Raw genomic sequence first — 72,089 nt, 5'->3', positions numbered from 1 at the left:
AGTAACCACGGTCTGAGACTAGCTGATGCTTGCAATGATGCATGATTGATTTTTCTGCGTAATGCTCCACAATTATGGAAATGCTACGCGATTATTATTTTTTCTATGCAATATGCTATGCTTATTTACATGATGAATGCATAAAAAGTATCCCTCTCAAGGGACTCTTCTGGGGAATACGAGACACTCTGCTGAGGAACTCGTCACTGCTCCGATTCCACCCTGCTGGGGAATAGCACTACTGCTGGGAAAATGCAACCCTTGCTGGGGAAGAACCTCCTTTGCACCCAATCCGCTCGAGAAACTGCTGGGGATAAGCACCACCACCACTCTGTGGGGATACACCAGTCTTTGACTTGCTGGGGATATACATCCCACCTCTGCTTGGAGAACCCTCACAGATACCTGACAACTTCACTGGGGAAATGCTCACAGATAGCTCTGCTGGGAAACAGCAACCTCCAGGCCTGGCGATTGGGGAAACCTTGATCTGAAACCTGCTGGGGATAACCATCCTGACCCTGCTAGGGAAGCAAATACCACTCCGCTGGGGACAACCCATGCAATCCATAGGTAGAACCAACTCAGCTGGGGATGCAAATATCCGTCTGCTACGGAAACTCATCCAATCCACTGGTAGGATGAACACTGCTGGAGATATATTTCATTGAAACCCGCTCCACTCGGGGATAGCAACCTTCAGGCCTGGCTGCTGAGGAAACATCACTTTAAACCTGCCGGGGATAACCATCTTGACTCGGCTAGGGAATCCACAGACCTTGGATCTGCTAGGGAGTTGGTCCTCTACTTCGGCTTGGGGACCTCGCTGGGGAATGAGAAAAGTAGGTACAGAACACCCGTCGACTCATCGAACCATGGTATCCACCTCTCAATCTCGTATCAGCTTTCCACTTTTGAGAATTCCCAGACTCGTCTGGACCTTTTCTGCTCCATCATCTTGTATTCCCAATCGCTCCGCGCTCGACAAAGAACGAACTCCTGGGACTTATACATAATTTCAATTTTCCGACTTTGAAGAGTCTTCTTGATTAATTCCAAAGATCGTCGTACGTCTCAACGTCTCTTCATATTCATTCGTCCCTGACTGGACTCCACGGGGATTTGTTTCATCAACAGTTTCCACATCACAACCTGCAAGTGAGTGAAAATATCTAACAGTACCTGCAAAAGAAATCGTTAGATAAAACCGTGCCCCAGGCGTGCCAAGATTTCAACACTCGGGTCACTCAACCTTCCAAATAAGATTTCAAGTTCTCAACCTTATAAACATGCATTGGAAGGGACCTGTATGTCTTAAAATGCAAAGATTCTTTATCAAAAATAATCGGATGTTTTTGCAATCAAAACGGTAATGAAAAACAAAAACAAAATTATTTGACTGAATATGCATTTTATTGATTGGAAAAGTGTGGCTCAAATTGAGCAATACAAAGGAAGCAATTCCTGAAAAGAGGTAATCGCGCACAAAAGGAAAAATCTATCCTAATGGCAATGTGAAACCCGTGATCTCATCGAGTTCCAACTCGGTTACACCCCATATGTCCTCAGACTCTCCATGCTTTCTGCCTTCTGAACAAGACGTTTCTGATTGATCCCTACCGGGCATTATCCATGATGCTTTTACCAAAGCGCGAACGATCATGTTGGACGCAGTTGTTCGTTTCAATCCCCCTTTTGCCTGGACCGCCCTTTCGAGTTTTCAGTCCACCGGGATACCCCTTCTTGCCCAAGTCGCCTTTTCAGGTTTTCGACTTGCCGGGTGTACATTTTTTCTTTTATCCCTAATTTTTGCCCGAACCTTTCTTTCTGTTTTTGGTTCGCCAGGATGCCCATTTTTGCCTGGACTATTTTATTCTTTTCGTCCAGCGGGTCTCTTTACACAAAGTATTTTTTAACTGCGTCCGCATTCACAGGGGATGGAAAATCTTCACCATCCATGGTCGTTAACAACAAGGCTCCGCCAGAGAAAACCTTCTTGACCACGAATGGACCTTCATAATTCGGTGTCCATTTGCCCCTTCGATCGTTTTGAGGAGGAAGGATCCTTTTCAGCACCATATCACCCACGTGATACACCCGAAGTCGCACCTTCTTGTCAAAAGCACGCTTCATCCTTTGCTGGTATAACTGCCAATGACAGATGGCTGCTAGCCTCTTTTCCTCTATCAGGCTTAATTCTTCGTACCGGGTCCTTACCTATTCAGCCTCTTGCAACTTGACATCCATCAGGACTCTCAAAGAGGGAATCTGAACTTCAACAGGTAATACAACCTCCATTCCATATACCAATGAAAAAGGCGTTGCCACAGTAGATGCACGCATCGATACTCAGGATACCAGCTTCATACTCAATCACACCGTCGGTGCATCCAAACGTTATCTGGGCAACAAAAGGAATGTGGGATCCTTTCGGTGTAACCAAAGCAGTAATAACTCCTTCACATTAACCCCATCAGACATCAGAATCCGTTCGGATTTGGGGTCAGGCCCCTCCTCCGGGATCGGTTACTCTCAATCTTTCGATTAGAGTACCTCGAGATGTCCTCATCAGGGAACTCAAACTTCATCGGTTGATGACCCTCAAGGGGTTGCGGAGCGATGTAATCAGACAATACACCCCTTTATTGCTTTCTGAGAATATCACAAATCAGTCAACATTCTTTTGCACTCTCGCAACCTGTCCGGCCGATGCTGGCTCCTCAGATATTTACTTGATCAGATCCATCTTGAAATCCACAAAGTGATATGAACCAGCATATACTGTCTCAGTCGGCGAGCAGCCTATGCCAAAGTACATCAAGTTTTCTCGAGCAGTGAATGTATTGTTTCACAGTCGGTAAACTTTTTGCTAAGGTAAATTGCATGCTCTTTTCGACAAGACTCGTCATGCTGACCCAATACACCTCGTAGACCCCTCGAAGGCCGTCAAGTACCAGATTAACAATTATTCCTTTCACAGGAGGCATCAGAATCAGAGGTTCCTGCTAGTTATTCTTTTATTTTTCAATGCCCCTTGGCAATCATTATTTCACCTGACCGTTTGATCTCTTTTTCTTGAATGGGTTCCCACGTGGCTGTTAGGTGAGAGGTGAACCATGACATGTAGTTCAATCTACCCAGGAAACCACGAACCTCTCTTTCCATTCTTGGTTCAGGCATTCCTTGTTGTTTTTTTTTTTTTTTTTGCAGGATCAACCTCGATTCCTCTCTTACTTACAATAAACCCCCAACAGCTTACCGGCCCGCACTCTGATAGTGCACTTATCTGAATTCAACCTCAGTTTGAATTGTCTCAACCTGTCAAATAGCTTGGCCAGATCTGCCAGATGCCCCTCTTCTGCTTGGGACTTTGCTATCATGTCATAGCATAGCATCGGATTTCATGATGAATCCTATCATGAAACAAAGTCACCATGGCTTTCTGATACAGGCACTGGCGTTCTGCTTCTTTAGAGGACAATCTTCTCTCCATGGCAGCTTGTGCACAACGACACCGGTATCCAACCCTGGCATATCCTGACATGACCAGATGAAGGTATCCACATGCTCTTTCAACAGGGCTACCATTCTACCTTCAACTCGCCTCTGAAGCGGCCCTAATTTCACTTCCTTCCTGACCTCGGCGGCGCTTGGAATAACAACCTCAACCCGCTCCTCGTGCGGCTGAATCACCTTCTCCTCTTGTTTTGACAACCTGGCTAATTCCAGCAGATCACAATCTTCTTCGCCTTCTTCTTCGGCATGATAGATCGGTTTGTCGAAGTCATATGAGGTGTAACCAAATTGTTATCAACGAGATCCGGAGAATTATTTTTGAATTCGGAACGAGACAAGTCAAAAGAAGAAAAATGAAAACAAACATTGCCATTTTTATTTGTTTTTAAACTGCAAAAATAAATGAAAAACAGGGAACACCGCTTTTTGACTGAAAAACATCCATTTATTAATGATGCAGAAAATGCAAATTTAAACATGAGGTGGCCCTTACAATGGACCATTACGTGTCGGGCAACACGTATGGCTTTCATGCAGATAAAATCAAAACAGAAATCATTACTCTTCCGAATGAGTGACAGCGATGATCTTTTTAGGCCTTCCAGTTCTGGATTTCCATCCCTGGTGCGCACGGCTTTATCCAACCATCAAACTCGCAGTCACTGTCATTCTCTTCACCCATCACACAGACGTGATCTGAATCTTCAGTAATTGCACTCACCACTGCCTGACCATGCGCCGGCATGGGATTAGCATTAACATTTGGTGATGGCGCAAAATTGATGGCCTTGGAGTCTACCAAATCCTGGACAATATGCTTAAAAGCTTTGCAATCCTCAATGTTATGCCCCGGTGTTCCAGAATGAAATTCGCACTGGGCGTTCTCATCATAGTTGGGTGGCCTCTGATCTGATCTCATCGGAACCATCGCCCTTGGCTGAACCAACCCAAGATCCATCAGCTTTTTGAACAGAACAGCGTATGTCACAGACGGCCTGTCAAAATGGCGATCAACCCCTTTTCCTCTCACCTGGTACCCAGCTCTCTGTTGAGGTGGCTGACGTTGCTGTCGTACTGACTGGTTACCAGCAGGGATAGTTACAGCAGCAGTGTGCTGGTAGTAACGACCCCTACCGTGTCCTCTCTGGGCATGCACAGCACTTGATTCACCCTCATTCTTGTGCTGGTCGTTACCAAAGGATTTCTTCGGTCCAGACGACGAAACGTTTCCCTGTATCTCCCCCTTCCTTAGCCAGTCTTCAATCTTCTCCACCTTCTCAGCAATTACTCTCTGCCCCAAGGTGAACTCTTGCATGACATTGATCAGCTCTTCCATCTTCTCTTTCAGTTCGAGAATGTCGGCGTTGGACGGATCCATCAGTTTGGATTTGCTGAGTCTGGGAGGGTATCTGGGCGGAAAAGTTGTGCGCACTGGTTAGACCGATACCTGCAAAACAGCAAACAGGTTAATATGCATGAATGTAACGTCTGTCCATATGAGGAAGATTCTGTCCTTTGATCTTGGTTTCATCGAGACAGATAATATTTTTCCAATAACATTCTGAAATTCAAGATGTCTCTCAACCAGATTCTCAATCAATAATACTCCCCATATGGCTAGACATAGGTTCGATGCAGATGAATGCAAAATGAGAATGATGCAGATGTATGAATGCAATGCATTGCCATCCTCCAAGTCCTCTGATCATTTGTTGCTCTGAATCACAGCTCGGATCTCTGAACCGATCACAATCATCTGAAGAACATGTAACCACAAATCCAACTCAAGGGATTCCGAAATAAACGGAATTGACTGATACATCATCATCATCATCAACCATCTCTGAACAGATACCCATAATCATCTGAATCGGCCCAGGGAATCCTGAAATAAACGGATCCCCATTGATAAATATCACGGACAGCATTTCGGCGTCTCGGCAATAAACGGCCATAAATCCGACTTATAAATAGGACTCTGATCAACGGAACCAACAGGCACCATCTGAGTCACCATCTGAACATGCATCTGAAAGAATCACCCTCCCCTTACAGGTAAATTCTAATCAGGTCATCCTAAGGCGGATAATAGTCTCGACAATCGGGCAGAGATACTCAATGGGTTTGCCCTTTCGGGTGTGCCATTGTAGCTCCCTTAAAATCGTCTAAACCAAAGATCCAGGAAATGATCGATCACCAGAGTCAACAGTTCAGATGAAGTAACTAAGCCAAAGTGGAGTACCCCACAGAGGAAAGCACTATCAAATGAACCTCGTCCGGCTTGTGGTACATCACGCCGCCAGGTACATATTGACCTAACATGAAGGAGGCGACATGAGACCACACTAATCCTAGGTGTACACTCGGGCCTGGGTTTTAGCCCCACTCAGAACACCCACCCCAAAACAGAGGAACCACCTGCACAGAGGACGGCAACATGATAGTATGATGCATGCAAATATTTATGCAAATATACATGGTCAGAATAATAAATGCAATAAATAAAGCGGCACAAACAACCTAAACTATCCTAGAACGCTAGGAAGGACTCGCTTAGGGAAGATGGACCAGCACAGGTCAACATCTGAAGTCCCCAGCAGAGTCGCCAGCTGTCGCATCCGCGAAAAAACAACCGGCGGGCTGAAACAAAAAACAACACAGAGCCGCCACTGCGCGTTATTTATCCCAAGATAGGGAAAGGAAACGCTCAGAGAAACCTGGAAAAAGCATGGTCTCGCGACCAAAGAGAAAGGGTAAGGGAGTCGGTTACGCAAGGGGAAGGTATTAGCACCCCTCACGTCCGTCGTACTCGACGGGATCCACGCTCTAAGAAAAGAAAAGGTTGCTAAAACATCACACACACACACAAGGAACGCAGGTGGGGTTAAGAGGAAGAGAGCTCGATAGGACGTCGCATCCTATGCCTACGTATCTCGTCTGGAACGAGAATCAGAGCTGCCGTAGTTCGGCTCACGCACGCCAAACAAACAAACACAAACACAGGCAAACATGGAGCCTGAATGCCAATCACTGGACTTACATCAGCATCCGAACCAAAACACACAAAAGGGCAAACGTGGAGCCCGACCGCCAATCACTGGACTTACATCGGCATCCGAACCAAACACACACAAAAAGAAAAAAAAGTGCCCGGAGAGACCTCGCACGGTCTCCTGCCTACATACCTCGTTTGGAACGAGGATCAGGGCGATGTAGTTCCCCCTCAAGGGAAAGAAAAACTAGCCAGAAACCAAGGGAAGACACACTACCAGGGAGCTGGACTCGAGCCTAGTGTTGTCATGCATCATTACCCTATGTTCAGGTTTCTACCTACTTGCACAACTGCAAGCTAATCCTATCCAGGAAGAAAGCAAGCATACAAGCATACAGATCAAAACAAGCATTTCAAGCAAATATTCACATAGCACACACTATAACCAGTCAAGTGAGGCTCAAACAATGGGTTTGACTGCCGAAGCAAGCCATCTGTACATGGGTAGTATTCGCTCTTAACCTTGCCATTGTGAGGCTAAGGTGAAGCAGATGAAAGGTGAGTGAAGATTAGACTTCACAGCTCTTATCCCTGACCAGGGAGAGCTTCAGACAAAGGAGCGTGGGTCCAGAATGGAGGGACCCTTCTACGCTCAAAGACTCTGACTCGATTGTGCAACAGCACAAGATCTTGGGTTTGTGTCCCAATGCATCAACACACAGCCGTGTGAGCAGAGGGACGACTCACAGAATAGTGGGGGATAGATTGCATATCCCTTTGATCCACCAATTGCCTCATAGAGGTCTTTACCTGCTTGGCACAAATGTAAACAACCACAAACATCGCCTCTTAAGGAGGACTTCAGACAGTTGCCTGGCCAAGTAACAGGCCAGGTCTTCCAGACTACATGAAGAATAGAAGTCCTACCTCAAGTGGTTTAAAAACCAAGCAGCAGCAAGCAAGTTCTTAAAGAACTGTAAGCGACTAAATGTACCTGAAATCAATCAAGTATCATCAGTACTCAGACAAATCAACAGTAAACAGCAAATGTTAATCTATACAGACAACACAAGTCAAATGCACACAAGTACAAGCTATAAGCCCAAGCTCAAGCTTCCAATCCTACAACACAAAATAATGTTAGTGGACAACATCAACCAAACTCAATTCAAATTGCCTTGAAGCAATCTCCTTAAGCATTGTGCATTTCATCCTGAAAATCCAAACCAAATGTGAGAAACTAGACCACTAGGCCAAGCCTAGGGTCCAAAGGGATAAAAAAAATCTAAAAAGCAAGCAAAACCAATCCAAAATCAAATTAATGCAAATAGAAAGCAAATGCAATTGATCCCATACTCATATCATTCACCACATTCATTTCATGACCAAAACATCACAAACTAGGTCAAATGCAACATCCAATGTCCAAACAGAATAACTTCAATCAAAAGCATACCAAAACAATTCCAAAAATCCTCAAATAATTCACACCTAAACAGGACCTATTCAAGGTATAGCATGTCAATTTTCAGCTCAATTGGACAAAAGGAACTAGGCCAATGAAAATCAAGAAATCCAGACAAGATTATGTAAGCCAATTCATAGCATCAACACAAGCATTCACTTCAAAAATTCATAACACAGTGACAACATATTAGAAATGAATGGGACCAAAAGCATGATGTCCTACAATGTGTCTACAATCAGTACACCAAATTTCACATTTATCCAAAACCATATGAGAATTTCACAAACAATATACCAACATGTGTCACACAAGGTTGCACAATGAGCATACAGTGAAGAAAAATATCAATCAAATGGAAAATGCCATAGAAAAATCCAGAAAAATTCTCATGATCTCTCAACATATCAATGATCATCCATGCAAAATTTCAATCCAATCCAACAATCCTAGGTCATGCAAATAAATTCATGAAGTTGACCTAGCTAGGTGTGACACAAATTGTCACACCTAGATTCAAAAAATCATATCTCAAACATCAGGTATCCAAAAATCACGAAATTTACATGGAAATCACCATCAACATGTCCAGAATGAGCACAAAAATTTCAGGAATTTCTTTAAATGTATGAGCATTTCACAATGAAAATGGCAAAACATGTAAAAAATACACACAAGTCAAAGATCAATAGGCCAGGTCAACATTTTTCCATGCACAACTTTTGAAATCATGCCTATAAAAAACTAGAGGGAATTTGGGAGCTATCAAAAAAATTCTCATAATTTTTGGACTTGTAAATAATTTTTTATGATTTTTCTAAGATTTAAATGAATTATGTAATAATTATTAAATGTTAATTTAAATTAAATGAAATCAGTGGCACGATGGTAATTATCTCCAACCGGTCCCAAAACTCCGCGTTTCACTAATGCATTGTCAGCGCGTGATTGGCTAGGATTTGGCGCTAAACAACATTTGAAATTGGCCAGGCGAATTGCAAGATCAAACACAGAAAATTTCCAGAAATCCTTCGCTCTTCTTCATCTTTTTCCAGAAATCTCAACAAACTCAAGAACATCAAAGTTCAACAAAAATCTACAAACGAGTAACCGTTGGAAAGGTATAATCGTCAGGAGCACGAATATATAACCTAATCAACCTAAATCTAACTGTATAAACCGGATCGATCCAATTAGGTTTTCACATTCAAACTAAAATTCAAGATATCTCGTCCTACAATCAACCATTCCAAAATCTAAAAGCATCATGATCATCTACATGGAATAAACTTCCAAACGCATACAACAATTAACAAAATTATGAGATTCGATTTGGCACCTTAATTCAAAGGCAGTGACGAATCTTGAGTTCTTGGCGCGTATTGATCCAAAACAGATGCAAGAGAAGCTTCAGGATGTTGAATGAAGTGTTCAGGTTAGCTTGAAGTTGCCTCTAGCAGAAGAATTTACAAAATGCCATGGATGCATCAAAGATGAACAGTCGCGATTCCAATACTTTTTGGCTCCAAATCATCAAAACAGTTCAAGAGGAAGATCCAGGGAAGAGGCAGCAAAAAGAAATTCGTGATTTGGGGAAGAATTCGAAGAGTTTGATCCAATTTTGCTCTTGAATGTTCTTGAGCTTTTGGAGAATTTGGAGGGAAAAGTTTGTTGAATTTCTTGTGAAATGTGATTCTGATCAAAAGTTAGTTACAATTAAGTACTTATATTCCCAATTAATCCACCTCTAATCATCCAATTAACCAAAAATGATGTAATTAGCAAAAATGCAATTTTCTTAAGCAAGGGCAAATATGTCTTTTTACTATGGGGCCCATGACAGCTGTATGACAACTCACACATTCTCTAAATATCAGTTATGATGTGTTGCAACTTGTCCCATGGTCATTGGTTGTGTAATTTTGATTTTCACTATGCCATACCATGAAATGCATTTTCAAGTACACTTCAAAAATGACTTGTTCAAATATTGCACCTTGGATGTTTATGACCATTCAAACAATTTCTAATTTGCATTTGTGAGGTGTTGCAAAAATCCCCATGCCAAAATTCTCATTATTTCTCCACTTGGACCATTTTGCCCCTGGATTTTTAACTGTACACTTGAAAATTGACTTTTTGCATTGACCATTTTTGATGAATTCCAATTACGCACCATGAAAGTACATGTAAAATGGAGTTTGCACATAAAAAGATCACTCAATTTGGACACTCCATGTGGAAGTTATGCCCCTCTGATTATGGGTCATTTTTGAAATTGAATGGACCATAACTTGCCAACCATACATGGGAATTTCAAGTTCTTCAACTTTTTGAAAAGGTGAGAACAAGATCTACCACTTTCATGTTAAACAAATTTTCATTTGAAGCTTCCGTGGACATGTAATTTTGAGGTCAAAAACTTTCCATTTTTGGAAACTTCCATTACAAGTCACTTTCTATTTTTGGCAATTTTTGTCCTGACTTGATTTTCTCCATTCTTAAGCTTTCAAATGTCAAATAACACTTGTTCCAACATGAATGAAGTGTATCCAACTCATTTTCACCTCCAAATCCATTAAATCATGCACAGTTGACCACAGTTGACTTTTCAACTAATAGATGAATTTGGCAATGCATTGATCAATCTGAGCTCCAATCTTCTGATGAAATGGCCCAAGGGTGAAACCCTAGCCTCAATATGCACAATAAAATCATGTGATGATCCCCATAGCCATCATAGACCCCATCTCCTAGCCATGCCCTGATTGGCCCAATGCAATTGATTAGGGTTGACCAGTGGTCAAAACCCTAATCTCAAGGAATGTGCTCCAACACTTGATGATGACAAACCATGATGATGATGATGAATCATTTCAATCAAGATGAAGACCAATCTCCTTGAGAACCACAAAACCCTAATTTGGACCTCCACATCCTCAGATGATCAATGACCAGTCCCATGAAACCCTAGCTTGCACACGACCTCCTATCTTCTGATCAAGACTTGGGAGAATAGCTTGCACAATGTGACCACATGATATGCAATATGCAATGCCTAATGACCTAAAAAATGATATGTAATATGTTATGCTAGTCCCAAGAGAGGAGGGCAAATTTTGAGGTGTTACACATTGCTCGAATTTTTGTCATCAAATTAAAAACACAATCGAATAAACTCAAATCACCTTTTATATCAAACACAGTTTCAAAATCAACTTTATAACTTAAACATCGATCGAAGAGAATGGGAGGCGTTCGCCTCACCATTCTTTGATTATTCGAACGAGTGGCGTACGCCACATTGCTCAAATAATAGACTTTCAATCAAAACCTACCAATTCAAAATTCAAACTATTTTTGCAAATCGAACACAAACGTCTAAAAAGCATATCTTTTGCAATTTAAACCTCGGGTGATAAAAGATGGGAGGCGTTCGCCTCGCCATCTCTCGATTATTTGAATAATTGGCGCTCGCCATATTACACAAATCATCGACTTCCGATTAATACATTTTAAATAAACTCGGATGAAGGAATAAGTGGCGCACGCCTCATTATTCTTTGAATAAGCAAGTAGGAGGCGTACGCCTCACTACCGTGCATATTCGACATCCACAAACAAACTTTCAAAATAATTCGAACGAAAAAAGGAGTAGAAGGCGGTCGCCTTATTATTCCTCGAAAATTGGACAATTGGTGTGCACCACATTGCTCAATCTTTCGTCGTTCTTCAAAACACCTTAACAAATCAAACTAACTTCTCGCCCCCGCGCGATCGAAACCAAAAACATCAAACATATCAATTCAACTTGTCACCCCCGCGTGACCAGAACACTCTTTTCAAAAAGAACATTGTCAATCCTTTCTAATGCGCACAACAAACCAGTGCTTAAGCCTCCGTCGAGAGTAGACAAGCCAACGTTTAGCCATTAGAACGCCGACCTACACAGTCGTTCATCAAACAAAACACACCAAAACCATAGTTCCCCGAACTACGAATGCTCTGATTTCCTTATTGCACCATAAGGATACGTAGGCACGAGATTGCGAGATCTTGGCGAGCACACTAATAAAAAACCTCCCCTTTCTCCTTTTGAGGTCTTCATCCATAGCTATCATCAATTCTAAGTACTCGAAGAAAACAAAAAACATAAGTTAACATTCAAATCGCAGTTTGAACTAAAAGGTTCCCGTTGAGTACAACGGACGTGAGGGGTGCTAATACCTTCCCCTTGCGTAATCGACTCCCGAACCCGAATATGGTTGCGACGATCATTATTCTATTTTTCAAAGGTTTTATCGATATTTTCCTATTCCTTAATTGGGATAAATAAAGTTCGGTGGCGACTCTGTTCGAATTTAATTTTTCCGCGACCATCGCGAGGAATCGTATTTTTCGAGATGCAATAGATGGCGACTCTGCTGGGGAAATAGCTCCAAGCTAGAGAGAGTCAAGCCTAATTTAGTTCAAATTTCTACAAATGTTAAAATACTGTTTTTCTTCATTGTGTGCTTCTTTATAGCTTGATGTATTACTTATGTTATATGATTTATCCTGCTATCATATTGGGTGATCTATGGTGTTTGACACACGTGTGAGATAAGCTCCGTACCCGAGCTTTGAGAAGAACTTAGAACCCGGAGTTGTGTAGTATTGAACCAAGGGGTGTACACCTCATTGGGACAATACGAGAACTCCACCTAGAGTAGATCTGTTCAGAATTTCCATCATAATATGGCTAGCCCATTATTCTGAGGAAACGTTGAACATGGTCCATGACTCTAGGAACCTCGTCTTAAACTGAAGTCCGTCTTCATGATTGGCGATGGTGTAGTATTGAACCGAAGGGTCTACACTCTGTTCGAACAATACGAGGATCCCACTTAGAGTAGACTGATTTAGAACTTTCATCACGATGTGGCTAGCCCATTATTGCGATGGGATGCTGAACACAATCCATGACTCTAAGTTATGTCCATGAAAGGAACAGCCTTAGGAGCCATCCTTTATGTGTGGGGTAGAGAACATAGAACCTCCGTATAGGGTGTACCATATGATACTCATGTTATCCTGGATCCTAACTATACCTGAATTACATTTTCTTTGCATACCTAAATACAAAATTTCATGCATTCTCATCCCATCAGCATGAATTGCATATCATTCTCATAAACAAAAAAACTCATCCCATCCTTTGTCCATAACCCGGAGTTGAATTCCCGACATTCGTATCGGACTTGAAGTAGTTCTAGAAAGGTTATGAACCCATTGGAGCAAAGTCATATTGCATTGAGAGGAGATGTGGACTCAATGAAAAACCAGATAGACCAACTTGTGGAGGCTATGATAGATTTAGCAAAGAGGGAGGACAACATTCAACAGACTGCAGTGGCTGAGAATATGGTGTTAGCTCCAGTAAATAGTCCTACCCAACCTCAGCTTGCGCGAACCCCAATTAATAACTCGGTTGTACAAGAACGTCATATTGTTCGAGATAAGGGTTCCTCATATCATGATGATGTTGAGTATCATAGCTTTGCATTCTCTGTGCCAGATTCCCATGGGATAAGCCTTGTGGTTAATACTGAACAACCACAAGACGATGAGATTGCTAAAAGATGTTGCATGCTAGACAAAAGACTCAAGGCCATAGAAGGACAAGATACTATTGAACAGAGTGCCTTAGACATGTGTTTGGTATCTGGCCTGATTGTACCTGCAAAATTCAAAGTACCAGAATTTGAGAAGTACAAAGGGGATAATTGTCAAAGCACCATTTGGTGATGTTTTATCGAAAAATGACCTTTCATGCCCACAATGATAAGCTAATGATTCATTGTTTTCAGGACAGTTTGGCTGGGGCATCATTGAGTTGGTACATGAAGTTAGAAAGGAATCATATTCAGTCATGGCTAGAACTAGCTAACGCCTTTTTGAAGCAGTACAAATACAATTTGGACATGGCTCCCGATTGCATAAAGCTGAGGGCCTTATCTCAGGAAAACAGCGAATCCTTCAGAGGGTATGCCCAAAGATGGAGGGAGTTAGCGGATCGCATTGAACCACCACTCTCAGAGAAAGAATTAATGGACTCATTCAGAGATACCTTGCAAAGTCCTTACTTCGAAAGGATGATTAGCAGTGCAGCGTCAGACTTCGCTCACTTGGTGTCAATCGGAGAACGCATCGAGTACGACCTCAAAAGTGGAAGAATCCAGTGCGCCTCAAATAGCCAGAGCATTGAGAGTGAATCTATTACCAATTCCCAAAAGGAAGAAGAGGCTGAAGTTAATGCAGTCTGGGAAATCCCACAAGCTCCGTATCAGAGACCATCCTCTTCACATGGTCAGTGTCCTACAAATCAAGGATCTCTTTAATATCAACGATGGATTCCACCTCAACATCCATACAAACGGCAGGATTTTCTACATTGACAGCGTCAACATGCTCAACAAAGGCCAAGGAAGCCAGAGAGACATATTGATCTGCTTCCAATGCCATACAGTCAAGTACTTCCATATTTGATTAAGAGGGGATTGATAGTGCCAAAGGAGCTAAAACCAGTAAGTCCTCCATACCCACCAGGCTTTGACGCCAATGCTCGATGTGACTTTCATGCTGGGGCACATGGGCATTCAACTGAAGACTGCAAGGTGCTCAAGAGTAAGGTACAAACCCTACTTGATTCCAAGATGTTCTCATTTGCGCCTCGAAGCTTGCAAATCAATAATACTTCTTCACCTAGCTGTGCGGATCCATCATTCCAAACGGTGGAGGAGATTTCCGAGAATAGGTCTGAAGATGATTATCGTACTAGTCTCGATGAGGAGAAATACCACTACTCTGAAGAAGGCTAGCCCAGCAGTGAACCAGGCACGAGAGGGTTTCCTCTACATTGGCAACTATTTGGCTATTTCTAGCGCTTCATTTGTATTTTTCCTTGCATGTTAAGTACTTATTTGCTTTCAAGTATCGTTGATTTCCTTTAATGGTAATATTAATGAAATGATTATGCATGTTTTGAACGAATCCTTTCGTATTCACTCATCTTTTCCATTGATATAAAAAAAAATATTTCTCCAATTCACTTAACAAACTGATTGTTTTAGCAAAGATTGAAAGGAGGATGACGAAAACAAAATACCCATAATTGTTGACTGTATGCTTTCAGATAAAATCCTGCTGATGATGTACAGGCATTGTTTCAAATCCCCAAACACTGGAGAAATAAGGAGTTAATCCCTAGTCAACCACTTCGAGCCTAGAAGTAGGTGTTTCTTTCAGATACACAAACCCTTATGTTTAAACCAGGGCAGGGTAGTGTTCAGTTGATCTAACTACACATTTGAATTACAAGGGGATACATCCCATCTGGAGATCAACCGCATGTTATTCTTCGCAAACATCCTGAAGTTGTGAAATAACCAAGCAAAACTCACAATCAATGTCGGTTGTTCTTCAATGACCAATGACTTAGCAGTCATGATTTTCCAAAAAAAGTCAAAGAAAGAGCCCGCTAAGTCGAACACCCAAAGAGACGACTTAGGCAAAAAAAATAGGGGCAATCCCGATGGACTAAGGCTTCAAAAAGCGGTCCAGGCAAAAGTTAGGGATCAAAACAAAAATCAAAAGAGGCAATGAAAACCCTCAATAAAACAAAACAAGATTTGGTGACCACCATACCAAAATCAAAGGGTCACCAACATCCATGAAGAGAAAAATAAGATGGCTGCCATTTCAAGAGATCTTGGATCACCATCTTTATCCTTACACCTTCAAAAGGACAAATATGTATGTTGAATTAACTGAGTGTAGGGTTGGAGATCATCATGAAGAAGGGGTGGGTTAAATCAAAATTTGAGCCTTACATCCTTTGTTTCAATAACCATGAACCAAGCCGCGTTACAACCCCTAAAATACCTAATTGAAGTAGAGTTTATTCTGAAATCATACTACAGCAAGGTTGCGTAAACTGACTCCTAAATAACTGCTAATCACTTGTATTCGCATCATAGTCTCGTTGCATCTTTCACACACTAGTTAAATCAGCAATGTGTTTGAACTAATGGTTCATTCGTCACACACTATCACATCACCTAAATAAATGATTTTTTAAACCTGCATGAATATCGCATTAAAATTACCATTGATTAAATAAACAATTTTAACTGCAAGTCGGTACTTAACATCAAGAAAATTCCAACAAGAAGAAATCAGAGAAGAACTTGATTAGTCGTCAATGCTAACCCAAATCAAGACTACTTCCTAACCCTATGGGTTAAGGGCATGGTATCCAATGACTATGAATTGGTCAGTCAAAAGACAATCTCCAAGCGTCAATGGATCAAGGAGGCTAACCGTTTCCAAATGTTTAGTCCATCTGGGGAAAGCCTTTCAAAATCTCAATCAGGGGCAAACTACAGAAAGATTCATACACTGGGAAAAATTGGTTCAAGCCACAGTATATTCATTCCCAGGATTTCCTTTCAAAGGCGAATTCCTTCAGAGACCCTATAGGCTGGGGCAGACAAGTTCCGAAGAGCCTTGGGGCAGAGCAAGATCACAATCGTCATGCATTGATTACGTCGTTATGCTCATTAAATCATCTACAAGGCATATCAGGCAAAGAAGTGGGGTTTCTCTCAAGAAGAAGCACACAGTCTATCAGCAAATGATCAAACTTGGGGCACCAAGAGCATCCATGTCTATCACCTAATCATCACATAGTCAAAATATCGAGTGTCGGGAAGTCAAAACCTTTCATAAACCAAAGTCCAATCCAAATTGGCAATTACCAAAAAAAACAAAGTCCAGTCCATATTGGCAGCTACCAAAAATAAAAGTCCACTTTGTTGGCATCCTCATAATATCAAATTCCAATCCCTATTGGCATCTCCAAAACCAAAGTCCAATCCATATTGGCAACCACTGAAAGTCCACTTTGCTGGCATCTTCATAAACTCAAATCCAATCAACATTAGTACCCAGAAAGTCTCACCTTCAAAAAGGGAGATCAATCCAGAAACAACCAATAATCCTCTTGCATTACCACATGCACTGCATACAATAAACACGCATAACTTTCCTGCCAAATCAGGAAGTTGCATATCCAAAAGCTTTCTTACAAAAATGAGAAATTTCCATTAACACGCATCATATGCATACATAACATAATAATTCCTTTCCATCAACCCTTTGATGATGCCACTCCATAGTGAAGTCTCTTTCCGTCAACCCTTTGATGATGATACTACATATATAATTCCTTTTCCACCAACCCTTTGGTGATGACATCCTTTAATTATTTCCGTCAACCCTTTGACGATGACAAATTATTTTCCATCAGCCCTCTGATGATGACAATTACCTTTCCGTCAACCCTTTGACGATGACCATTACCTTTCCAACGGCCCTCTGATGACAACAACCTTCTCCATCAACCCTTTGATGATGCCACTCCATAGTGAAGTTTCTTTTCCATCAACCCTTTGATGATGCTACTCCATAGTGAAGTTTTTTTCCATCAGCCCTCTGATGATGACAATCTTTTCCGTCAACCCTTTGACGATGACGAATTATTTTCCACCAACCCTTTGGTGATGACTTCTTTTAATTACTTCCATCAACCCTTTGATGATGCCACTCCATAGTGAAGTCTCTTTCCGTCAACCCTTTGATGATGATACTACATATATAATTCCTTTTCCACCAACCCTTTGGTGATGCCATCCTTTACTTCGTTCCGTCAACCCATTGACGATGACAACTACCTTTCCATCAGCCCTCTGATGATGACGGTTACCTTTCCATCAACCCTTTGACGATGACAGTTACCTTTCCATCAGCTCTTCGATGATGATATTCCCCAATAATCTCATTAAAAAGTAAAGCCCTACAAAAAATCTAATTACCCAGTTGCATCCCCATGTGCATCACATGCATCATTTCATGCATAATTTTCCTGCCAAACAGGAAAATTCATCAAACATAATCTTATCAATCACCAGCATATTTATGCATAACCTTATACAAAATAAGAAAAATCAGTTGCATTCCCATGCACATCCTAAGTATCCCCAACATTTGCATCCCTTCATGCATCTCATGCATCATCCCATGCGTCGTACTTCCATCCAAAGTGGAACATCATACAAAGTGGATCCCGGGCCATTTATGTATATCTCGGACTTTCCTTGTTTCTAAATAAAGTTATTACCCGACATGTGCTCGTGGATTTATTTCCCAGCGATTCATTCTTCAAATTTTGTGGTTAATAACGATATTCCCCAACGTTTTTGTTATCATTGCTCCCCAAGCAGAGGTTACCCTAAAAAGTCTCTTATGAGCTTTTTCACTGCAGAGCATTTACAGTAAATCTCCTTCAAAATGAGTCTTTTCTAAAATATTTCCCCCAACAGACGAACATTTGAGATACTACTTCATTTATCTGAAGAATCTCATTCATTTGAGATACTACTTCATTTATCTGAAGAATCTCATTTATTTGAGATACTGCTTCATTTATCTGAAGAATCTCATCTATCTGTTTGAGATACTGCTTCACTTATCTGAAGAATCTCATCTATCTGTTTGGGATGCTACTTCATCTATATGAAGAGTCTCATTCATTTTTAGAGACATTATTCTGCTAATTCTCAGAAAGTCTTAGATACAGTTGAGGTATCATTCCACTACTGGTATATCTCGACTGTGACATCCAAGATACTGTTCTGACAATTCCCAGAGAGTCTTGACTGTTTCATTTTACCTTCCGATAACCTTTTCTTACCGTATTTCTCATCGCATTTTCTTTCTGCATTATTCTTTCTGCATTTCTTCCATGCATTTCAAAGGACAAAATTTGGGTATTTTCGTATTTAATTATCTTCCACCATGAATGTACGAAGACTATTGTCATTCTTACATTCTGGTTCAAGGTAATTAAATAGGGGCAGCTGTCATACCCCAATTTTGTCCGGGCATATTTAAATTTTCATAGAATTGATTTCATTTTTTATCTTTGCATCATATGCATAACATGACATACATTCCATCATGAATAATGCCTAAAATATCAATCAAGATAAATTTATTGAGAATACAGACATATTGGTTAAATCGTTTCTCAAGAACAAGCAAAATCAGCGGGTAAAAAGTTTCAAAATTAAAATTAAAGACACCAGTATTATTAATCTATGGTTCACGTAGTTTAACCTGGCATGCTCGTCATATTTTTTCAGCGGCTGTTTCGGTTGCGTTTTGACCCGCCTGAGCCTTTTAACCGGTGCAAATTTATTTCAGAATTTGAAGAAACATTGTATTTTTTCAATAAGTATATTGTGTGCTGGTCATTTTAGTGTTTCCAATTTAATTTTTTGAGTAAATTTATATTCAATTTCTATTTTTAATCAGGTTATTTTATTTCTTTATTCAAAATATTAAATTAAATAATTAGAGTTTTTATTTGTAATAATCCTATTTTTAGTTTAAAATGAATAACAATGATGGTTTTTAGAATAATAATGTTAAAATAAGATAGCATTGGATTCTCTTCTTTTTCAAGTTGACAGCTTGCATAACCCACCTCACCCTCTCTCTCCAACCTCACGCGGACAGCTCACACACTCATTACAAGATAAACACGCGTCCACTCACAACGGTTACCCTCACTCACTCACCTCTCTTCTCTCTCACTTCTCTGGAAAAGAAAACAGGAAAAGAAAAGATGTTTAGCTTTTCCTCTCCGCCGCGACTCTCCATCTACACCACTCACCGCTCCATCTCATCCTCCTCACAAAACCTCTACCACAAACCCTTCTTACCACCACCATTTCCATCACCACACGAAACCACCACTCTCACCCTTCACACCGCACCTCCGTCCTCACAACCACAACCTCCTATAACACCTCAAAATTTGCCTTCCTCTTCTTGAGACTAGTTTGGGGCATTGCATTTCATGTTTTAGGGCATTAGACATTGCATTTTGCATCTCATATGAAAATGAGAAGGTCATCCTTTAAGGTCTTTTCAAAATATGGGGGAAGTTAGGTGATTCAAGCCTGAGGGTCTCTATGAATTGATCATCAACCATCTGAGGGTATGGGCTCCAATTAGGGTTTCTTGATTCTTCAAAGGTTTTGAGCATCATATTATCTGCAAGGATATATCACCATCATCATGGTTCTATCATCATCAAGGGTTTCAGAGTTCATCCTTAAGTTCCTATGGATTAGGGTTGTGACCTCTGGTCAACCCTAATCAATGCAGTTCTTCCAACTAGGGTTTCTCAAAGAGATGAGGTATTTTCTTGGGATGAGGATCACATGATTATTATAAGGAGCTTACCTGGGCTAGGGTTTCATTTTGAAGCAATTTCACCAAGTGGTAGAGGCTCAAGTTGATCAAGACATCTCAAGGTCATCTGAGGATCAAAAGTCAATTGTGCAGTCAACTGAGGGCTATGAGGTGGGGAAATGAGTTGAGACACTTCAATCATGTTCAAATGGGGTCTATTCATCATTCTAAACCTCCATCTTGAAGATTCAAAGGTCATGGCAAAAGTTACTAAAAATGGAAAATGACCTATAATTCAAAGTTTCCAAATTTGGCAAGTTTTTGGTCCACTTTCAACTTGACTTTTCAATATCAAAGGGATTTCAAATGGATTTTTGGTGAACATGGAAGTTGTAGATCTTTGTCTCCCCTTTCCAAAAAAGCCCTAATCCGTGTCCATATGATGAATGGTTGGGGAGTTATGGCCATTTGATCACAAAGTATGCATGGAAATTCAAAATGGCATAACTTTTGATATAATGCTTCAAATTGGTTCATTCTTTTTGCAAAGTGCTTCTCATGTTCAAGGAATCTCAAAATGACATCATTTGACTCAATTGTACAAGCAAGGCCTCAAGGATCATGGTCAAAAGTCACATTATTTCTATTTGTTCTAAGGATGATATCATGCTACAAATCAAAATTCACAAAGAACCATGGTAAGGTTTCACTTCAGCCTTCTTCATAGACCATATTTGAGTAAAAATGAGCCCTTGCCATGCATGAAGGAGGAGTGTCTGTTCCTTGTGTCATACATGTTCAAAATGAAGCAAATCTCCACCATTCATTCTTGGCTTAAGATGCAAGCAAAACAACCTTCAAATCCTGACCCTTGGTTGCTCTTGAGTGGATTAAGATCCTAGCATGGGGCTGAGCACGTGCATTATGGCCATGGGAACTCAATTTGCATTTTTGCAAGTTGCATAATAACTCACTAATCATGATTAGTAAATGGCTAAAATGATTATCAGTGTTATTAGCAAGAAGTGTAAATAGAGAAACCCTAATCACAAGCCTCATAACTGCATTTTCAGATCTAGAATTCAAGAAACTCTCTCAAGAAATCAAGAAGTTCAAGTGCATCATCATGACGAACGGATTTGGAAATTGAGGCACATTCAAGAGGTTTCATCCATTTCTTTTTGCATAAAGCTTCAAAGGAAGTTCAAAGGAGTTGATCTGAAGCAGCTGAGCTCGTGAGATCATGATTTCAGAGATCTCCATTTCCAGGTGACTCCATTTTCACTCTCTCCTTTTGCTGATTTTAGGTTATATAATTGAAGATCTTGTTGTGTAGGTCATGAATATATGATTAGAATTGAGATTGAGTGAGTATTGAGGATTTCATTGTGACTGGAAGTTTGGATCTGAAAACTTCTTCTCTTCGAATTGCAAAACCTAGGAAGAATTAGGAGAATCTAATGTGATATTTGGAATCAGCGTGGAAAACTGAGTGGAATGGTGTTGGTCTGGTGAATTTCTGGAAATTTTTGGGGTGGCGCCGCCATGAGAGCCACCGGGGACTCACCGGGGAAGACGACCGGAGCGGAGCTCCGGCGTCTGTGTTATAATTAGGGTTTGCTGAGTGGGTGCCATGTGGTGCAATGCGTGGAAGAGTGATTGGAGGAGATTCGTTTGACTAAGGCCACGCGAGCGTTGAATGATGACTGGGTGGGTGACTCAATTAGTGAAACGGTGCGTTTCACTAGTTTGAACATGGACCGTTGATCTCAGATGCGCGCCAGATCCAGCGGTCTATGATTTTTCCTGATTAATTCAAATAATTCATTTCCCTCCTTTTTTTATTTTTTATTTCAATTATTTTGGTCATTTTGTTTAATTCATAAAAAATCCAAAAATTGTCCAATTGAGTCCCAATTTTTTTCATAGTTTTGTATTTGTGTCTACTTTTTTATGGTGTTAAATTCAAGAATTTTGGATGTCTGGATCTTCATGTGGGAATTTTTGAATTAATATTGTGCCAAATTGACCTAGTGCATTCAATGTATTATGAAATCCTCAATTTTGAACCTTTTGATCCACTCTATTGCATACATGACATGAATTATTGGTCACTAGTTTGGATTTTTTCTCACATGTTATCATCATTTTTGACACATAGAGAAAAATGTGACAATTTGTGTCACATTTTTGACATTGAATTGGTGCATTTTTGTTCACATAGCATTTACATCATTTTGGACTTGATCTTTTGCATATTGAACATTCATGGCATAAGGAACTTATACGAAAAATCCCAAAGTCATTGCATGCATTTCTGATTTGATATGAATTTTCTAAGTTGGAAGTTCATTTTGTGCATATTTTTTGTCATTACATTGCATAGGCAAGTTAAGATACTTGATCATGGATTTGATGTTGGTCTTTTTGAGGACATTGGAGGGAGTGTTTGAATGTGTGATGTGCAAAAGGATGGGTCCTAGATTGGTCATTTGGTTAGTTTTTGAATCTTGTCTTTGTACTTGGGTTTTGACCCAATTTTAGGGTTTGCTCTTGGTCCATTCTTTGACTTGGTTTGGGGTTTTCTTTGTAGTGTGAGCCTTTGCCTCTTTGCATTGGTTTGATCCTTGGTTTGTGACTCATTAGAGGTAATTTTAGAAGCATGACCCTACTGACTTGTGAACTTTGGAATGGTTTGAGGCTTGTGGTAACTTGTTGAAGTGATTTAGGCTTATTTTGGAGCTTTTGAAGTGATTGAATGGTATTTGAGGTATGGTGGGTCTTTGGCCTTGGTGATTGGTGCTTAGGGGTTCATATGGTTCTGTTTGGGGCTTGTGATCATTGTTTGGAGTTTATTTAGGGTTCTCACATCTTTTTGGAGGTTTTAAGAAATGTTTGAAGAGGTATGAAGCCATTGTGAGAAGTTTTGATGCATGATGTTCATGGATGAGGTTTGAAAAAGGGGTTTATAGGTCACATATGATGCTGTTTGGAGGATGGGATAGTTGGATCAAGTTCACTTAGGAGGTGATCATCATTTAGGAGTTTACGAGGCCATTTGAGGAGGTGTGAGCAAGTTTTGAGTGCAAGCTTGTTCTACTTGAGTTTCCAAGGGGTTTAGGGTTGATTTTGGATCATTGGAGTATAAATTATTGGGTGGTCATTTGAAGGACCCTACTTCTGACTTGGAGTGATCTTGATTCAATTCATCTCATGCCATTGTTTGTTTATGCTTTGTTGTGTTGATTGGATGTACATAAACTAACTTTGTCTCTTATTTCAGGTTTGGATATTCATCATTGATGATTGGGTTTGTTCTCACCTTGTGAGATACAAAATGCATTGAGTTCTGACCTATTTTTGTTTTGTAGGGTTTTAATTGATGTGGTGAGCTCATGAGCTCATTTGAGTGCCAGGGCACTTATGCATTGAATTGTGTAACTGTTAGAGGGTTTCACTGCTTGTCTTCTGGTTTTATGACTGAAGTACTAACTATTTAGTCTTTGTACAGGTACCTTAGTTGCTTACTTGCTTTAGCTCTTGCTTGAGCATTGGATTGTGGTTGACACACCACTCAGGTAGTTAGCTTCTTACTTCGTGTAGTCTGGAGTCCTGTCACCTTTTTGGCAGGCATTTTGCTGGCAAGTCCTCCTTCAGAGGCTCTGTTTGTGTTTGTTTAAAATTATGCCCCAAAGACCTCCAAGAAGAGGCATGTGTTATATTTGATAAGACCTCCAAGAGAAGAGGCAATTAACGGAAGGTAGGGATCTGTAACCGATTCCCTGTTATTCAGTGTGTCGTTCTTTATGCTCGCACTACGTGCTGATGCTTCTGAACATGTGCCCCAGATCTTTTGTCCAAAGTCTGTCAAGTGGAAAAGGATCCCACTTTCTGGATCCCTATGCTTTCTGTGTCATGAGCTCACCCTGGCCAGGGTTAAGAGCAGGAGGTCTCATCCTCATTTAAACTTTGATCAGCTTCACCCTGACGTTCAATGTTAGAGGTTAAGAGCTACAGATTACCTTTCCATGGCTTGTTTGTCGAGGTTGATATGACCCCTCTTGACTAAAGCCCACCCATTGTTTGAGCCTCTTGTATGGATATAGTGTGTGATGCTTGTTTACTTGTGTTGGTTTGTTTATTTGCTTTCCTCTTCTCATCTCCATTTTTGTAGGAGTCGTACGATTAACTTCTGAGGAAGTTGAACGTATGTAGAGTTTAGACTTGAGTTGACTCGCGTCCAGGATGAGTCAAATTCTTGTTAGAGACCTCGACTTAGGGATATTGATTGCATGACAACTATTAGGCTCGATTCTTAGTCTCCCTATTAGTTTGTTGTTTCCCCGGTCTCTGGTTAGTAGAGTGTTTTACCCCTGGTAAGGGGAACTACGTCGCCCTGATTCTCATACCAGATGAGATACGTAGGCAGGAGGTTGAGGGCAATCTCTCCGGGCACCCTTTTCTTTGTTTTCGCGTGTGTTCACCCTTATTCTCAACTTGTGTTTACCTTATCGTGCCTTTGTTTCCAACATTAGTTTTCTTTGGTGTGAGTACCCGTTTGTTCAGCGTGTGTGTGTGTTGTATGTCCATACCTTAGGGGTTTCTTCTGTTATTACTTGGGGTTCATATTGGGGTTCATTTTCGGGGTTCATTTGTGACGATTGTTATTCACTTGGGGATCATCTTTGGGGTTCATTTGTGGTGACTGGTTATACATATCGGGAGTTTATTTTGGATAGTTGGTTACTTTGTTGGGGTTCGTTCTAATAACCTTTTCTTTGGTGTTCGCTGGTTAGCGTTTGTTATTGCTGGGAGTCGGGTGTAAGTCCATGTATTGGCATTCTGTTTCCTTTTGGGTGTTTCTTTTGACGGCTCAGCGTCCCTTTTTTGGTGTCTTGTCTCAGCGTGCGTTAGCCGAGCTACGAGTGCTCTGATTCTCCTCTGGATAGAGAAGATACGTAGGCATAGGATGCGATGTCTTAGCGAGCATGTCTCCTTTTCCCGAACTACGTCGACTCTGATGTTTGTTTCTGACAAAGTACGTAGGCACAGGATGCAACATCCTGCCGAGTCCACTTCCTCCGTCTTCTTTCTCTCCCCCACCTGTTTATCGTTCCAGTTTGTGCAGTTTCTTTGAGCAGTTTATTAGCCGCCTTTTCCTTTTCTTTGAGCTATCTTTTGAGCGTGGATCCCGTCGAGTACGACGGACGTGAGGGGGTGCTAATCCTTCTCCCGCCGGTTGTTTTTCGCGTTGCGACAGCTGGCGACTCTGCTGGGCACGATAGTTGACCTCTTGCTGGTCCATCTTCCCTAAGCGAGTCAATCCTAGCGCTCTCTAGCGTAGTTTTTAGGGTAGTTTGGGTTGCTTTTACTGCTTTATTTATTGCATTTGTGATTATTATACTATGATTATATGTATATTTGCATATATGTTTGCATGCATCATGTTATCACTGTGCTGGATTCTGGACAGGTGTGGTTCCTCTGATTTGGGGGTGGGTGTTCTGAGTGGGGCTAAAACCCAAGCCCGAGTATACACCTAGGATTAGTGTGGTCTCACGTTTCCTCTCATGTTAGATCAACAAGTTGTTGCGACGTGACATACCACAGCCGGACGAGGTTCTTTTAAGAAAGCTCTTCCTTGTGGAGTTTCCACTATGGTTGGGTTATCTCTTTTGAGCTGTTGACTTCGGTGACCGTTCTTTCCCGGATCTTTGGTTTAGATGATCTTATGAGAGCTGCACGGCACTCCCGAAAGGGCAAACCCGTTGAGTATCTCATCCGATTGTCAAGACCGATTATCCGCTTTAGGATGACCTTATTAGAATTCACCCGTGAGGGGAGGGATTTGGTTCCTACAGGTACAGGTTCTGTTGGTGACTCTTTGATGGTGACTTTGGTTCGGTTCGTGATCTGGGTTTCTATTTATAAGTTGGATTTATGGATATTTATTTCTGACACGCCGGAGTTCTGTCCATGGTATTTATTGGCGGGTCCCGTTTATTTCGGATCCCCTGGGTTAGATTTGGGGTTACTTGTTCAGATGATCTTGTTGCTATCCGTTCAGTGACTTTCTTGTGATGATAGTGATGTATCCTCTGGTTCCGTTTATTTTGGAACCCCCGAGTTGGATTTGTGGTTACTTAGTCCCTTGGATGGTTGTCATCAGTTCTGAGACCGGAATCCAGTACAGTTGATGTTTAGATGTCTTGGAGGATGGCACTATGCATTGCATTCACGCATCTGCATCATTCCCATTTTGCATTTATCCGCATCTAACTCATGTTTATCCATATGCAGGGTACATTCTTGATTGGGATTCTGGCTGAGAGACATCCTTGTTCCAGGTATGAGGACCGACTTAAAAGATGATGTTGTCTACAGTTTCTTTGATCCAGAGATTAGCGTGTTGAAGGGTATGATAGCATTGATTACGCCTGACCATGTGGGGATATTCCGTGAGGCTTATGGCAGTATTACGAAGATGGTTTTCAGGCTCACATATGGGGATAGGAGCGCCATCCATACTCTTCTCCAGTTTTATGATCCGGTTTTGAGATGTTTTGTCTTCCCAGACTATTTGTTGGGACCTTTGATGGAGAATTATGCCGGTATTCTAGGCATTCGAGTCAGAAACCAGATTCCTTTTTATGTTACTACGGAAGAACCTGATATTGTTGAGATTTCTCGTGCTCTTTATTTGAGCCCGGAAGTGACTAGGAAAGGTTTGAAGGAGAAAGGAAAGTTGCCCGGTTTTCATCTGAGTTTCTTGGAGGCCAAAGCCAAGGAACATGTTGTTTTGGGTAGTTGGAAGACTGTTTGTGCTTTGCTTGCCTAATCAGAAGAATTTTGTTCCCAGACTATTTGTTGGGACCAAAGCTAAGCATTTATGGAATTATTTTGTTCCCTAATCAGAAGAATTTTGTGGATATTAATGCCATCCGGGTGTTTGCTCAAAAGAATCCCGTTCCTACCTTGATTGAGGATGTTTATTATTCGATCCATAATCGGAACGAGAAACGGCGTGGAGGATTGGTTAGATGTTGTGCTCAATTGTTATATAAGTGGTTCATGGGATACTTGCCTTCCAAGGGTGCCTTTGTCTTTCTTGACCATAGTGTAAATTGGGCAACCAAGTTGATGGGTTTGCGAGCCAAGGACATAGCTTGGACTCACATTGATGTGGCTGGACGAGATTTTATTTACAGTTGCGGGAGTTTTCCCAATGCGCCCCTTATAGGAGTTCAAGGGTGTATTAATTATAACCCGACGCTTCTTAAGAGATAAATGGGATTTGCTATGGAGGTTCCTCCCCTCGAGCGTGAGATTCAGGAGTCTTTCTACTTCCCGGTTGAGGGTAATCAGTCATTGTTGGGACAAGTGTCTGGTGCATGGCGCAACATTCAAAGGAAAGGCAAGATTCCTTTTGGTAGAGCTAATAACAGGTCTTTTCCTCCATTTGATGATTGGCCCAAAAAGAGGGTTGAACTCACTCGTCTGCCATTTCCTGTGAGTGATCTTTGGTATCCGTTGATTGAGGAGCCACGCTCTTCTGTCAGTATGGAAGAATTTATTAAGATGAGGAGGGCAAGAGATCAACTGCAAGCAGAGAAGACTGAGATAGAAATGAGTGTTGCTAGAACTCAACTGGCTAATCAGAAAGTCAAGGGGAAAGCAGAAGACCAGGCTAAGAGACATGCTCAGGAGGTGAAGCGTTTTGAGAAAGACACCGCCTATTACTGTAGGATCAGCCAAGCTTTAGAGTCATCTATGAATGAGCACGACCTTACCAAAGAACAGTTGGCTAGAGCTTTGAAGGTCATTGAAGATGAAAAGAAGAGACAAGTCCTTGTGAAGACTCAGAGGGAAGCTAAAGACAAAGCCCTTACCACAGAGTGGGAAGCGAAGCTGAGGGTTAAGGAAGAAGAGAAAGTGAAGATTATGGCCGAGAGAGATCACTATCTTGCTGAGAGGGACCATTATTTCCGTCAGATGAAGATTCATCAGAAAGAGGTGGGAAGACTTCAGCAGGAGAACACTGAGCTCAGGTTCACTATGAAGTTTACCGGGATGGTTGATGATGCAGAGCCTTCTGTGGGACCTTCTTCATATTAGACTTTTATTGCAGCTGTTATCATGTGTTGGGTTACCGTCAGGCATGTCGACGGAATTCACTTGTTCGTATTTCTTTCCAATTCTAGAGGATTGTAAAGTTGATTTGTATCAGATATGATATATGACTCTCGCACGTGTTACGCACTTTTGCCATAGAGTGGTTATTATCATTCAGTGATTGATCTCAAAGCTTTATTTGCTTTTCCGTGTTACACTTACTTAACACACATATGGTCGGGTGATATCTTTGCTAAAGCACAACTTTCTGTTCCGTACGGCAAAGCCAGATGATTGATGTTAGAATGTTGCTGTCAAATTATTATCCGTCTCAATGAAGCCAGGATCGAAGGACAAAATGTTCCTCATACGGATAGACATTGCATTCATGCATGAATCATAATAACTTGTCCTCTATTTTTGCAGGTGTCGGTTTCTAACGTGTTTGATTGTTACAGGAATCATTGCTCGCGCACGCAGAGTCATCCCTTTGCACGTAGCTCGTCCGCACAGATACTTTACCAGACGCAACAAACCCAGAATGATGGATCCATCCAACGCTGACATTCTCGAGCTGAAAGAGAAGATGAGTGAGTTGATCAACGCCATACAAGGGTTCGCCCTGGGGAAGAAAGCAATCGCCGAGAAGGTGGAGAAGCTTGACCTGGCTTCGATTTCCAATAATGGCAATAATCAAGAGGGTAACCCCAACAATGGTCCTGGTGGTTCTAGGGATGGTGGCGATCCCAGAAAGAAGGCAACTAATGGTGGTGTAGTCATTAACAATGGTGGTGGTCTTGGTTTTGCTGCAGGTAGTGGCCCAGGTCATGTTGGCAACACTCTGAAAGAAACTCAATTTTCTCCTTTCTTTGGGGCTGTGGAGGATAAATAAGAGGATCAGTTCTCTATGATGAATGAACAGTTCGGTCAGTATGGTGTTCAACCGCCGAACAAAGAGATTCAGGTACTAGCAGAAAAGATTAGGGCTCTGGAAAGCCATACCACTCCTGGGACTATTAACATGACAAATATGGAGTTGGTTGAGGGGATTGTGATCCCACAGAAGTTCAAGGTGCCCACGTTTGATAAGTACAACGGAAGTTCTTGCCCGGAAACTCATATTCAGGCCTTTGTTCGAAAGATATCTGCCTACACCATGGATCAGAAGCTCTGGATGTACTTTTTCCAGGATAGCTTATCTGGCGGGTCTCTCGAGTGGTACACCAAGCTAAGATCGTCAGATATAAAGAGCTGGCAGGATTTGGGGGATGCTTTCTTCAAACAATACCAATTTAACGCTGACATGGCACCCAATCGTACCCAGTTGCAGGGTATGTCTCAAAAGCCGAACGAGGGGTTTAAAGAGTATGCACAAAGGTGGAGAGAGTTGGCTGCCAGGGTTCAACCCCCATTGGTGGATCGGGAGATGTCAGACTTGTTCATGGGTACTCTTCAGGGGATTTTTGTTGAGAGGATGGGGGGATGTCCAGTTACTGGTTTTGCGGATATAGTAGTGGATGGTGAGAGGATTGAAAGCTGGTTGAAAATGGGAAAAATACAAGGAAATGCTCTGTCGTCTGGAGTGAAGAAGCCCTTCGGAAATGGTCAGCGCAAGAAAGAGGGTGACTCGAGTGCTGTGTATGCCCAAAGAGGACACGGTAGGAATCATTACTACCAGCATACTGCTGCAGTAACAATTCCTGCTGGTAATCAACCCGCACAATAGCAACAGCAACAGCAGCCACCTCAGCAGAGAACACAAAGGGCTGGGTACCAAGTTAGGGGAAGGATAGCAGATCGTCAGTTTGATAGGCCACCCATGACGTATGCCTTTCTGTTGAAGAAGTTGAAGGATCTCGGGTTGGTACAGTTGAGGACGTTAGCTCCGTTAAGACCAGATCAGAGGCCTGCAAGTTATGATGAGAACGTCAAGTGTGAGTTCCATTCTGGTGCTCCCGGGCACAATATTGAGGGTTGTAAAGCCTTTAAGCATGTTGTTCAAGACTTGGTGGATTCCAAAGCCATCAATTTTGCACCAACGCCGAATGTTAATGCCAATCCCATGCCGACGCATGGTCAGATGATGGTGAGTGTAATTTCTGAGGATAAAAGCAAAATTGGGGTGACGGATGTGGATCAGTTGAGGACCCCAATGTCTGTGGTCAAGAGACATTTGTTAAAGAATGGAGTTTTTCTTGGTTGTGATAATTATTATGCTGCTTGTACTATAACTGCAAATGGGTGTGTAATGTTGAGGGAGGCGCTTCAGAAAATGATGGATGGGGGGAGTCTCCGATTCAAGAAATTTGCTTTGGAGAATGAGGATATTTCAACGATAACCATTTATTTCGATCTTGTCCACTTGTCAGTGCCGGAAGATGTGGTTACAATTACCATCACGGTACCTGGACCTATTCCGTATGAAAGTGATGGTGTTGTGCCATGGGACTATGGTGGTGATGTGTATTGCAATGGGAAAAAGAAGGAAGATCAGGCTGCAGTTGATACCACCGTTTCAAGGGTGGACAATGTCGGGCTTAGTGGTTTCACTCACAGCGGGAGGTTGTTTGCACCTAACACGTTGAGAGGTGGTGATGTAGAAAAAGAACAGAGAGATAAGGCTGAGGATTTAGCCAGGGCAAAAGAAAAGCAGGTGGTGAATGAGGATACTCCTAGAGCGGCACAGGCGCCTGTTGAGCCGGAAAGTGAGTTTGATGCTGAAGCCGAGGAGTTTTTGAGAATTATTAAGAAGTCTGAGTACAAACTTGTTGATCATTTGCAGCAGACTCTGTCCAAATTTTCGATCTTATCTTTGCTGTTGAGTTCAGAAGGTCATAGAGATGCTTTGTTGAAGATTTTGAAGAGGGCCTACGTCCCGCAAGAGATTACAGTCAATCAATTAGAGACAGTGGTATCGAGTGTTAATGCCAGCCATGGGTTGGGTTTCACTGATCTCGATCTTACTATGGATGGGCGCAATCATAATAAGGCACTACACATTTTGATGGAGTGTAAAGGAGTTGTGCTTTCGCATGTTTTGGTTGATACGGGCTCGTCACTCAATGTGTTGCCTAAGAAGGCCTTGGCTAAATTAGACTGTGAGGGATTGATTTTGAGGCCTACTGATCTGGTGGTTAGAGCGTTTGATGGCTCTAAAAGGGCTGTGTTCGGGGAAGTTGAGCTCCCCATAAAGATTGGTCTTGAGGTGTTCAAAGTTGTGTGTTGTGTCATGGACATTCAGCCGGCAAACAGCTGTTTGTTGGGCCGTCCGTGGAAACATGCTGTTGGGGCAGTAACATCGGCTCTACATTAGAAGTTAAAGTATATCTTGGATGGGCAAGTCGTGACAGTTTGCAGTGAGGAGGATATTTTTGTCAGCCAGTTGTCATCATTTAAGTATGTGGAAATGGACGGTGAAATATTCGAAACACCAAGCCAGGCGTTTGAAACCGTCAAGGTGGAGAATGTCATTTTCGCCGAGAGAGAGAGAAGAAGCCGTCCATTGCTTCTTATAAACAGGTTATGGAGGTGGTGAAAAGTGGAGAGGCCCCAGGTTGGGGAAGAGTGATAGATGTTGCGGTGAAGGAGGATAAGTTTGGGATTGGTTATCAGTCAGGCCAAGGCTCGTCTGGACAGAATAAAGGTCGTCGCCAACCGTTCACATTCACCAGTGCTGGAATGCTAGATCCAGGACGTATCTGTGCTGTGGGTGAAGAGACTGACAGTGACTGCAAGCTCGACTCGTGGATAAAACCGTGCGTACCAGGAATGGAGATCCAGAACTGGAAAGCCGAAAAGATCATCACTGTCACTCTGCGTGAAGAGTAATATTTCTGTTTGTTAATTCTGTTTGCATGAAAGCCATACGTTTTTCCCGAAACATAATGGTCCATTGTAAGGGCCACCTCATGTGTTTCATTTTGCAGTATTTGCATCATTAATAAACGGATGTTTTTCGCATTAAAAGCGGTGTTCTCTGTTTTTCATTTATTTTTGTAGTTAAAAAATAATATAATAAAAATGACAATGTTTGTTTTCATTTTTCTTCCTTTTAATTTGTCTCGTTCCGACTCTAAAGAAACGCATGAATCAACATTCATGCAGACGCGATTATTCTCCGGATCTTATTGATGACAATTCTATTACACCCCTATATGACTTCGACAACCCGATCTATCATGCCGAAAAAGAAGGCGAAGAAGATTGTGAACTGCCGAAAGAGTTAGTCAGGTTGTTGAAACAAGAGGAGAAGGTGATTCAACCGCACGAGGAGCAAGTTGAGATTGTTAATATGGGCACCGAGGAGGTCAGAAAGGAAGTAAAAATTGGGGCCGCTTTGGAGATGAATGTCAAGAGCAGAATGGTAGCACTGTTGAAAGAGTATGTTGATATCTTCGTCTGGTCTTATCAAGATATGTCAGGGTTGGATACCAATATTGTTGTACACAAGTTGCCATTGAGAGAAGATTATCCTCCAGTAAAGAAGAAGTTGCGCAGAACTCGACCCGAGATGGCCATGAAAATCAAAGAGGAGGTGTAAAAGCAGTTGGATGCTGGTTTCCTAGCTGTCACTAAATATCCGTCTTGGGTCGCAAACATTGTGTCGGTATCGAAGAAGGATGGAAAGGTGAGGATGTGTGTGGACTACCGGGATTTGAACAGAGCTAGCCCGAAAGATGATTTCCCATTACCTCACATCGATGTGTTGGTAGATAATACAGCTCAATTCTCGGTGTTTTCCTTCATGGATGGATTTTCTGGCTATAATCAAATTAAAATGTCGCCAGATGATATGGAGAAAACAACGTTCATCACACCATGGGGCAGTTTTTGTTATAAGGTGATGCCATTCGGTCTCAAGAACGCCGGTGCCACGTACCAAAGAGCTTTGGTGACATTGTTTCATGATATGATTCATCATGAGATGGAATGCTATGTTGATGACATGATAGCGAAGTCCCAAACAGAAGAGGGGCATCTGGTAGACTTGGCCAAGTTGTTTGACCGGTTGAGACAATTCAAATTGAGGTTGAATCCGAATAAGTGCACTTTTGGAGTGCGGTCCGGCAAGTTGCTGGGGTTTATTGTAAGTGAAAGAGGAATCGAGGTTGATCCTGCTAAAGCAAAAGCGATACAAGAAATGCCTGAACCGAGGACAGAAAAAGAGGTTCGTGGTTTCTTAGGTAGATTGAACTACATTTCACGGTTCATATCTCATCTAACAGCCACGTGTGAACCCATATTCAAGTTGTCGAGAAAAGATCAAACGGTCAGGTGGAATGATGATTGCCAAGCGGCATTTGAAAAAATAAAAGAATATTTTCAGGAGCCTCCGATTCTGATGCCTCCTGTGGAGGGGCAACCGTTAATCCTGTACTTGACAGTCCTTGAGGGGTCTATGGAGTGTGTACTGGGGCAGCATGACGATTCTGGTCGAAAAGAGCATGCAATTTACTACCTTAGCAAAAAGTTTACTGACTGTGAAACAAGATATTCACTGCTCGAGAAAACTTGTTGCGCTTTGGCATGGGCTGCTCGCCGACTGAGAGAGTATATGATGGTTCATACCACTTTGTTGATTTCCAAGATGGATCCGATCAAGTATATATTTGAGAAGCCAGCATTGACCGAACGGGTTGCGAGATGGCAAATGATTTTGACTGAATACGATATCCAGTACACTTCTCAAAAGGCAATAAAGGGGAGTGTATTGTCTGATTACCTCGCCCAGCAACCCATTGAGGATTATCAACCAATGAAGTTTGAATTCCCCGATGAGGACATCATGTTTCTCAAATCGAAAGATTGTGAGGAACCTATCCCGGAGGAGGGGCCTGACCCTGAGTCCGAATGGATTCTGATGTTTGATGGGGCCGTTAACGTGAATGGTAGCGGAGTTGGTGCTGTTTTGGTTACGCCGAAGGGATCCCACATTCCTTTTGCTGCCCGACTAACATTTGAATGCACCAATAATGTGGCTGAATACGAAGCTTGTATCTTGGGTGTCGAAGAGGCGATTGACTTGCGAATCAAGAACCTTGTTATTTATGGAGATTCAGCTTTGGTTGTGAACCAGGTTAACGGGAAATGGCATACGCATCAATCCCACTTAATTCCATACCGGGATTATACGAGGAGATTGTTGACGTTCTTCACCAAGATGGAATTACACCATGTGCCGAGGGAAGAAAATCCTTTAGCAGATGCCTTGGCTACTCTGGCCGCTTTGATTAAAGTGCAGTGGTGGAATCAAGTTCCTAGTGTTGAGGTAGGACGGCTGGATAGACCGGCTTATGTGTTTGTTGTCGAAACAGTGTCTGATGATGAAAAACCGTGGTATTATGACATCAAGCGTTATTTGGAGACCCAAGAGTATCCCGAGGGAGCGTCTAAGAAGGACCGGAAGACTCAGAGGAGGTTGGCCATGGCGTTCTATTTGAATAAAGATGGGGTTTTGTACAAGAGGAATTTTGATTGGGTTTTGCTCAGATGTGTCGATGACAAAGAAGCAAGCCAATTGATGAAAGAGGTGCACGAGGGATCGTTTGGTACCCACGCCAGCAGGAATACGATGGTGAAAAGGTTGCTAAGGGCTGGATATTACTGGATGACCATGGAGGCTCAGTGTTTCAACTTCGTGCGGAAATGTCATAAATGCCAGATTTATGCTGACAAGGTGCACGTGCCTCCAAATCCGTTGAGTTTGATGTCGTCTCCGTGGCCGTTTACTATGTGGGGCATTGATATGATCGGAAAGATCGAGCCTACGACTTCGAATGGGCACCGGTTCATATTAGTGGCTATTGACTACTTCACCAAGTGGGTGGAAGCGGCGTCTTATGCAAACGTGACGAAACAGGTCGTGGCCAGGTTCCTGCAAAGAGACATCATTTGCAGATATGGGGTTCCCGAAAGAATCATCACTGATAATGGTTCTAATCTCAACAACAAGATGATGGTAGAACTGTGTCGGGAGTTCAAGATCGAGCATCACAATTCTTCTCCTTATCGTCCAAAGATGAATGGGGCGGTCGAGGCGGCTAATAAGAATATTAAGAAGATTGTGCAAAAAATGGTCGTGACCTATAAGGATTGGCACGAGATGTTGCCGTTTGCATTGCATGGGTATCGAACCTCAGTGCGTACATCTACCGGGGCAACGCCTTTCTCGCTTGTGTATGGGATGGAAGTTGTGCTACCCGTTGAGGTCTAGATTCCGTCATTGAGAGTCCTGATGGATGTGAAATTGGAAGAGGCTGAATGGGTAAGGACTCGGTATGAAGAGTTGAGCCTGATTGAGGAAAAGATGTTGGCGGCCATTTGTCATGGGCAGTTGTACCAGCAGCGAATGAAGCGTGCTTTTGACCGAAGGGTGCGACCTCGTGTGTACCATGTGGGAGATATGGTGTTGAAAAGGATCCTTCTTCCTCAGAACGATCGTCGGGGCAAGTGGACACCCAATTATGAAGGCCCGTTCGTGGTCAAGAAGGTTTTCTCTGGCGGAGCCTTGTTGTTGACGACCATGGATGGTGAGGACTTTCCATCCCCTGTGAATGCGGATGCAGTTAAAAAATACTTCGTATAAGAGACCCGCTGGACGGAAAGAATAAAATAGTCCAGGAAAAAATAGGCATCCCGGTGAACCAAAAAAAATGAAAATGAAAAATGTTCGGGCAAAAATTAGGGATAAAAAGAAAAAGTGTACACTCGGCAAGTCGAAAACCCCACAAGGGCGGCTTGGGCAAAAAAGGGTATCCCGGTGGACTGAAAACCTGAAAGGGCGGTCCATGCAAAAGATAGAGTGAAACGAACAACTGCGTCTAGCATGGTCGTTTGTACTTTGGATATGACACATAGATAATCTAAAAGCGGAGATCGGTCGGAAGCGTCTTGTTTCGGAAGGCAGAAAGCGCGGAGAGTCTTGAGGACATATGGGTTGTAACCGGGTTGGAACTTGATGAGATCACGGGTTCACATTGCCATTAGGATAGCTTTTCCTTTTGTGCGCAATTACCTCTTTTCAGGGATTGCTTCCTGTGTACTGCTCAGTTACAAGCCACATTTTTCAGTCAATAAAATGCATATTCAGTCAAATAATTTTGTTTTTTGTTTTCATTACCGCTTTGATTGCAAAAACATCTGTTTGTTTTGATAAGAATCTTTGCATTTTGAGATGTAGGGGTCTCTTCCAATGCATGTTTAGAGGATTGAAACTTGAAATCTTATTCGGAAGGTTGAGTGACCTGGGTGTTGAAATTTTGGTGCGCCTGGGGCACGTTTTATCTGACGATCTCTTTTGCAGGTGCTGTTGGTTATTTTCACTCACTTGCAGGTTGTGGTGCGAAGCGTTTCTTTTTGACAAAAGATTCCTTTCAGGTCCAATCAGGGACGAGGAATTGAATAATGGTGTAGAGACGGAGAAAGAATTGTGATGATCCTAGAGGATTAATCAAGAAGACTCTTCAAAGTCTGAAGACTGGAGAGTTGGCACGAATCTAAGGAGGTCGATTTTCTTGAAGTAGGGAGAAGTCGAGAGTACAAGGTGGTGAATCGGAAGAGACCGGATGAGTCCAGGAGCTCTCAAAAATGGAAAATTGACACTGTGGTTAGGTGGTGAATACCAGTGTTCGACGAGTCGACGGATGTTCCGTGTCAAATATTCCGTATCTCCCCAGCGGGTTCGAGGTCGGTGTTTCCTCAGCAGCCAGGCCTGAAGGTTGCTCTTACCCCGGCAGGGGTGTGCGTTGGTAGATTTTCTTCCCCCAAGCAGATCGAGTTCAGTGGAGGTCATCCCCAGTAAGGATTACTCTTTCCTCGACATCGGTGTTATCCCAAGCAGGGTTGGAGATTGGAGCGATATCGAGTTCCTAAACAGAGTTGCTCGTGCCGTCCCCTGAGGGGGATACTTTTTATGCATTCATCATTTAGAGAAGTATAGCATATTGCATAGCTAATTGCGTAGCATTTCCATGGTTATGGAGCATTACGCTGTAAAACTCATGCATCGGCATTGCAAGCATAAGCTAGTCTCGAGCCGTGGTTACCGTTTTAGAGTTGGTTTAGCTGGTTGGGGAAGGTGTTACTCTGAGGAGTTTGGCATCGTGATTTTGAATAAACAGTACTCCCCAGTAGCGCGATATTGGAGGGAGATTCCGTCGTTCAGAGATGGAAATGAAGATTGGAGAATGTTACGCGATCAGCGCGGAGATTGGGGTCCACCAGGAGAAAAGGAAGTGTTAGGCATTTTCTGAAGAACGGGGTTCAACTGGAGATGGAGATTGGAATTCAAGATTGTATCCGGGATGAGGTCCTCAGGATTGTCTTCTGATCATGTGTCACCTTAGACTTTGGCGAGGCCAACAGAAGTCGTTATGGGTGTCTTTGAGGGAAGAAATGCACATGTTACCTTCCTTTTGTGAAGGTGTACCCTCTGGTATGTTGCCATCAGAGTGGGGGTTGGTGTTATTTCCGACGTTGCCAACGGAATTATCACAAGAGAATGGAGAACGGGGTTCAAATGGAGAAAAGGAGACACAGGGTGTCTTCTGGAGAATGGGGTTCACAATGATGATTGAGAGTTATCGTCAGGCGACTGGGGTTCAAATGGAGAACGGGATCATTGTTTGGCAGCAAGAGTGACATGAAGTTGTCGGGGTTCAAATGCGGTGATCAGGGGTCATCCGCGTGAAAGGAAAATATTTGTGTAGGGGTCCAAGAAAAAATCAAAGAAGTTGTTTGGGGTTAAAGAAAAGTAAAAAAAATATAATAACAAAGAAAATTTTTCCAGTGGAGCGCAAATTGTTCGTTTGTTCTTGGTATTCAACCACTCTTCACCCTGATCATCTGAAAGCCGAGGTTGTTCATATCGACAGGTTCACAGTGGATTGAATAGGGGCAGCTGTAACACCTCAAAATTTGCCCTCCTCTTCTTGAGACTAGTTTGGGGCATTGCATTTCATGTTTTAGGGCATTAGGCATTGCATTTTGCATCTCATATGAAAATGAGAAGGTCATCCTCCAAGGTCTTTTCAAAAGATGGGGAAGTTAGGTGATTCAAGCCTGAGGGTCTCTATGAATTAATCATCAACCATCTGAGGGTATGGGCTCCAATTAGGGTTTCTTGATTCTTCAAAGGTTTTGAGCATCATCTTATCTGCAAGGATATATCACCATCATCATGGTTCTATCATCATCAAGGGTTTCAGAGTTCATCCTTAAGTTCCTATGGATTAGGCTTGTGACCTCTGGTCAACCCTAATCAATGCAGTTCTTCCAACTAGGGTTTCTCAAAGAGATGAGGTATTTTCTTGGAATGAGGATCACATGATTATTATAAGGAGCTTACCTAGGCTAGGGTTTCATTTTGAAGCAATTTTACCAAGTGGTAGAGGCTCAAGTTGATCAAGACATCTCAAGGTCATCTAAGGACCAAAAGTCAACTGTGCACTCAACTGAGGGCTATGAGGTGGGGAAATGAGTTGAGACACTTCAATCATGTTCAAATGGGGTCTATTCATCATTCTAAACCTCCATCTTGAAGATTCAAAGGTCATGGCAAAAGTTACTAAAAATGGAAAATGACCTATAATTCAAAGTTTCCAAATTTGGCAAGTTTTTGGTCCACTTTCAACTTGACTTTTCAATATCAAAGGGATTTCAAATGGATTTTTGGTGAACATGGGAGTTGTAGATCTTTGTCTCCCATTTCCAAAAAAGCCCTAATTCATGTCCATATGATGAATAGTTGGGGAGTTATGGTCATTTGATCACAAAGTATGCATGGAAATTCAAAATGGCATAACTTTTGATATAATGCTTCAAATTGGTTCATTCTTTTTGCAAAGTGCTTCTCTTGTTCAAGGCATCTCAAAATGACATCATTTGACTCAATTGTACAAGCTAGGCCTCAAGGAATCATGGTCAAAATCCAGATTATTTCTATTTGTTCTAAGGATGATATCATGCTACAAATTAAAATTCACAAAGAACCATGGCAAGGCTTCACTTCAGCCTTCTTCATAGACCATATTTGAGTAAAAATGAGCCCTTGCCATGCATGAAGGAGGCGTGTATGTTCCTTGTGTCATACATGTTCAAAATGAAGCAAATCTCCACCATTCATTCTTGGCTTAAGATGCAAGCAAAACAACCTTCAAATCCTGACCCTTGGTTGCTCTTGAGTGGATTAAGATCCTAGCATGGGGCTGAGCACGTGCATTATGGCCATGGGAACTCAATTTGCATTTTTACAAGTTGCATAATAACTCACTAATCATGATTAGTAAATGGCTAAAATGATTATCAGTATTATTAGCAAGAAGTGTAAATAGAGAAACCCAAATCACAAGCCTCATAACTGCATTTTCAGATCTAGAATTCAAGACTCTCTCAAACTTTCTCTCTTCGAATTTGCATTTTCTTCACACAACTCTCAAAGATTGTTGCAGATTCTTGATCCTCATACTTCACTGATCAAGAATCATCCATCGTTTGGTGTAATTCCTCAAGAAATCAAGCAGTTCAAGTGCATTATTATGACGAACGTATTTGGAAATTGAGGCACATTCAAGAGGATTCATCCATTTCTTTTTTCATAAAGCTTCAAAGGAAGTTTAAAGGAGTTGATCTGGAGCAGCTGAGCTCGTGAGATCGTGATTTCAGAGATCTCCATTTCCAGGTGACTCCATTTTCACTCTCTCCTTTTGCTGATTTTAGGTTATAGAATTGAAGATCTTGTTGTGTAGGTCATGAATATATGATTAGAATTGAGATTGAGTGAGTATTGAGGATTTCATTGTGACTGGAAGTTTGGATCTGAAAACTTCTTCTCTTCGAATTGCAAAACCTAGGAAGAATTAGGAGAATCTAATGTGATATTTGGAATCAGCGTGGAAAACTGAGTGGAATGGTGTTGGTCTAGTGAATTTCTGGAAAATTTTGGGGTGGAGCCACCGGGGAAGACGACCGGAGCGGAGCTCCGGCGTCTGTGTTATAATTAGGGTTTGCTGAGTGGGTGCCATGTGGTACAATGCGTGGAAGAGTGATTGGAGGAGATTCGTTTGACTAAGCCACGCGAGCGTTGAATGATGACTGGGTGGGTGACTCAATTAGTGAAACGGTGCGTTTCACTAGTTTGAACGTGGACCGTTGATCTCAGATGCGCGCCAGATCCAGCGGTCTATGATTTTTCCTGATTAATTCAAATAATTCATTTCCCTCCTTTTTCTATTTTATATTTAAATTATTTTGGTCATTTTGTTTAATTCATAAAAAATCCAAAAATTGTCCAATTGAGTCCCAATTTTTTTTCATAGTTTTGTATTTGTGTCTACTTTTTTATGGTGTTAAATTCAAGAATTTTTTATGTCTGGATCTTCATGTGGGAATTTTTGAATTAATATTGTGCCAAATTGACCTAGTGCATTCAATGTATTGTGAAATCCTCAATTTTGAACCTTTTGATCCACTCTTTTGCATACATGACATTCATACATGACATTGTTATCATCATTTTTGACACATAGAGAAAAATGTGACAATTTGTGTCACATTTTTGACATTGAAATGGTGCATTTTTGTTCACATAGAATTTGAATCATTTTGGACTTGATCTTTTGCATATTGAACATTCACGGCATAACGAACTTATACAAAAAATCCCAAAGTCATTGCATGCATTTCTGATTTGATATGAATTTTCTAAGTTAGAAGTTCATTTTGTGCATATTTTTTGTCATTACATTGCATAGGCAAGTTAAGATACTTGATCATGGATTTGATGTTGGTCTTTTTGAGGACATTGGAGGGAGTGTTTGAATGTGTGATGTGCAAAAGGATGGGTCCTGGATTGGTCATTTGGTTAGTTTTTTAATCTTGTCTTTGTACTAGGGTTTTGACCCAATTTTAGGGTTTGCTCTTGGTCCATTCTTTGACTTGGTTTGGGGTTTTCTTTGTAGTGTGAGCCTTTGCCTCTTTGCATTGGTTTGATCCTTGGTTTGTGACTCATTAGAGGTAATTTTAGAAGCATGACCCTACTGACTTGTGAACTTTGGAATGGTTTGAGGCTTGTGGTAACTTGTTGAAGTGATTTAGGCTTATTTTGGAGCTTTTGAATTGATTGAATGGTATTTGGGGTATGGCGGGTCTTTGGCCTTGGTGATTGGTGCTTAGGGGTTCATATGGTTCTGTTTGGGGCTTGTGATCATTGGTTGGAGTTTATTTGGGGTTCTCACATCTTTTTGGAGGTTTTAAGAAGTGTTTGAAGAGGTATGAAGCCATTGTGAGAAGTTTTGATGCATGATGTTCATGGATGAGGTTTGATGACTTTAAGAGGTTGAAAAAGGGGTTTATAGGTCACATATGATGCTGTTTGGAGGATGGGATAGTTGGATCAAGTTCACTTAGGAGGTGATCATCATTTAGGAGTTTACGAGGCCATTTGAGGAGGTGTGAGCAAGTTTTGAGTGCAAGCTTGTTCTACTTGAGTTTTCAAGGGGTTTAGGGTTGATTTTGGATCATTGGAGTATGGATTATTGGGTGGTCATTTGAAGGACCCTACTTCTGACTTGGAGTGATCTTGATTCAATTCATCTCATGCCATTGTTTGTTTATGCTTTGTTGTGTTGATTGGATGTACATAAACTAACTTTGTCTCTTGTTTCAGGTTTGGATATTCATCATTGATGATTGGGTTTGTTCTCACCTTGTGAGATACAAAATGCATTGAGTTTTGACCTATTTTTGTTTTGTAGGGTTTTAATTGATGTGGTGAGCTCATGAGCTCATTTGAGTGCCAGGGCACTTATGCATTGAATTGTGTAACTGTTAGAGGGTTTCACTGCTTGTCTTCTGGTTTTATGACTGAAGTACTAACTGTTTAGTCTTTGTACAGGTACCTTAGTTGCTTACTTGCTTTAGCTCTTGCTTGAGAATTGGATTGTGGTTGACACACCACTCAGGTAGTTAGCTTCTTACTTCATGTAGTCTGGAGTCCTGTCACCTTTTTGGCAGGCATTTTGCTGGCAAGTCCTCCTTCAGAGGCTCTGTTTGTGTTTGTTTAAAATTGTGCCCCAAAGACCTCCAAGACGAGGCATGTGTTATATTTGATAAGACCTCCAAGAGAAGAGGCAATTGACGGAAGGTAGGGATCTGTAACCGATTCCCCGTTATTCAGTGTGTCGTTCTTTATGCTCGCGCTACGTGCTGATGCTTCTGAACATGTGCCCCAGATCTTTTGTCCAGAGTCTGTCAAGTGGAAAAGGATCCCACTTTCTGGATACCCATGCTTTCTGTGTCATGAGCTCACCCTGGCCAGGGTTAAGAGCAGGAGGTCTCATCCTCATTTAAACTTTGATCAGCTTCACCCTGACGTTCAATGTTAGAGGTTAAGAGCTACAGATTACCTTTCCATGCCTTGTTTGTCGAGGTTGATATGACCCCTCTTGACCCAAGCCCACCCATTGTTTGAGCCTCTTGTATGGATATACTGTGTGATGCTTGTTTACTTGTGTTGGTGTGCTTATTTGCTTTCCTCTTCTCATCTCCATTTTTGTAGGAGTCGTACGATTAACTTCTGAGGAAGTTGAACGTATGTAGAGTTTAGACTTGAGTTGACTCGCGTCCAGGATGAGTCAAATTCTTGTTAGAGACCTCAACTTAGGGATATTGACTGCATGACAACTATTAGGCTCGATTCTTAGTCTCCCTATTAGTTTGTTGTTTCCCCGGTCTCTGGTTAGTAGAGTGTTTTACCCCTGGTAAGGGGAACTACGTCGCCCTGATTCTCATACCAGATGAGATACGTAGGCAGGAGGTTGAGGGCAATCTCTCCGGGCACCCTTTTCTTTGTTTTCGCGTGTGTTCACCCTTATTCTCAACTTGTGTTTACCTTATCGTGCCTTTGTTTCCAGCATTAGTTTTCTTTGGTGTGAGTACCCGTTTGTTCAGCGTGTGTGTGTGTTGTATGTCCATACCTTGGGGGTTTCTTCTGTTATTACTTGGGGTTCATATTGGGGTTCATTTTCGGGGTTCATTTGTGACGATTGTTATTCACTTGGGGATCATCTTTGGTTATACATATCGGGAGTTTATTCTGGATAGTTGGTTACTTTGTTGGGGTTCGTTCTGATAACCTTTTCTTTGGTGTTCGCTGGTTAGCGTTTGTTATTGCTGGGAGTCGGGTGTAAGTCCATGTATTGGCATTCTGTTTCCTTTTGGGTGTTTCTTTTGACGGCTCAGCGTCCCTTTTTTGGTGTCTTGTCTCAGCGTGCGTTAGCCGAGCTACGAGTGCTCTGATTCTCCTCTGGATAGAGAAGATACGTAGGCATAGGATGCGATGTCTTAGCGAGCATGTCTCCTTTTCCCGAACTACGTCGACTCTGATGTTTGTTTCTGACAAACTACGTAGGCACAGGATGCAACATCCTGCCGAGTCCACTTCCTCCGTCTTCTTTCTCTCCCCCACCTGTTTATCGTTCCAGTTTGTGCAGTTTCTTTGAGCAGTTTATTAGCAGCCTTTTCCTTTTCTTTGAGCTATCTTTTGAGCGTGGATCCCGTCGAGTACGGCGGACGTGAGGGGGTGTTAATCCTTCTCCTTGCGTAACCGACTCCCGTACCTTGAAATATCTGGTCGTAAGACCGTTCCTTTCCCTTTCTTAGGTTATTCCTGCACTCCCTTTCCGTCATAGGATGAATAGCGTCGGTGGCGGCTCTGTATTTTCCCCTCCGGTTATTTTTCGCGTTGCGACACCTCCATCATCACAAACACCAGCCTCCGTCGTCCACTTCTCCACCAACCCTTATCGCCTTTCCTTCTCCGCCGTTTATCTCCACCTTCACTCAACAACAACCACAAAGCCGCCGCGCTTCCGTTCACCTTCACCATCAATCGTCTCCATCACCAAATCCACCCTCTTCGACTCACACACATCAACGCACCGCAAAAACAACTGCACCTCCGTCCAACAGTCGATCTCCACCGTGCATACCATTTCCGTCAATAACTCACCATCGTTCCGACGACGCATCCACCAACAACAACCGCGCTCAAACCTTCACCGATACTCCGACAACTTCCAAAGAATCCTCAACGAACCAAATCCACCGTCAACATCAACATCCGCCGGTGAATCCACCTGGAACCGCTGCATACCGCCGTCAAAACGTCCAACTTCGAACGCGACAACTCTCCTTCCGCAACACCACCGATCTTTCCAACATCTGTAACGGTATTCTCGAACTCTTTTTTTTCTGATGCACTAGGTGACTCTAAGGTTTGCTACCTTATGAAAGAACATTGCAAACATTGAACTAATTTCTTCGAATCCTTCGAGTTTGTATTACTGTTGTTTTAATCATCACCAATTGTGGTTTATTTTTTTTAATTTCTATTGTTTGGTAATTCTTGTTGATTTTGGTTTTGTTGTGTGTTCTGCTTTAAAATTTCAGTTTGTATAGTTTGAGGTTGAACTTATTGTTTAGGTAATAATCATTTTCTCAGAAGCTTTTTCTATAATGTCGTGTGTTCCGCTTATTTTTGTGTTAGCATGAGTTTTCAAGGTGACATACTGATGCCATAGTGGATACTGCTACTAATAACTTGGTTTTTGGATGCAATTGGTGATTAATGATATGATGTGGTCTTTATCATGATGCATCCTAACATGTAATGGATACCAAATAGATACTGCTACAGATAACTGATTTTTTTTATTTGCTTCAAATGGTGATGTTGCTTTGTGATTTCTATCATGATGTAATGGGGAATAATGAAAAAATACATGATATTCACATTTCTTCTCTCTTTTGTCTTCACGTGTTACTCTAAGGAGCTTAATTTTTTCAGTTTTGTAATTAAAAGGTTTTAATCATCTTTTGGTTATTTATTTGTTATTCATTATAGAAATTAATTTGCCTTAATATCTATGCAAGGCAAAGTTGGACTCAAACCGATCTAAGCTTACTGTAATTTTTTTTAACGTATACATAATGAGGTGCTTTTGTTTTTTATATAAGTTGAAGGTGTATCATTAGATTATCTCTAGTTTTAATATAAATGTTTACTATTTTACATGTACAAACATTTTATAGAAATTAATTAGAATTTAAAATCATGTTTTAGTGTTAATAAATAAAAATAATTTATTAGCTAAATAAATTCAATTAAAATTAATTGGTTAATTAAATTTGATGTTTCATTCTCGAATTTATAGGATGTGTTTGGTAATAGTTTAATCTCTTAATTTCGTAATTTAAACTTGGATGAAAAAGAATATAGGAAGCGTCCGCTTCACTATTTCTCAATTACTCGAACGATTGGCGTACGCCATATTGCTCGAATATTTGTCACCCAATTAAAAATTTAACCAAATACCAATTCAAATTACCTTTTCAAATTAAATATAATTTCTAAAAAAGACTCTATCTCTTTTAATGAAATCTTGGGATGAAAAAGATATAGGAAGCGTTCGCTTCGCTATTTCTCAAGTACTCGAATGATTGGCGCACACCATATTGCACGAGATCTTGTCACCCGATTAAACCTTAATCATACAATTTTAAATCACTTTTCCAAATCAAATATAATTTTTAAATTCAAATTATTTTAAAACCATAATTATACAAGTCCAAATCACTTCTTATTCTAAATTTTCGATAATAAAAGGATGGGAGGCGTTCGCCTCATTATCCTCCGATTATTCGAATAATTGGCGTACGCCACATTGCTCGAATTTTTGTCATCAAATTAAAAACACAATCGAATAAACTCAAATCACCTTTTATATCAAACACAGTTTCAAAATCAACTTTATAACTTAAACTTCGATCGAAGAGAATGGGAGGCGTTCGCCTCACCATTCTTTGATTATTCGAACGAGTGGCGTATGCCACATTGCTCAAATAATCGACTTTAGATCAAAACCTACCAATTCAAAATTCAAACTATTTTTGCAAATCGAATACAAACGGTTAAAAAGCATATCTTTTGCAATTTAAACCTCGGGTGATAAAAGATGGGAGGCGTTCGCCTCGCCATCCCTCGATTATTTGAATAATTGGCGCTCGCCATATTACACAAATCATCGACTTCCGATTAATACATTTTAAATAAACTCGGATGAAGGAATAAGTTGTGCACGCCTCATTATTCTTTGAATAAGCAAGTAGGAGGCGTACGCCTCACTACCGTGCATATTCGACATCCACAAACAAACTTTCAAAATAATTCGAACGAAAAAAGGAGTAGAAGGCGGTCGCCTTATTATTCCTCGAAAATTGGACAATTGGTGTGCACCACATTGCTCAATTTTTCGTCGTTCTTCAAAACACCTTAACAAATCAAACTAACTTCTCTCCCCCGCGCGATCGAAACCAAAAACATCAAACATATCAATTCAACTTGTCACCCCCGCGTGACCAAAACACTCTTTTCAAAAAGAACACTGTCAATCCTTTCTAATGCGCACAACAAACCAGTGCTTAAGCCTCCGTCGAGAGTAGACAAGTCAGCGTTTAGCCGTTAGAACGCTGACCTACACAGTCGTTCATCAAACAAAACACACCAAAACCATAGTTCCCCGAACTACGAATGCTCTGATTTCCTTATTGCACCATAAGGATACGTAGGCACGAGATTGCGAGATTTTGGCGAGCACACTAATAAAAAACCTCCCATTTCTCCTTTTGAGGTCTTCATCCTTAGCTATCATCAATTCTAAGTACTCGAAGAAAACAAACAACATAAGTTAACATTCAAATCGCAGTTTTAACTAAAAGGTCCCCGTTGAGTACAACGGACGTGAGGGGTGCTAATACTTTCCCCTTGCGTAATCGACTCCCGAACCCGAATATGGTTGCGACGATCATTATTCTATTTTTCAAAGGTTTTATCGATATTTTCCTATTCCTTAATTGGGATAAATAAAGTTCGGTGGCGACTCTGTTCGAATTTAATTTTTCCGCGACCATCGCGAGGAATCGTATTTTTCGAGATGCGACACACATCCAACCCGAACTCTTTGGCCTTAGATTTCCCTTGGCCTCTTCTTGTTGGTTGCAAACTTCTCATAGACTAGCTTAACTTTGTCTTCCAAGGCATGGTTATATTCCTTGACACGATTGAGTTGGACTTATAATTGAGTGTTTTCCAACTCAAGGTCTTGTATTTTGCTGGTAAGTTTGTCCATATCTTCTTGCAATATAGGATCGGGTTCGGGCACCAACGGAAATGAAGAAGGGTTATAAAGGAAAGGCATCTTGACAAACCTAGCCCTTTCTCTTACCCACTCTTGCCCCACTCTTGGTCAATCTGGATTATGCTTGTCTAGGCTCTTCACACTCTCTTCACGCTCGAATAGAGTGAATCCACGATATTGATGATGAATGGTATAAAGTCTCTCTCCTCGGGAGGACTCAACATGGCATGTCCTAACTTCCTCTTAAGTAAAACGGGGTTGTAGTTGATAGAACCTTGCGTTCCTATTAGGGGTACATTCGGGAACCATCCACATCTTGCAGTGACATCCTTTATTTCCCATTACTCTTGTACCAAAGGATTGAACTGGCAGAGAGAGATGCAAACTTTTGGTGCCACGAGAAGTTGCTATGAGAAAAGGGTTTGCATTGAGTCATACGAGCCCTCGTCCGTAGGTGTAGCAGGGGAGCATAACAAAGGAAGGCCCATCCTTTCTTCTCATGCCTCGTATGGAAGGTATGATAGAAGTCGGTAAGCATAAAATGCATCGGGTTTTTTGTTAGAAAGACTTCAACCGCCAAATGATCCATAAACTTGTCTATGTTTGGGAATAGAACAATTACATAAATCAGAAGTGCTAATGTTGCGGCACAGAAGTCTTACCTTTCATCCTTAATCATCTACCAAGCTTGGGCTTCGAGGAATCTCTGAGTTAAAACTTTGATGACACCTTTAGATCCCTAATTGGCCACTAGTTTGTTGGCATTGATACCCAAGACGGTTGAGAGTTTGGTCAAGCAAAATCCTTCTTCCAACTTGGGTAATGGGTTGTATTCCTTTATCGATCGGTTGAGAAGTCTCTCAATGTTTTCCAACGTTGGATAGATATGAAAATATGGGAAGGTGAAACATCTCAGAGGCACATCGTAATATTGGGCCAATGTGGTGATTGCACCATAGTCAACTTTTTCAATCAAAAGATCTACAATGTTACCAAAATTGGCTTTGAATTTGTTGTCCTTGAGGGTTAATACGCTTGAGCAAAGGACCTTCAATGAGTTGATGTCTGGACTCTTGAATCTGAAAGTGGAAGTGTTTTTCCTTGTTGAGGGATCCATGATTGTATTGGTAAAAAAGTCTTGTAATTCCATGTTTAATCAAACGAAATCCTTAAGAGTGCTTCTTATTAATTTGATGATGAATGAATTTATGTAAGAATGAACAATTTTTTTATTAATTTCCACGGAGCTTTAGGCACGGGTTCAAAGTCTGGGACCATCGTAACGAAGTGTGAGGTTTAATAATATCTTCTTTTTAAGCCAGGGTTCTCACTTTGTATGATCTAGGGCTTTTGAGAAATTGAGTTTAAGACACTATCCCTAGAGTCATGGACTCCCTTGATTGTCAGACGCTTATGTCAACTTACTTGTTAGGCGACTGCTCCATCAAGGTAATCTACATTAAGTGAGATCTTCGTATCGACCCTCGTGAGGAAAGCTCCCCGGGGCCCTATACTACCCGACCATCGGTCTAGGCCGACTAAGATTAAATGTTCGAAAAGGGGTCTTAGGGTCACATACTCTAATAAATAAAAGGATGTTTACGATAAAAGCACGACAGTCATTAATCCCCTTAAGAGAGTCTACCACTAAGTAAGGTTCTCGTACGACCCTACACGGGGAAGGCACCCCGGGGACCCATACTACTCAACCTCTCCTATCTCAAGTAAGCTCTTAGACTCGGGTTAAGAGTCTTCCACACAAGGTTTTTCATTGCAATCATTATTGCAACCTCTTTTTCTTCGTCACAAAACCATGGTTTCGGACCGACAAACAAAGAAAATATATGTACAAGTTAGTAATAAAATCAATATATACACAGAAAAAAATAGTCGATAAAATCCTCGAAAAAAGATGCGCCCGGGAAGCATAAAATGGGATAAGGAATCGGTAACGCAACCGAGATTTGGGTTCGCAAGTCGCTTACGCAAATGGAATGTACTAGCACCCCTCACATCCATGGTATTCCATGGGAACCATTTGGGTTGTTTACGTACGCGAGTATTTATCACATTTATTATTTTATTTTCTAAAGAGTGTAAAAGAATTGGATTTTGGGTTCTTTACTATTGTACTCTCTAAGGATTGTGGCCCTTGTGCCTATGTATCACTTATCGGGTGATGAGGAATCAGAGCTCTGTAGTTCGGAGTAGAAAATGTTTGTGTGTTGGTTGATTTTACCTTTAAAAAAAGGGTTTTCGGGATGATGCCCTAAGGCGGAAAAAAAAGGTTTGATGGGTTCAATTGTTTTTACCTTGAATAAAGGTTTATGAAAATGAGTTTGTTTGGGATTAGATTGTACTAAAGTCTATGAGCGAAGGTGATTATTCTAGATAATAAGTCAAGCGTCTTGCATCCAAAATAATCAGAGTAAGGGTAGGAATGCTCCATTCTTGCTCATTCTCCACCACTTAAGTCTTGTGGCGTACAATAACAATCGTAGTTTTAAATGTTTTTAATTTAATTAACAAAATGCCACTTGACATTGAATCAAGGGTTTGTTTATTTGATTATGAAATTGAGTAATGTAACGGATATACAAAGTAACCAAACAAGAAAGTAAAGGGTCTCATTTTAAGGTAGCCCAAGAAAAAGCCTTGTGTGTGCAAAAGCGACCTAAGCTAAATAAAGGATAATGGTCTTACAAACATATCCCCTTAGGGTGGTGCCATAATTTCATTCTTACAACATGAATGTAAGTTACAGATGAAATCCAACGTTAAGGAAAAATGTCAAAATATTAAAGACAAGGTCTCCAAGCAAGGGTCCTAAGTGAAATCCTCTAAGTCCAATGGTTGATTACAAGTGAAATTCATTACGAATCAGAGGCGCGGACTACATAGATCTGCATCTTTTTGGGTCACTCAAATCTAGCTCAGTTCGATCATCGATGAGGTATCCGATTTTACCTCTTCCTCAGATATACATCTGGACAGATTGAGACCACTGAAAGTAGTTCAACCCATTGAGTCAAAAAGAGGTATTTTGAGTTGAATGAGAATCACCACGAACACTTTTCTGCTCTTGCTTCGGAGGCAGAGTGTTTTTTAGAATATTATTCTTCACTTCATTATTGACTGAGGAACTATCATCCATTACAATTCAGAGGCGCGGACAACATAGATCTGCTCTAATAACAAGTTGAAACAAACGAGAGAAGAATAATTCTCAATTGTATTGATTTGTGCAGTGATCTCTCTCTATATATATCTTAAATATAGGTAGAGATAAAGTCCAAAAACAATTACAGGGATCCTACATTAATTACCGGATACTAACAATTAAAGGATTACCTAAAAATAGAAATAACTAAATAAGGAAATAATATATATGATACATGAATATTCAGAAGAACATTTGTAATAATATTCTGCAACAGGTTCCATCAAGAATCTCATGGGAATAATATCTGTGATTCCAAGAATCTATCTCTCATGCGTCCTATCGTCTCCTCTTCAGGTCATCAATCATATCTCTGATCTCTCCCTTCGTAATATCATACATTCCTGTCTCCGGTCATCTCAAAATCGCTCTCCTCTCTCTCGCTCATCGTCTCTCATCTCTCTCTCTCTCTCTCTCTCTCTCTCTCTCTCAAGGTCTCTCTCTCCTCATCTCTCCTCTTAATCGCTCACTCTTACTCTCTAAAATCTCTCTCTCTCTCTCTCTCTCTCTCTCTCTCTCTCTCTCTCTCTCTCTCTCTCTCTCTCTCTCTCTCTCTCTCTCTCTCTCTCTCTCTCTCTCTCTCTCTCTCTCTCTCTCTCTCTCTCTCTCTCTCTCTCTCTCTCTCTCTCTCTCTCTCTCTCTCTCTCTCTCTCTATATATATATATATATATATATATATATATATATATATATATATATATATATATATAATATATATATATATATATATATATATATATATATATATATAGATGCCAAATTGAGGTAACGAGTTTTAAATACAATTTTATTTCGCTATTCTTCTTCATATACTGACTTGAGTGTTAGACTGCTAATCTTGTAGGTCCCCTCATTCCACCGCATTAGAGGATTCAATCCACCGTCACCTTCGTTCAACATCTCTTTTTTTTTGTTACAGAACAAAATAGTTCTCATTTTAAGGTGTGAAATCTACGTGAAGGATCGTTTTGTGATTAAGTTTTTGTGAAGATTTCAAAGTTAGCATCTGTGTGTGTTTGGTTGTGGCAGGGATCGATAAATCTAGCGGAAAAAGAAGGATGTTCTCCTCGTAAAGCCAAATTTAGTATATTTGTGTTGAAGCCTACAATGAAGTTGAAGTTTTTCTTATCTTCAAGTAGTTCAAGGCTCAAAGATCCAGTAAGATCGAGTAAAGATCACTACATAACGAAAACTTGGAGCAACATTTTTGTAGCTGAAAATTTTAAGTCAAAGTCGAATAGAGACTTTGCAAGAGCTCGATGTTAAAAAATTTGTACAACCAAAGATGATTCAATAAAAAATCTTTATTTTCTGCATTATTTGAATTGTGATTGTAGTAAACAACTATGTGTAAATTTGTCAAAATCGAATGTATACATAACAAGGACAAATTGTTGAACCGATATACATCTGATGTATTATCTTCTTCTCGCTATTTACATTTTGTTTAGAATTGTATGTTTAAGTTTAATGTTTTCTTAGAATCGCATGATATTAGGGTTTATTGTATTGATAGTGATTTCGTTAATAAGTTTTAGATTTTGTTAAACTCAGACTATGAAACTTTCTTGTAATTGATTAAATCCAAGAAGCTTTAACGTTAGATTTCTTACTAAATTGATAAGACTGGCTTTACACAACTCGTGTAAATTTATTTTGATTCAATCAATATATTGATTATATTGGTATTGTTTCATCTATCATCTATTTTGTATCTCTGATTAAGTGTGCAATTAGTTCCGTTCAAAAAGCATATACAATTTTGCATGTAAATCTTCCGCCCGCAAAACTCTTTCAAACTATGATTTTCGAAAGTAATTTTTAAAATCGATCTATTTTTAAAAAGGTCTATTCAACTCCCCTTCTAGACCATTCAAATGCATATTCTCCTCTAATACGGTGTCATTAAGTTTTAACTTTATTTGTTTCTTTATCCTCAAATTCTCTTTCATAATCTATCACAATATAAACTTTTCTATTATAAGAACCCTAATTAATCCTCTTGATAACTATTAAAAAGAAAGATTTTTGTAAAGGTTTAAAAAACCGAGATGGAGTGTTGAATTAGGTTTAAAAGTATGATTATAAGTCTCTTTTTTATAAATAAAACCCCATATATAGTATAGGATGGTATACGTTAAATCAAGATGCATACAAAGAATCTCTAAATTTTATTATTGGTTATCGAAAATTTCCTCAAGAGATAGCATCGAATTTGGAAGTCTTATTTGACACTATAATGAACCTCGAGATGGGAAGATTATAATTTTGCAAACCTATATTTGTACATTTAATGTTAACTAAATATGAATATTAATCAATTGAAAATGATTGAGCAACTATGCTGGAAATTGATGAGACTTGAATGTATTATGTCATTATGTGTCACCTGCTTACATAGAGATTTCTTTCATTTTTAATAATTGTTTCCGGACCAAAAGAAGTAACTGAACAATTAAATAAGGTTGTTGGGTAACTAGGATCTAAGCTAACACACTCGTTTGTATTAAATTCAATATACTTCCATTTCTTTTATGTAATTTGTTAATTTAAAATACTATAAATCGTATGAATAGGTATCTCTGAAAGAAACCTAAATATGCTTAAAATAAATAAACCCATTTAAATTAGTATGATATATTAATGACTTTATTTGTTTAATTCTCAAACTAACCATGTGATATCTACTCCCTTCAAGGTTTATTAATATTAAACAAAATAACTCAGCACGGTACAAACAAAATATAAATAAATTTAATTATTAATTCATAGTTTTTTCTTTACTTGCTTCATCTCTTTCACAATTTTGAAGATTCAAATCTTTTTTACTTGATTCAAAATTTATTTATCATTTTATCAGAAATTTGACTCTTCTAACTAATAAATCATGAGATAACTTCTTTGATCCTATGTCATCATTAAAGATTGTTGGACAATTGTCACTAAAGACTTTATTGAATATCATTTGATCTTAAGTGTTGTTATCATTGGTATTGTGTGATATTTGATCTCACAAAAAATATCTTGATCTCACAGAGATCATCTTGATTATTGAACAGTCTTGACAAATAAATACTTCACATAATGTTGTTTGACAGAAGGTGTTGTCATCATCAAAACTAACAAGATCATTGATATTGTGTGATATTTGATCTCACAAAAAACAACTTGATCTCACAGAGATCATCTTGATCATTGAACAGTCTTAACAAATAAATACTTCACATAATGTTGTTTGATCGAAGGTGTTGTCATCATCAAAACTAACAAGATCGTCTAATAGTTGCATACAGTTGTACCTGCAAGGTCATTGACCACATTCTTCAATTTTTTTTATGAGGACAACACATCTCTCAAGGATGTGGTAAAAACATAAAATAGATGGATAAAAGTTTGGAGTGGTTAAACTCCCCCTCATAAATACATAGAATATACCCTACTCCATTGAAAATATACTTCTCTCATTTTGATATTGTGAAAAAGGCGGAAAAAATAAAAAGATAGCTAAAAGCTCAAACACATGATCACAAACTATCAATTAAGAAAAAATGTGACCTAATAATAAATTGATTAAAAAAAGTTTCAAATACAATGAAGCAAAAAATTGCGGGGAAGTAAACACACTTAAAAGCGGGAAATAAAAACAATGAGCAAGAGGACCAATCTGTTAGATTAATATATATATTGATCCGATGTTCCTGATAACAAAAGAACAACAAGATCAATAAAACAAAATGCGGAAATAGAATTAGAGGTTTTACCTCCAGCCATTGTTGTAGTGTTGTGAGTGCACTGCCTTTGATTCTTCCAAGCTCTTGCTCTCTCAATATAGATGGTGTATTTATTTTCTGACGAAAGAAAGCTTTGGGGACCAAAGACTATTTATAGGCTTGATTATACCATCAAGAATTTAAAGTCATTAAAACTCATTACCATCCAATTAAATGGTCATATCAATTTACATTAAAACCAAAATAAATCATACCCTTTTCAGAACCAAAATCCCAAAACTATGGACCACATTAAAATTGGTTTTTTATCATTAATAATTATTATAATAAAAATAAGAAACCGTTACATTCTCCCACTTGGTCCATAGAACTGATTATTGGCATAAATGAGTCATGAAAAACTTACTCAAGAAATAAATATATGAATCATAGAGATAGTCCCTCTTAAAGCGAGTAGTCTCATCTATGTATTACAACATGTCTATTTTCAAGTATATATATGTAATGTGGTAACTAACTTGATGAATAAACCAATGTTTACTCTTGGTCCAGATGTAACATATTTTCTCAAACTGATGTGCGCATGAAAATGAGAAAACATCACAATATAAGAGTTTTATTAATAAACTGTATGTATACAATCATAAGGAGAACCCAAGTCCCATGTTCTCTACATGATCCTTAAATTTTATTAGTGGCATGCCCTTAATCAAAGGATCAACGATCATTAAATCAGTACTAATGTGATTAATAAATACTATTTTATCTTTAACTCTTTCTCTAATGGCTAAATACTTTATGTCGATGTGCTTGCTTCGACTTCCACTTTTATTGTTCTTAGCCATAAAGATAGCTGCTGAATTATCGCAAAAAATCTTCAGAGGTTTAGAAATAGAATCTATGATTCTAAGCCCAGAAATAAAACTCTTAAGTCATACACCATGAGAAGTAGCCTCAAAACAGGAGACAAACTCGGCTTCCATAGTAGAAGTAGCAACCAAGGTTTTCTTAGTACTTCTCCATGAAATAGCTCCATCAGCCATCAAAAAAATATATCCTGATGTTGATTTGCGAGAATCAACACAACCAGAAAAGTCGGAGTCTGAATAGCCGATCACATCAAGATTGTCCGTCTGCCTATAGATTAGCATGTAATCTTTTGTTCCTTTAAGATATCTCAACACCTTCTATGCAGCTTTCCAGTGATCCATACCTGGATTACTCTGATATCTTCCTAAGATTCCAACAGCAAATGCAATGTCGGGCCTTGTGCATACTTGAGCATACATAAGACTTCCAACAACAAAAGCATGTGGAATGTTCTTCATTTGTTCCCGCTCAAAATCATTCTTAGGGCATTGATTCAAATTAAATATGTCGCCCTTGACAATGGGTGCAACACTTGGTGAACGATCTTTCATTCTAAATCTCTCTAAAACTTTATTGATGTAGGTTTCTTGTGATAGACCCAAAATTCCTCAAAGTCTATCTCTGTGGATCTTAATGCCAATGACATAAGATGCCTCACCCATATCCTTCATATCAAAGTTTTTAGAGAGGAATTGTTTCACCTCATGTAGAAAACCTTTATCATTGGTTGCAAGTAGTATGTTATCCACATACAAAATGAGAAAACAAATTTTACTCTCATTGACCTTCTGGTATATACATTGATCCATGGGGTTTTCAATAAACCCAAATGAAGATATCGTTTCATGGAATTTAAGATACCATTGACGAGAGGCTTGTTTTAAACCATATATGGATCTCTTAAGCTTGCAAACCAAATGCTCACCACTATTAGAAGAGAAACCTTCAGGTTGTTTCATATAAACCTCCTCCTCTAAATCACCATTAAGAAAGACTGTTTTCACATCCATTTGATGCAACTCAATAATGTTCGGTTTCTTCTTTCTGCAACACCATTTTGGTTCGGAGAACCGGGCATGATGTATTGGACAACAATCCCATGTTCTTGAAGAAACTTAGCAAATGGACCAGGTGCTTGTCCACTCTCAGTGTATCTACCATAATGTTCACCACCCCGATCTGATCTCACTATCTTTATTTGTTTTCCACACTGGTTCTCAACTTCAGCCTTAAAGACTTTGAAGGCATCCAATGCTTCATATTTATTGTTAAGCAAATAAATATTCATATATCTTGAGTAATCATCTATGAAAGTGATGAAATATTTCTGACCATGTGCATCCATATCAGGACAACATATGTCTGTATGAATTATTTCTAATATACTTGAACTTCTATTGGCACCTTTCTTAGACATGTTGGTCTGCTTTCCCTTAATGCAGTCAACACAAGTTTCAAAGTCAGCAAAATCTAGAGTATTAAGTACCCCATCTTTTACTAACTTTTTAATTCTCTCTATGGAGATATGTCCTAATCTCCGATGCCATAACATAGAAGAATTCTCATTAATATTACATTGCATAGTGCCAGTTTGAACATGCATTGAACTATAAATGGATTCGATTTGTAAATTAATACGATAAAGACCATCAGACAATATACCATTCCCAACACATTCCGAATTATAAAATAATTCAAACAAGGTGTCTTTAAAATTAAAGGAATATCCAGAAAGTACAAGTCTAGAAACTGAAATCAAGTTTCGTGAGAAACTTGGTACATAAAAGGTCTTTTCTAATTTCAAAACAAAACCATTATTCAAAATTAAATTGCAAGTTCCAATAGCTTCCACATGTGAGCCCATCCTGCTTCCTGATAGGACAGTCCGCTCACTTCCCACTGGCTTCCTTAGGTTTTGCATACCCTGTAAGGAATTTGTTATATGGATTGTTGATCCAGAATCAATCCACTAGGTGTTAATATTAACATCGGCCATATTAGATTCATAACAAACAAATGAGAATAAATTACCTTTTTTCTCAAGCCATTCTTTGAATCCAGGGCATTCCTTCTTCATGTATCCTCCCTTTTTACAGAAGTAACACTTTGCTTCTTTCTTGATATCACCTTGCGGTGGTATTTTGAATTTCCCTTTCTGATTGGCTTGTGACTTGTCAGTTTTGAAAGCTTTGTTCTTCCCGCGAGTGCTTGTCAGCAATGCACTATCACTCTGTTCCATTACAAGCCTTTCTTCTTCCTGAACACACATGGTCATTAATTCATTGATTGACCATTTGTCTTTATGTGTATTGTAGGAGATCTTGAAAGACTCATACTCAGACGGAAGAGAGTTCAGAATATAATGCACCAGGAAGGAGTCAGACATATCAACCTCAAGTTTCTTAAGTTGAGCTGAAATGTCACGCATTTTCATTATGTGCTCACGCACACCTTTCACACAGGTGAGTCGGTAGGAGGAAAATTTTATAATTAATGTGCTTGCCAAAGCCTTTTCAGAAGTGATGAACTGATCGTAAATGGCTTTCAACAAATCACAGACATTCTCATGTTGATCGACAGAACCACGTATTCCACCTGTGACCTTAGTCTTAATGAACATCACACTGATCCAGTTGGATCTCTCCCACCACTCATATAGTGCGATTACAGCTGGAGTACTTTCATTGTAATTGCAGGTGGTTCGTCTTTCCTAATAGCATAATATATGTCCATCCATCCTAGATTGAGGAGAATTCTTTCCTTCCACACCTTATAGTTATCTCCTCTGAGCTCGGTAATATCACATAGGATATCAGAAAAATTAGCAGGTTGAGAAGTTAAAAAGATAAACAAAATTGATGTCAAAATTTGAGGCATAAATATTATCCAAATTGTATGTATCATCAATATAAACATACCATAAAATAAATCTTGCAACATAAAAATTATCTGTGGGCTAAATTTTAATGTAATAAGATTTAAAAAAAAATTGCGATAGATTTTTCAAACCTCACACTTTACGTGCATGATATAATTTTGTTTTTCTATCCAAAATTAATACTTTATGATAAAACTATCAAATTATGTACCAATTCATAATTCCTGTGGGCAAGTTATGAAAATATTTTGACATTTTATCCCAATTAATCATACAAATATAATAAAAATTCCTGTAGGATAAAATGCATTATACCACGTATAATTAATTACAATTTTATGTCTAATAATTTATGTGATCTTAAAACTTTAAAAAAAATAATCTCAATTAATTTAAGGATGTTGTGGCTAATCCAAATTAATCAAAATTATAACGATCACTATACATAGTAACTCAATTATATGAGAGAATACAAATAAATAAAAAAGATCTCTTATACAATTGCTTAACAAAATAATAACATTATAAATCAATTTTAATTTTTTGCACAAATTTAATTCAAAGATTAAATAATAAGGCATAATAATCAGTAAAAAAATTAAATCATATGGATATGAACAGAATCAAAATACATGTTCAACAAAGCAGCTCAGCAGTAACATTCATGAATGGCATGGATCAGGATTGTTCACGCGATTACTGTTCATTTAGAAAGTAAATTATTTAATCTTTTGAATAATATTCTAAAATTCAAAATTCAAAATTAAATCACCAAAAATACCGAATATGGAAGAACCATTCAAAAATAAGGCAGAGGCAGTAGAGGCTTTGATACCAAATGTTAGATTAATATATATATTAATCCTATGTTCCTGATAACAAAAGAACAACAAGATCAATAAAACAAAATGCGGAAATAGAATTAGAGGTTTTACCTCCAGCCATTGTTGTAGTGTTGTGAGTGCAATGCCTTTGATTCTTCCAAGCTCTTGCTCTCTCAATATAGATGGTGTATTTCTTTTCTGATGAGAGAAAGCTTTGGGGACCAAAGACTATTTATAGGCTTGATTCTACCATCAAGAATTTAAATTCATTAAAACTCATTACCACCCAATTAAATGGTCATATCAATTTACATTAAAACCAAAATAAATCATACCCTTTTCAGAACCAAAATCCCAAAATTATGGACCACATTAAAATTGGTTTTTTATTATTAATAATTATTATAATAAAAATAAGAAACTGTTACACAATCATTGTCACTATCATAAACCCTTGGTTTTTCTTTCCCATCAAATACTTCTTAAGAAAGGGAACTTTCTAGGATACCATTCGAAGGCTAATGAGTTCTCTTAAAGGATGGAAAAAAATCATCTTTTCACAAGCCAGATCTTGAGAAGGCTCGACATTATTTGATCCCATATTAGTTTATTCATGCTATACATCTCCATTAATGAGATAAAGGTTGATTTTCCTGGTTTAACCTCCCTGGATCTCTAGTCGGTCAGGTGAATCACCTGGTGAGGGTCTTGAGGAGGAAGAACTAAGCTTTAACTACTGCTTAGAGCAATTTATCTTCTGATCAAATAGAACTGGAGTCCTTGCGCCTTAAAATGCTTCTTTGAATTAGTAGTTTGAAGACTTTACGAGAGCTATCCTTGAGGTAGTTTCATAGTCATTTGAGAATGCATAGCAACAACTGGCGTATTTCTAATTTTCTTTCGTTGTATCGAGAAAGAAAATTTGGCTGGATTAAATGCTCAAGGATGGAAAAATAGTTTATATGCAAAAGTAACCGTATCGGCCACTTTGTAATGTTCTTCATGTGTATTACTGATGTAATGAAAGAATATATGTGCATATATTGCCATTTTAAAATGATTTTTTATCGGTTTAAGGTGTATTTGTGTGATCCTTAGTGTGAGGCTCTGGATGTATATTTGTATGATCCTGAGTGCAAGGCTCCAGATTTTGTGTGAGCTTACAAGATTTTCCTCGAAGTTTATTGGACTTCAATTGGGTCGTTCCCAGCCAAGGTCCAATTCCTCTTCCCTCCACCAGATGAAAACTCGGTCCTGGGTAGACGTGTGGTCAACCCACTATGGCATCTGGAGTGGATAGCTTCCATGTGGGTGGGTCATTATTTCCTGTGGTGGATTGATCACAGTAGTCAGACATCCAAAGCGTCACCGACAGCACCCGTGCCTTTAAGTGTGGAATTGTTTGCTTTAGCCGAACATGAAAAACTTCTTAGGGAACACACCCTAGCTTTAGGTTGGGAATTTATTTCTTTATTTGAACGTGCAAAGCATCTCCGACCGCACCCTGACTTTAGGTGGGGAAATGATTTCTTTAGTCATACATGTAAAGCATATTCAACAAAACCCCTAACTTTAGATGGGGAATTGATTACTTTATTCGGGCGTGCAAAGTGTCTTCGACAGCACCCCTGACTTTAGGTGGGGATTTGATAGCTTTAGTCGGACTTGCAAAGCATCTTCGACAACACCCTGATATCTTTATTATGTGTTTAGATCTTGTCGGTTGCACCCCACATTTACTATTAATATGCACTATCAGAAAGAAACAAACATTTCAAGAATCGACATATTTCATTTGTAATTGAATCCAACTCATGTATATAAGGAGGAGGATTATACAATAATAGCATTTAGTGTAGAACGAGAAAGAAAACATAATCGGGTGGGATAGCCTCCGCTTATTTTCCTTGTTTACCTCCTTATGGTTTAGCCACGTCTTGGTGGGCGGACATTCATGTCTTGAAGTTGGCTAGCCAAGGATGCCATGTTGATCTCCATGGCTACGACCTATCCTTGGTCCCGATGGAGTTCTTGGAAAATTATTTATGCGCCTTCGAGATCAGCGTTGACGATGGTCAGTTCTCCCAATAAGTTATGATATTTGAGTTTGAGGTTTATCGAAGCGGCTATTGTGTCCATCATAACAGCAAAGGGTCATCCTAGAATGCAGTTATAGACGCTTCTTTAAGGAACATCAAGGAATTGTGAATTTACTTCCAAGACATCCTTCTCCTTGCCCATTAATACTTTAAGCTCCATGTATCCCCCATGGACGCGTGGTCCACCTGTTAAATTTCATCAAATTCAAGCCGTTATACAGCCATAAACTTCCCCTTTCAAGGTTCATATTCTTAAATGGCTCTGAAATCATTATGTCACAGGAACTGCCACCGTCAACCAATATCCAGGAGACGTCAAACTACCCGATAGGGGTTGTGATTACCAAAGGAAAAATTTCATTAAGGATGTCTCCCACCTTCTCTGAGTCTCGCAATCTCAACATATATCGGTCAGGAATCTTCACTAATGTGCTTCCATCCATTTTGTGAATGGCTAGCATCTGTGATATCTTCTACTTCATGGTCCATTTGGATGGGAAGTTTTCCTAGGGTGTTCCTCTTATGATGTCAATGATATATGGGTGTTTTACTTTCCTGGTCTCCCTGTTCTCGCCACTGGTCCTGACATCTACAGTCTATGAGGGAGATTTTCCAATAGTCGACTCTTCTCGGTCTCTGTTGCCCCCCTTCACGTATTCGGCTAGTCGGCCCCTCTTGATCAACGTTTATATGGCATCTTTCAACTGTATGCAGTCATCAGTGTTATGGTCGTGACTTCTATGAAAATGGAAATATTTTGACTTGTCAGTTCAAGATGTATCTATGATATTTTGCATTTAAAAGCTTCGTCGATAATGAAGTAGTTAAACCACTCATTGGTGAGTTGCATGTTCTTGTTGAGATCTCCTTTTCCATCATACTCGCCCAACTTAGGCGTTTTCTCCAGTGGATTTTGGTATCTCTCTTTTCAAAATATTAATACACTGTGTATGCTTCAGCTGTACCTTCATTGATTGATTCTCTATCTCATCCAGGGTAGGGGTGTAGCTACCCTGGTCTCCTTCAAGGCTTTGAGAAGGACTTTGATATCTCTTTCTCCTATGTTGATTTCTTAATTTAGAAGTTTCTTCCTTTTTCGAACCAGTCGACTCCAAAACAGCGATATGAGTTCTTCTTGACAAAACCTCCTAGATGGTGTTTACTTATGGGGGAGCGTTGTGAAGGCTTTCTTCGAGGCACAATTATATAGCCTCCTACATGCGAGTTCTATTGTTGATCAATATTGTACATTATATTCAACATCTCATTAGAGCATTATAGTCCAAGGTTTGCTTTCAGTAACTAGAAACCATGCAAAACTCCTGGTTATGCAACAAGAGGGGGAATCTAAGGTCTAATATGAAGCAATTGGACATATCCAACTATTTGAGGAGTTTGAACTAGGTCTGGATGCAGCGAAAACACCGCTTATGGAATCATGATGCTTTACTGAGGAGGTGGAGGTAGAGGTGATTGATTGATTGCTACTTGAGTTGCAGTGGCAAGTTCACTCACAGTAGCGGATCAAGTAGCTTTGGATTCAACCATCACTTGGAAACGTACGAGCTAGAGAATTGAGAACTTGAGAAATTAAAGTTGAAATGACACTTGATTAGATCAAATGCGATGGATCTTCGAGTTTGATTTTGAATTTGCTTAATTCGATGACCTGAGAAGATTATGAATTGAAGAATCGGAGAACGAACATCAAATTCTGGAAAATGCAAGAATCAGAAGTCGATTTCCATAGACAGAACTACAGTTCCGATTAGGAACCATAAATACATTGATGATCAGAAGTGATTATGGATCCAAGCTTTCGGTGCACTAGAGTGGAAAGACTTGCAAGGTTAGCACTCTAACGCTCAAGTCAGTATGTGAGGAAGAAGAGTGATTGAAATTGTGTTTAAAATATGTTACCTGAATTTAGCGTGTGTGTATATATATATATATATATATATATATATATATATATATATATATATATATATATATATATATGACTGGTCATATATATATATATATATATATATATATATATATATATATTAGAGAGATGAGATAATTATTGTTAAACAAGTGTGAGTTATATTGAGAAATAAGTGTGCGTTCTAAGTCCCATATTGTTTAGAAAAATGGAGGTTGAGCACTTTATAAGTAAGAGGGCCCATACACCTATCACCTTAAGGCTTTAAGTGAATATGTGGCGTCTCTCTCACTTGTTGGGTGAGTCTTTGACCTTTAGGTGAGTGTTTGACCCAATGTGAATGTTTCCCACTCATGATGACCCATTAGTGGTATCAGAGCCTGGTTCGAGTAAGGGACCGACTTCTTATGTTGAAAGTCTTCCTGACATGGTCGTCGGGCAGCGTGTCCCTTTGAAGTGTCCAAGACTAGATAAGAGTTTCTTTCAACGGCGATACAAGTATGTGGATGAAAAAAAATTGCTTGAGGGGGAGCATAGTGGATGGACTCACACTTGAGAGAGAGATTATTGAGAAACAAGTGTGAGTTGTATTGAGAAATAAATGTTAGTTCTAATTCCCATATTTCTTAAAAAGTGGAGGTTGAGCACTTTATAAGTTAGATGACACATACACCTATCACTTTAAGGCTATAGGTGAATATGTGGTGTCTCTCTCACTTGTTGGGTGATTCTTTGACCTTTACGTGAGTGTTTGAACCAATATGAATGTTTCCCCCTCATGATGACCCATCAATAACAAATTATCTATTTGTTAGGAGTGAATTACGAAGAGTCGTTGGATGCAGTTGCAGTTGAGATATTTGTTATTATCATAAACATGATTATTGTTTGCTAAGAAGATCCTAGAAGGATTAATGTTTCCTCAGAGTGATCGGTCGGAGTCGATATGGTAGGCCTAGAACAATATCGATAAAAAAATTCTTTACACCTGTTTATGACAATAGGAACTCGACCCATATGGAGAGAAGTACCAATATTTAAATTGTAGTTGGATACTCCATCAATAAAATAGATAACACATAACATGAACATTTCATAAATAACATGCTCACACATTCATTTACTCTCTCATTAGGTATGAAATAATACATTCATGATGGATGGAGTGAGCTTAGAATTCATCTGAAGTGAAATGACTTACGATCACATAAAAAGAAAAAGAAAGGATAACACTAAAAGATTATGTTGGTGGTATTCTATAGGGGACTCAAAAATGTTTCTTGATTTCATTTGTTGTCTTGTTTTTTTTCATACATATCAAGTGGCGGAGAACTCTAATTTATAACGAATGATAGATCTCTCTGGAAATCATTAATTATCTAGTGTATGATGGAGCTCTCTAAAAATTATTAATTATCTAGTGAATGATAGAACTATCTAGTCATCATTAATCATTTGATACATGAACTCACATTAGCCGGGGTACATGCTTCTACAATACTCCAGGTACATGTTTCTAATACAAGCATTTATTGATATAGCACATTATGCAACACTCTCCCTGAATGTGTTGCTCTTGAACTCCAAGTGCTTCTCTTAATTTCTGAGTTTTTTTCCTAGGAAGAGCTTTTGTGAAAATAGCAGCAATTTGATCATTTATCTTGCAAAAACTCAGCTGCACCTCCTTATCTTCAATTCCTTCTCAAATGAAATGTTGTTTGTTGGTTATATGCTTTGTTCTTCCATGATAGATTGGATTCTTATCCATATAAATAACTAATTGATTATCACAATGGATAGTCAGAACTTCTTGTTTTTCACCAAAGTCTTCAAGTATTCTCTTCAACCATATTGCATGTTAAGTAGCTAAGATGACTGAAATATATTCAGTTTCCATAAAAGATTGAGCAATAGTTTGTTGTTTCTTTGAGAACCATAAAACATCTCTTGAACCTAATGAAAAAACATATCCAAAGGTGTTTTTCATGTTACCCATTACAATCTACCCAATCACACTCGCAAAAATCAATTAAGCTAGTTTCAACCTTGTTGTCATATTTGATTCCATAGTCCAAAATGCCTTGAATATCTTAGCACCCTTTTTGCCAATCCTAGATGATTATGGCATGGATCGTTCATGAACCGAGAAAGTAAACTTGTTGGAAACATGATATCACATCTTGTAAAAGTGAAGTAAAATAGACTACCAACCAAACTTGAGTAGTTACTAACATCAACCTTCTTTCTTCAATCTTCTTTTTTTTAATTTTTCACAGCTAATTTTTCTTCAATCTTCTTTCTTGAAATATGAAGACTCCATCATCCTCTTGGTAAATTTCAAACATTCCAAATTTGAAATTTCTTGAAATATTGAAGACTCCATCATTCTTGAAATATGAAGACTCCATCAACCTTCGTCAACATGATATGAAGACTCTATCAACCTTCACCAACATGATATCACATCTAATTTTCCTTCAATCTTCTTTCTTAAAATATGCAGCTAAACATTCCAAATTTCTTCAATATTTTCTTAGCATATTTCTTTTGACAAATGAAGACTCCATCATCCTCTTGGTAAATTTCAATTCCAAGAAAATGATGTAGTATGCCCAAATTATTCGTTTCATATCTCATCATCATTTCCTTTTTAAAATCCTCAATCAAATTTAAGTTATTTTCAGTAAAGATTAAAAAACCCACATAAAGGGCAACAATTATAAAATCAACCATACATTTCATTTAACATACAAGATAGGCTCATTCTTTCTCTTTTCAAAACCTTTTTCCATGAAGTAATCATCAATATTTCTATGTCATGCTCTTGGTGGTTGTTTCGGTCCATAAAGAGCTTTCTTACATTTATAAACCTTGTATTCACGAACTTCAACCTTAAATCCTTGAGGTTGCTCCACATAAACTTATTTTCTATCTAAGAATGCCAACCTTGCATCTAGTTGATACAACTTGTATTTTCTTCGAGCTGCAAAAGAGATTAACGCTCTAATGGTATCAAGACGTGCCACCGGGGAAAATATCTCTTCATAGTCAATATGGGGTTGTTGTGAATAGCCATTTGCAACAAGTTTTGTTTTGTTCTTTTGGACTGAACCATTTGGATTATATTTCACTGTATAGAGCAATTTCACACCAATAGCTTCTTTTTCATTTGACTTCTCCACTAGCTCCCAAGTCTGGTTCTTTTCAATCATATTTGTTTCTTCTTTCATTTCCTTCCTCCAAGCATATTCTTTAAATGCTTCTTCAAAAAATTTATGCTTAATTGAACAACGGTTGCATCTAGCATAAACATCACCCAAACTCCTAAGTTTTATTGGATTGAGCTTCGAGATGATAAGCTAGAGTTTGGTGAAGATAGTGTGCTAGATGAAGAATTTGTTATAGTTGAAAATTTTTCCTCACTTTCAGAAGAAGTTGGATTTTTCTCTAAAATAACTATTGGAAGTGTTTTCTCCTCAACATTTTCCTTTTGTCAATTCCAGAAATCATTTTTATCAAATACAACTTCTTGGTTGACATCACTTTCTTTGTCTTCAAATTGAAAAGTCTATAGCCCTTTGACGTAGAGTTTTAGCCAATAAAAATGCACATGTCACTTGATTCTTCAAGTTTTATCATATTTACTTTACCGAAGGAGTTTTCACTCCATGCTTCAAACAATGTCATGTTCCATACAACACTTGTTGCACATCTATTCAGTAGGTACAGAGTTATATTAATAGCTTCAGACTAATATTCTTTAGGCCTCCCTTTCTTGAACAATACGGACTTGGACAACTCCATCACAGTTTGATTATTTCTTTCAATACACCATTTTGCGGAGGTGTATAGCCAACAATGAGCTGCCTTTCCACACCTTCTTTCTTCTTCACAAAACTTATCAAATTCATTAGAGGTGTACTCTTTTTCCCTGTCACTTTTCAAAAAAATTATGGACCTGCCACTTTGTTTCTCAGTAAATGCTTTAAACTTCTTAAATATCACAATTATTTCAGATTTTTGTCTCATTATATAAAACCATGTCCCACTATTCAAATTATCAATGAATAGAAAAAATATTTATTTTGTGCGTGAGATAAGGTGTTCATATAAGCACACATATTTGTGTGAACCAATTTCAACGCTTCTTTAGTTATCCTCGCTCCTTCCTTAAGAAAGGGTTGTCGATGGTATTTTCGAAGTAAACATCTCTCGCATACTCTACGTTTCTTTTCAATTATTGGCAACCCAAACGCCATATTCTTTTGGAAAAGTAAATTGAAGTTGTTGTAGTTTAAGTATCTTCTCCCATAAACAAGTTTGCCTTCTTCTATAGCCATCAAGCTGACATATTTTTCACAATTAAGAGAAAGTGGAAAGCTTCTGCTTTTAGTCATTTTCACAACAGCAACAACTCTTTTTTTATCAAAAATTTGTCACTCTTGATTCTCAAATTGAAGATAATAAACATGCTCTAATTGTTTCACAATGCCAATAAATTTTCATCTAACTTAAGAACATAAAGAGTATCATGAATTACCTTTCCTCATTACTTTGTTGTAACTCAAATGATTCTTTTGCCTTCAACTTCAACATACTCTCCATTGCCAAATGTGAGATCCATGTCATTGAAAGCATCTTTATCTCTTGTCATATGATTATTGCACCCGTTGTCCATGTACCACACATTTTTATACTCTTGTTGGTTTATGACAAGCAAAAAACAATTTGGCTTAACTATTTTACGCTTCTGTAAATGATACATGCTGCTAATTTTGTAAGCGACAACCTTTATGTATATGCCTGAACCTTTAGAAATTATGACATTGTGGCTTTCCTTTGTTCCAACAATCTTTCTCTTCACGAGTCTTCTTCTAGAAGACGTCACACCATTTATTTGAACCTCCAAAATTCCCTCATCCCCCATTGGTGCCTCTTCCCCTTCCACTGGAGTTTACGCCTCTTTCTCGGTCTCTAGCAAATTTTTCATCTCAAGAAGACTCGCAGTTATTTTAGAATACCAATTTCTCATTAGTTGGTTGAGTGAGTTTGGATTGAAATACATTTTCAACTAACTTTTCATTGCATCGTGACAACCTTTGCTCATAGGATTTAAGTGACTACATCAATCCTTGGATGGACATGATTGACAAATTCTAAGTTTTTTCTATAATAACCACCATATAATCAAATTTTTCAATAAATCTAATTAAAATTTTATCCGTGATTTTTCAATCTGCAATTATATCTCCATGAGACTTCATTGAATTCTCCAAATTAGTGAGTTTATTAAAGTACTCATTCAAACGTTAATTTTCTTTGATAAGTTTAATTGTTCTCACATTTGAATCTCCTTTAACTCTTGTTGTAGAGTTTCTCATGCTTCTTTGATTGTTTTTGTTCTCATCATTCTAGGAAAAATGGTATTTCAGACTCCTCTTTGGATCGTCCCAAGAGCTCCAGCATTTATGATTTTCTTCTTTAATTCACCACTTTGTAATGTTGTTCATTCTGCTCCAACTGTTGTTTCTTCATTCCATTGTTTAACAAACTCCAAGACATCCAAAGATGTGAAGAAAGCCTCTAATTTTCTTGCTCAAAAATTATAAATTTCTCTTTTAAATAAAGATAACTGAAAATTGCTATAGGTAGAGTTGATGTTTGTTGAGACATTACTTGAGGAATCCATGACTATTCACTTTCAATCTCCTCTCACTCTTCTATTTTTCTTTCTTTTCCTCAAGGATCTGAAACTTTGATATCACTCTGTTGGTGGTATTGTAGAGGGGACTAAAAAATGTTTCTTGTTTTTCTTTGTTTTTTTTACTTACACATCAAATAGTGGAGAACTCTAATTTATAGTGAATGATATAGCTTTCTAAAAATCATTAATTATCTAGTGAAATATAGGGCCAATTTGTTTTGATTTTAAAAAAATGGATTTTTTTTTGTATTTTAAAAATGGATTCTACAAAAATATTTTTTAAAATATTACAAATTTTTTATAAATTAAAAGACTAAATTTGTCATTCTATAAAATAAAAATACATTATTGAAGATCAAAACATATTCAAAATCACAATTTTTTTTAAAAATTATATCTCAAAATTGATTTTTATGAAAAACTATTTGAAATAACTTTAAAGTTAAATAATATTTTGAAATTTTGATATCCAAAATAATTTTTGATAAAATAATGAAATATCTAAAATAATATTTTAAGAATGATTATCGAACCAAATTTATTTAAAATTTTTATTAAAAAAATAATTATTATTTTAGACTAAAATATATAATACTATAATAATTATTTTTAAAAAAGTTCAAAACAAACAAACCCATAAAATTTTCTAAAAATAATTAATTATCTAGTGAATGATAAAACTCTTCAAAAAATCATTAATTATTTATTACATGAACTCGCATTAACCTAAATACTTACTTCCACAATATTTTAGGTACGTCTTTCTAATCTAAACATTTATTGATATAAGACAACATCATAGAAAAACAAGTCATTCACATTTTTACATAAACACTTGATAAGTGTACATCACCAATAAATCTCACATAACATTCAGGATGGAGGCAGGGTGCCTACAAGTTATTACAATCTCATGATAAATTAACTAAAGAATAACGCAGATAAAATATATAGAAAAACAGAAAAGAAATCATTGATCGACAATGTTAATTAAATTTCACACCTAACTAGTACATGAGTTAATCATATGAAAGAGAAACGCTGCTTACCACAAATAATTTCACATTAAAATATTGTGTTTTATGTCTATACATTATTATTGGAGCCTACTTGTCTTATGATGTCTGTCGTGAGATCAGATTTTGTAGCATTACGAATCGTACCAAATATTTTCCGCTACTCCAACCAGTGCATAATTTAATTAGTTAAGATATTATAAAGTTTTTTAGACAGAGATATTATAAAGTTTACGTTTATTATTTAATGGAATCAAACAATGGTTTTTTTTATGTGAAAGAATCAAATAAAAAACGATTTTTGCTAATTTATAAGATTCTATGCTTTTCGAAATTATTTAGTTATTAATTTGGTGCACTTCCAAACAGTATGCATGCAGAAGCATGTGAACGTGACCATGGAATCTTTATGATTCATCATCTTCTAGGAAACATAGTTCAACATGATCACATGAATATGAATATAGAAAGGAAAACACTAGTCTTATATCTAAATCATCCCAGGACATGCATTAACTTAATGATTAATATATTAGTCTTGTATTAAGTATTATTTAAAATTAATTAGGCTTGTCACTATATTATTAGGGCTTAATTCTCCTAGAAACTAAATAAATAAATAAATGTAGACACATTTAATACATTATGCACGAATTTTATCTTGAGTGAGTAAGTCAATTTGCCTATAGACTTTTTTAGAAAGAAAAAAAAAGTTGATTAAAATTTTAAGTAAATTTGTGAGTGCAATTTTTGTGATGAGATAAATTTTATTGATTAAAATACCCTGATTCATAAAATGGTTAGTAGAATTAGAAATATTAAAATATATACAAGGGTATTAATAAAAAAGAAATACTTAAAATAGACTAATATGAGACAGATGAATGAATTAATGAATATGTTTAGGTGAGAGATGGAATGCTCAACTAATCACAACTATTAATTGTGTTGGGTTTCTATAAGACCTACAAAATAAGTGTATATTTCCTAATAGGGTATCCATTTTAAACATGAGTAATGTGGTGGGTTATAGCCTCATAATTCATGCATCTATGGATCCAAGTGTTAGATTAATGATTTAGTTAATAAACATAATAATCAATTATTATTAACATAGTTGTGGTAAATTAAATATTATGAAGAGGTATTACCTTCTAACTATATAGTCGTTACTCCATTAGACGGTCAACCAAATGAATATTATACAAATAAGTTTTAGAACCTTCTTTTGATAGGCCAAAATATGATAGAGTCGACTTTTAAACGGTTTCTTATGAGAACAATTTAGCTTTTCTGGCTCCATTTCCTTCTTACTAAAATCAATTGATTGTTGCTAAGTGGAAATGAGATAAGAATCTTGATAGTTTAAATTTTTTTCATGTTAAAGAAGTTCTAGCACCTCCTTAAGAGTGATCTGAGGTCATGTTTGATCGATTTTTTTTTATTCCTCAGTTTCTCTTTTTTTTTTCTTCCTATAATCATAAAGGTTTACTCTCAAACCTTCTTTACAAGATGTTTGCAAAAAGTCGTTGAGGATAGATTGATGGGAGAAATATTATTGATGGGGTGATGGTGGTGAATGAGCATGTTGATCTGGCCAAAAAATTAAGGAAAGATTGCCTGATTTTCAAAGTCAATTTTGAAAAAGGCTTATAACACCATTAGCTAGACTTTTCTTCAATATGTGTTAAGTAGGTTTAGTTTTGGTGATAGGCGCGCGGTGTGCTTAGATGAGTCCATGTGTCTATTATAGGAATCTTGTGGTCCTAGTCAATGGTCGCTGTACCAAAGAAATCAATATTTATATGGGGATTAAACGCGGGGATTTAATAGCCTAATTCAATTTTATTTTGGTTATAGAGTTGTGAAGGGTTTTGATCAGAATGGTGATGGACTTAGGGCTTGAAATTTTGTTCCTCGGTGGACAGATGTCGAACTCAATGTTTCGACAACAGGTTCGACAAGATACACCAGAATCATTATACTAACAAGTAATAGATGATAGAGCATAAAAGCAATAAAGAACACAATCAACTATTTACCCAGTTCGGTGAAACTACACATACGTTTGGGGGGCTGAGTCCACAATCCAAGAAAGGAAATTCAGTATTAGTAGTTTAGTACATTTAGACTTACAAGCAACAACAAACCATGTGTTGTTCAATGCCTCTTCCTAACCCTGCCCAACGACTTTCTATTTAGAGTCTCCCCTTAAATATGAGAACCTAGTCACTTTCTTCT

The 72,089-nt window shown here is 38.9% G+C and overlaps 1 protein-coding gene across 1 annotated transcript; it reads left to right on the top strand.

Moving 5' to 3' along the window:
- Nucleotides 1-30,447: 30,447 nt before the first annotated feature.
- LOC127092752 (uncharacterized) lies at nt 30,448-31,698 on the top strand. Its single transcript, XM_051031644.1, has 2 exons — nt 30,448-31,396; nt 31,481-31,698. The coding sequence occupies exons 1-2, from the start codon at nt 30,448-30,450 to the stop codon at nt 31,696-31,698; spliced, it is 1,167 nt and encodes a 388-aa protein (XP_050887601.1).
- The last annotated feature ends 40,391 nt before the right edge of the window (nt 31,699-72,089 follow it).

The sequence above is a fragment of the Lathyrus oleraceus genome, chromosome 1 (assembly GCF_024323335.1).
Source record: "Lathyrus oleraceus cultivar Zhongwan6 chromosome 1, CAAS_Psat_ZW6_1.0, whole genome shotgun sequence".
Taxonomy (NCBI): Eukaryota; Viridiplantae; Streptophyta; class Magnoliopsida; order Fabales; family Fabaceae; genus Lathyrus; species Lathyrus oleraceus.
This window is presented reverse-complemented; position numbering and strand designations above follow the sequence as displayed.

Coding starts and splice junctions, on each gene's coding strand:
- LOC127092752 (XM_051031644.1), top strand. CDS start 30,448: ATGCCGACGCATGGTCAGATGATGGTGAGTGTAATTTCTGAGGATAAA. Junction 31,397..31,480: donor ACTACACATTTTGATGGAGT/GTAAAGGAGTTG, acceptor TGGCTAAATTAG/ACTGTGAGGGATTGATTTTG.